This window comes from Garra rufa, chromosome 15, assembly GCF_049309525.1.
Source record: "Garra rufa chromosome 15, GarRuf1.0, whole genome shotgun sequence".
Classification (NCBI taxonomy): domain Eukaryota; kingdom Metazoa; phylum Chordata; class Actinopteri; order Cypriniformes; family Cyprinidae; genus Garra; species Garra rufa.
The window spans coordinates 3,794,687-3,863,268 of NC_133375.1; the positions used below are offsets into that span (position 1 = coordinate 3,794,687).

At 38.3% G+C, this 68,582-nt stretch overlaps 3 protein-coding genes across 3 annotated transcripts in view; all 3 read left to right on the forward strand.

The window, feature by feature from the left end:
• The first annotated feature begins 5,607 nt into the window (after positions 1-5,607).
• Positions 5,608-27,048, forward strand: lgi3 (leucine-rich repeat LGI family, member 3). The gene is made up of 9 exons (XM_073818891.1): positions 5,608-6,057; positions 8,950-9,021; positions 10,127-10,198; positions 16,039-16,110; positions 17,429-17,500; positions 17,577-17,746; positions 22,842-23,006; positions 23,492-23,582; positions 25,265-27,048. Exons 1-9 carry the CDS (start codon positions 5,846-5,848, stop codon positions 25,992-25,994), a joined length of 1,656 nt encoding a protein of 551 aa, XP_073674992.1. The 5' UTR covers positions 5,608-5,845; the 3' UTR covers positions 25,995-27,048.
• An 18,470-nt stretch (positions 27,049-45,518) lies between these two features.
• Positions 45,519-59,700, forward strand: LOC141287028 (sodium- and chloride-dependent GABA transporter 2-like). Its single transcript, XM_073819163.1, has 14 exons — positions 45,519-45,666; positions 46,675-46,809; positions 49,075-49,215; positions 49,309-49,396; positions 50,082-50,214; positions 50,389-50,523; positions 55,174-55,277; positions 55,483-55,607; positions 55,741-55,853; positions 56,870-57,007; positions 57,902-58,004; positions 58,106-58,206; positions 59,310-59,480; positions 59,560-59,700. The coding sequence occupies exons 1-14, from the start codon at positions 45,528-45,530 to the stop codon at positions 59,698-59,700; spliced, it is 1,767 nt and encodes a 588-aa protein (XP_073675264.1). The 5' UTR covers positions 45,519-45,527.
• Positions 59,701-66,575: 6,875 nt separating this feature from the next.
• Positions 66,576-68,582, forward strand: part of chmp7 (charged multivesicular body protein 7) — a 35,726-nt gene continuing 33,719 nt past the window's right edge. Inside the window, exon 1 of the mRNA XM_073819566.1 lies at positions 66,576-66,829. The gene's annotated coding sequence lies outside the window, so the exon portion shown is untranslated. The remainder of the gene's footprint in view (positions 66,830-68,582) is intronic.

Genomic DNA, 68,582 nt, shown 5'->3' on the forward strand with positions numbered 1-68,582 from the left:
CTAAAACTTAAAAAGTACAAAACCGACACACACACTTAAACACACACTCACACAACACACTATATACACACACAACTAGTGTGGCTTTAACAATATGGCAAAAATTGAGCCAGAAGTCTCAAATAAGAGGTTAAAAACAGATTGATTAACCTCTGATAAAGCATTCCTGTTTATTTCTGTTACATTTTTGATGAATTTTGAGGTTATGTGTAAGAAAATGTCTTTCTCTGTGTTCAGGTTTGACTGCAGTAATGAATGCAAAAACAGACGTTTCAAAACAAAAACCTGTACAAAAAGTTGTCTTTGAGAATGTCTAAATATATATCCAAATCCACAACTTAATAAAAATAAGTCATTATATCTAAAAATCACTAGAGAATTTATAAGCCTTTTATATAGAGCTTTATAGAGATCTAGTGGCAAAAACATGGAATTGCTGATGTTTTTATTTTTTTACTCCCACCAGATGGCACTAATCTCACTTCAAAAGTTGCATTTTAAAGGCATTGTCTCTATTTTAACATGAAATACTGGCAAAATCGAAAACTAATAAAAAAAAAATCTTAGAATTATTATTTTTAATGGGGGAAAAAAATCTCATAATTATTGCATGATTATTGATTAGTACCATAAATTCTCTCAAAACACAAAAGAAAAAAGAAAAACAAATATCATGGAAAAAAATATATTACATTGATTTTACTTGGAAACTTTTACTCAGGTGTTCGCCCACTTCTGACCGTGAACAACACAAGTGTGACTCCCAAATGAACAATACCAGATATTAGACAATATTAATGTGTACAAATAGTCTCATTTACTAAGGCAAGCATTCCTATACTCTTCAAAGTTACATTAAAATGAATGCTGAGATTTGATATTTTCTAGAGATGTGACTAAATTGCAGATCTGAACTGTACGTTTAGTTGTTAAATGTTGCACTTGAAATGAGGTCAGATGCTTTGGTCTGCATTCCTGCAGTACTGCAGTCTGTCCTCATATAACTTCTCTTCTCTTCTCTTCTCTTCTCTTCTCTTCTCTTCTCTTCTCTTCTCTTCTCTTCTCTTCTCTTCTCTTCTCTTCTCTTCTCTTCTCTTCTCTTCTCTTTTCTACGAAAGCCATAGCTATTAAATATTTACAGTAGATCTAACATAGATCTAAGTGTGGGCATTAGTAATCGTGATACCCCCTGTCTTAAAGAACTAGTTCACCCAAATTGTCATTAATTACTTGACGCGGTTGGGCTTCCATTTACCATTATTGATGTGCTCCTATGTACATGCATTGATCAGTGTTTATATGTGCATAAAGACTTTTACAGTTCACCCAAAAATTCAAATTGCCCCATGATTTACTTACCCTCAAGCTATCCTAGGTGTATATAGCTTTCCTCTTTCAGATAACAATCAGAGTTATATTAAAAAATGTCCTGCACTTTCAAGCTTTATAATGGCAGTGAATGGGCGTCCAATAAAGTGTGTCCATCCATCATAAAATGTGCTCCACACGACTCCAGGATGTTAATAAAGGTCTCTGAAATGAATTGATGTGTTTGTGTAAGAATATCCATATTTAAAACTATAAAATGTAATCTGTAGGATGACATAGGATGTAGGCGAAAGTGTGGAAGTGCGGTGAAGAAAGCAAAACAGAACACCAGTCAAGAATTAAAACTACAAAACAAGGATATGTAAAAACAAAATGTTGGAGGATTTCGAACATAAACCAAGTGGAGACTAGTTTTCCTTTGTTGTAAACAAAACTTGGTTCTCACGAAAGCATATTCTCATTCGGAATTTATGTTATGTTCACATCCTACTTCATCCGCTGGAATGCCACTTTCTTGTGTATATGCATGACAGTTAGCGTAAACTAGCGATTACCATTTATAATGTTTTATATATGGATATTTTTTCTTAACAAATGCATTGAAATCTCTCAGAAGATCTTTATTAATCTGTGTGGAGTCAAAACGTGTGGAGTACTTTTTATGGATGGATGCACTTTATTGGACTTCAAAATTTGAACAGACTTCACTGCCATTATAAAGCTTAAAAGAGCCAGGACATTTTTTAATATAACTTCTATTGTATGCGTCTGAAAGAAAAAAGTCATATACACCTAGGATGGCTTGAGGGTAAGTAAATAATGGAGTAATCATCCCTTTAAAAATAAATCTGTTCATTAAGCGATTAATTAAGCAGTCTGATTAATTACTTTTTTGGATTACTTGCATGCATGAACACTTTGAAGAAACTGACTTTTTTCATATTTTTCTAATATATCTTAATTTGTGTTTCAAAATGAACTATGGTCTTATGGGATTGGAATAAGGTGATTAAATAATGACAGAATATTTGTATTTTTGGGTTTCTAGAACAGTGTTTCCAAACTCAAGTCCTAGAGTTCCCCATAAAGCAGCGGGTACACTAGACTTTTTGTTCTATTCACTTTTATTCATACATGCAAATGCTGGAGACGTCAACACCAGCTCATGCAGTGACGTCCTTACCGCAAAGATCAAGTCTTGTGGACTCGCATGATGAAGTGTGACCAATAAAAGACTGAACTCTTAGCTGAAACACAAACTTTGAAGCCACAGCTTTAAGGCTTTGAGGCTTTTTGTTTAATTTGTTTTTAAGTAAGGCACTACAAAGCATGACCTCATATTATAACCGTTTCAGTGTCCAAAGAAATTCTGCATCTTCAAAGTCTAGTCTGGCCACCCCTTTAAAACTGTACATTTTGTAAATGTACATCTGACACACCGGATTCAACTCATTAGTAAGACTCAAAGACCTGAAATCAGTGTTAGGGAAAAATCCAAAATGTGTACTGTTGGGCTACCCAGAACTTTTTTGTCAGCTATACCCCCTAAATGTACCCCCTTTTAGGTTAATATTTCAATAACTTAATGACACATTTGCATGTTCACAGTTCTGATGTTGGTTAATGATCACATTACATGCAAGAAAATAGATAACATATTTATTTATTTGTTTGTTTGTTGGTTAGTTGGTAAATGTTTTAAAGGGGTCATCGGATGCAAAACTAACTTTTACATGTTGTTTGAACATTAATGTGTGTTTGCAGTTTGTGTACACAACCACCCTACAATGATAAAAATCCACCCAGTGGTATTTTTAAATCTTTAAAAGTAATATCCCCTTTTTAAAATCAGGTCATTCTCAGCATCTTGTCGTTGTGACGGCACACCGACAGAGGCCCCTCCCACGATAGTTGATTGACATGAGCACCTTACCTTAGACCCGCCCTCACCGAACTAAAACAGTCAGACTCCGATTGCCATTGTGTGACTCAGGTGCAGGGGAAGACAAGAATGTCTCAGATTAAGCGATTGAGGTGTGCTGTTGTCCCGACATCTGAGCCGCTGAAGACGAAGAGGATAACGTTACTTTTGTTTTTAAAAGGAAAGCACTGATCCTGATCTACATATACGTTTATGTACGTGCCAATTGTTCCTGATGCAGCTTCACCCACCGCAGAAGTAAGTATAAGGTTTTTTTTATGCATCTTTGCAAATGGCCTTTCTTAATAATGTGCTTGTTGGTAAGTTTCGCCGCTAAAAGCTGCTAAATGTGGCTAAATGCGGCTAAAGTAAACATTACGGCTCATAATCCCACAGCAGAAAGGGGTGGGGCGAGCAGAGCTCATTTGCATTTAAAGGGCCATGCAATAAAATTAGTTGAGTTTTTGCAAAGCTGATTTTGACAAGGTAAAAGGGTGTTTTTTTACACTAATATTGAGGATTTTTAACCAAAGTATATTATAGACTCTCCATTAAGACCCTAAAGAATCATATGAACTTGTGGAAAATGGGCATCCGATGACCCCTTTAATTATGGCCCAAGCCCTTAGTGTTACGATTTGTGCTGGATGGACGAGACACGAACACAATTTAACAAACAAAGTTAACAGGTCAGGAACAAGAATGACTTCCACACACGTAGGTAAATGATAAAGACCAACAGAGAACTAAACACTGAGATAGACTTATAAAGTGTGACTAATTGTTACAGACAGGTGAAGGGGATGACGCTAATGAGGGCTAAACCAAAGCAAACAGAACAACAGGGGAGACAAAGGGAGAAACCAATGACATAAACAGACCTGAATGTGACACATAGGGGTGAAGGGCTCTATTGTTCTTCTAAGGATTATTCTTATTTTTTTTTTTTGCAAGGACCCTTTTGGAATTGCTCCGTTTATTATTATTTTTATTATTATTCTCCAAAATGAATTGCATTTATCAGCCAAATATTGGTCAATATATCAACCTTGGTGTATATATCGGTCGACCACTATGTATTAGTAAATTTTGAACTTAATAATAACTAAGATTCATAAATGCTATTTAAACATTGTTCATGTTAATTATATAGCTAATGTTATCCCAAACTATTGTAAGGGTTAACAAAGTTGTATATATTGTTCTCTCTCTCTCTCTCTCTCTCTCTCTCTCTCTCTCTCTCTCTCTCTCTCTGTGTGTGTGTGTGTGTGTGTGTGTGTGTGTGTGTGTGTGTGTGTCAGTTTCACACTCTGATGTTATAGTGTAACCCTTTCATTGATATAACCTATAAAACCAGACGGCAATGGGGTTACTGTAAATGCATGTGCCTGCTGTGCACCGTTTCCCTGATGCCACAGGAGTGCTTTTGTGCCAATGGCTTGGGCCCGCCATCGCTGCTTGCAGCTATATTTTTACTTTGTAATTGCACTTGAAAATTGACTTTTTTTTTTAGTTCTCATAGTGTTATAGTTCACATTATTGTTTTTAGAAACCCAGTCGAAAATAGGCTATTGCTGTAATAAACTGCAACTCTTAATAAACTGCAATTTTTTTTCTTACACTACAGTAGTAATATTTATTTCTTCACTTTTAAAAACATTCAAACATTTAAATTATTCAAGCTTTTATTTTAGCGGGCAGTGAAATGTAATTTCATAAAGTTCCACAAAAATGTTGAAAATGCGAATGTATAAATAAGGTAAACCAAGTGTACCTTACCATCCCAAATGGATGTTAAACTTGGAACACATGCAGATTTGAAGTTTTCATCATTTACTGTAAATGAGCTCTTCACAGTGCTGTGCTTTGCTTTGAAACACACAGCGCATCACAATACAGTTATTTAATTTATTTGCAGCCTTTGATCTGATAATCACACTATGCTAGTTACAATTATAATGTTGTCTTGCGTTTTTGATATTTTACATTAGATATAATGGTTTATAGTTCCACAATTTGAGGAATACTGTTTAAGAAGGTGCTTTTTCAAGCTTGAGCATTGCCTTCTATAAGATGTGATGCCTGAGCATAAACAAGAGGCTTGCAGTACATTATTTAGTATAACCTCCACTGACCGGTCCATCACCCCTGCCTCTTCATCTTGGTCCAACCTCCCCATTCCACTACTTTCTCTGTGTTCCCTACTGCAGCTTAAGTGTTAGCCCATGCGATTGTTAATAATTCAGTGTCAGCGTTGCTGCACTCTGGTCTGAGGCTGAGCGTGTGCAGAGCAGCGCTGGCTGCTACGCTCCTGCAGTCTGTGCTCTAACAGCTGCACTACAGAGAGAAAGAGAGAGAGAGAGAGAGAGAGAGAGAGAGACTGCAGAGAACACTGAGAAAATCAAATACACCCTCATACACGCACCCAGGGAACACTGCCCACTCTATCTGTGTCTGTCTCTTCTGAGCACATCCCCACATTTCTCATTCACGCCCTGGATCTTCTTCTCTTGCAGTTTTCCTGATAAAAAAACAGGATCATCCAGCCGTCTGTATTTCTTGAGACAACTCAAGCTGGAGAAAAGAAGGTGGAAGATGGTGGAAGCAAGGCCAAGACGGACTCTACGATGGCCGGATTGGCGGCTGTCCGTTTGCGTGCTACTTTTCTGTATGTTTGGGACGGCAATGGGCCGCAGAGCTCCCAAAACCCCCCGATGTTCGAACACCTGCTCCTGTACTAAAGACAGTGCCTTCTGCGTGGACACCAAAGCCATTCCTAAGAGCTTCCCACCAGGAATCATCTCCCTGTGAGTACTGGAAAAAGCACATGTACATGTATTTCTGTCTTTTTTTCTTTATATTCATAATTATGGGAAAGTTAAAATATGAATATAATAATTTCCCATTCTTTTGCACTCATACACATACCCATGAACCATGTAGCAGCAGCATAACATGGATTTTCTAGAAGTATTTATAAGAAGGAGACATCTGTCAAATGATGCCATTTCTTGAGAATTGTGGAATTAATCATTGATACAGTCTATATTTTCCATAAAATGACAGTTTTGGCCTGTAAAGCTAAAAAAAAAACCATTATAAACAATTCAGTTTGACTATAAATGTGACCCTGGACCACAAAACCAGTCATAAGGGTCAATTTGATTTGAATAAATAAGCTTTCCATTGATGTTTGGTGTGTTAGGATAGGACAATATTTGGCAGAGATTCAACTATTTGAAAATCAGAAATCTGAGGGTGCAAAAAAATCTAAATATTGATAAAATCGCTTTTAAAGTAGTCCAAATAAAGTTCTTAGCAATGCATATAACTAATCCAAATTTTGTTTTGATATATTTACGGTAGATATCTTCATGAAACATGATCTTTACTTAATATCCTAATGATTTTTGGCATAAAGGAAAAATAATGTTGACCCATACATTGTTGACCATATTGTTGGCTATTTCTACAAATATACCCGTGCTACTTATGACTGGTTTTGTGGTCCAGGGTCAAATATTGTCCTATATATTAAACTTTCAGCATTAGTATCTTATTTGTTGCCAAAGCTGCAATGAATTCATTTCTGTGTGTTTGTCACATAGATCAGATTTATGGCTTGAGAGGACTATCATGCATAGATAGCGCATGTTACATAATATAGAGTCATATTCTTTCATATATTCTGGTGAACAAGTCCTTTAAACTGACCGGACACATGAACAGAAAGCTAAACTCAGCTAATAGAAGATGTGGTGAAGTCTATATGCTGCTCTTTTTCAGTCAGCTTACGTCTGCTAGAGACACAACCACAGAAACCTCACCACATACACGGTTATTATCCTCTGGGACAGACCGCACACACCACTGATTTCATCAAGTGTCTCAAGGTTTTTCCTCTCTCTGTTTGTTTTTATATACAAAATTAAGTATAAAGGCTTATGTAACCAGGTTTTTCAACAGAGTTGACTCAAATTCTAAAGAAAGTATTGATAAAGGCCTTTGATTTTCTCAAGCTGTATATTTCAATGTTAGCTGAGTAATATAGAGAGGTTTGCACTCTGATAGTGCCCTTATTTTCAGACTGAGAATATAAGAGGGAAGGAAGATCTGTGTCCTACTTTCTAATAATTAAATTGTGAGATCCTTTCAGGTGTGTGGAGCAACTGTTTAAGAAAAAGGCCAAGCATAACTGTTCACAATACACTTTTACCTATGTAAGTGATATAAACATTGTAAAAAGTGGCGCATTATCATAATGCAAAGTTGTATACTTGTTAAAGCCCCTAAATCTATTATATGTAAGTATTAAATATTAAATACATAATCATTTCATGATATTACTCTTCTAAGCTGCTGGACATCTAATGATCCCAAATCCCAAAACCTCTAATATTTCCATATTCTATATGTCTAAAGACATGATACATACTCTGCCTAATCTTTGTGTTTATTTGTAAAATTGAATACCAGTTTCTGAGTGAAAATTGTTTCCAAGTACATCCTACACCATTTTCTACATAGAGACTTGAGGCTCTGTGTTCAGAAAATGTGACAACCATAGAGACATTTCTAAAACTATAGAGTTTTCTAAAATAAGAGAATTTTTTTTCTGAACTCATGAGTTGAAGTCAAAAGTTTACATACACCTTGCAGAATTTGCAAAATTGCAAAATAATTATTTTAACAAAATAAGAAGGATCTTACAAAATGCATGTTATTTTTTATTTACTACTCACCTGAATAAGATATTTAACATAAAATACATTTACATATAGTCCACAAGAGAAAATAATAGTTGAATTTATAAAAAGAGAAAATCATACACTTAATTTTTAATACTGTGTTGTTACCTGAATGATCCACAGCTGTTTTTGTTTGTTTGTTTTTTGATTTTTGTTTAGTGATAGTTGTTTGTGAGTCCCTTGTGAGGACAACTGAGGGACTCATATACTGTACAACTATTACAGAAGGTTCAAATGCTCACTGATATTCCAGAAAGAAAAGCAATGCATTAAGGGGGGTGAAAACTTTTTAAATTTGGCAAAATAGAAAAAATGAACACATCTTCATTCTATTCAGAAGTTTTCACCCCTGGCTCTTAATGCAATTTTTTTCCTTCTGAAGCATCAGTGAGCATTTGAACCTTCTGTAATAGTTGTACAGTATATGAGTTGCATATGAGTCCCTCAGTTGTCCTCAGTGAGAAAAGATGGATCTCAAAATCATACAGTCATTGTTGGAAAGAGTTCAAATACACAAAATGCTGAAAAAAACAAAGAATTTGTGGGACCTGAAAGATTTTTCTGAAGAACAGCAAACAGTTTAACTGTTCAGGACAAACAAGGGACTCATGAACAACTATCACTAAACAAAAACACACAGCTGTGGAACATATAAAAAAAAAATTATTTAAAAATAAAACGTATGTAAACTTTTGAACGGGTCATCTTTATAAATTCAACTATTATTTTCTCTTGTGGACTATATCTTATGTGAAATATCTTATCCAGGCCAGCACTAAATAAAAAATAACATGCATTTTGTACGGTCCCTCTTTTTAATTAATAATTAAATTAAATTATTAAAAATAATTAACATTTTGCAGATTCCACAAGGTGTATGCAAACTTTTGACTTCAGTTGTATGTGATGATCATGATGATTATAATGATGGTGGTTATGCTTTTCTATCAGGACTATGGTGAATGCTGCCTTCACAGAAATCCCTGAAGGAGCTTTTTCCCACATGCACCTACTGCAGTTTCTGTAAGTACCAAATGCTCAATGATCCTCCTCTGCATTTTCCTATTATGGCCTCTGTGTGTATTTGAAATTGAAAAAAAAAAGTGTGAGGATTGTAGTGTTTGTCAGCTGCATGTCTGAGCCGTGTGTATTGTGATGTGTATCAGTGACAGACCCTCCATTTACAGACTGCCCACACTCACACAACAACAGAGTTTCTGTCCTCCCTCGCGCGTGTGAGAAAGACACAAGAGAGAAGTTTGTTTTCAAATGACAGCATGCCAGTTCTTCAGTCACTGAATCAGTAAACAAATCAAACACATCCTGCAATATCACATATGCAATGCATTACAAAATATATTAGTGTAAGATATAAATATGTAACATTTAAACTATATTTCTGTATGAAAAGATGGTGGTGTTTGTGTACAAACACTAATCCACTGTCAGCAGTATTATCTGTACTTATTGCTCTGTTCCTCACTGAAATAATTTGCATATAGCAGTCAGATGTCATAAAGACGGTGTGCTTTGCAGTTTGTCTGATATATGAGAGCAAAAGGCAAGCTGTTTGTGTGAAGCTTTCAACCACAGGAATTTATTGTGGATTCATAAACTACAAAAGCGGTTCTACTGGATTTACATGAGGATCTTTCAGACAATGCAGCCTCTTAACGTTTTGTAATCTACTAGACACAGAGTTAACATAATTTTCTTTGCTTTTGCACATAAATATGTACATTACAACTTCATAATTAAATATTTGACAAGCCTTTGTGCAATATGTAATATGTTATTTTCAAGTACAGATTTTTGCAGATTTGAAGTACACTACAATTGTACAATTTGTACATTATATAACTTTTTAGTTCAATAAAGATGCATAAAGATGTTCTATAACTGGACTTGTTTTTCATGTTAATGCCTGAGGACTAGGAGTGAAGTACACAGTGTGCTTGTAACACTTGGACCTCTTGATTTGGCCATCTGTGTTATTTCAGAAGGCTAACATTTAACAAAGGCTGTCTGTTTGTCATCTATAGTACAGTACTGACCCTAAGACAGTTTAAACCTTGTCTCAATGAAAGTGCAAGCTCTTATCTTTGTCTTTATCCTTTGTTCTGCACAGGCTATTGAACTCAAACACATTCTCTTTGATTTCTGATGATGCTTTTGCTGGTCTTGGACATCTGCAGTACCTGTGAGTGTGTTTCCACATTACTTGATAGATGGATGGATGGATGGTGTAATCGATGGTTGGCCTGAAAGATAGTGAAGTGGGTTGATGGGTGGGCGGATTGATCACTTGCCCAACAGATGGACAGAGATGTTTCAGAATGTCTAATGTTGCATTTTAAGTGTGATGTATTCTGATATTTTCAGACACTGCTTTTGCTCACATAAGTGAGAAAATGAGTTAAAAATATATAAGTAGTTTCTTTTAGCATTTATTTTCTGTACAAAGAAATATAAAATTCACATCTTCCAGAGCATCTCCTTAGGGTTTTGAACGTGTTTGCTTATTTTAAGCCAGACGTATTTACATGCTATTTGAACATAAATGTGTGTTGGTAGTGTTTACAGTCTCTTAAACGGCTTGTCACCCCATGGAAGAGAGGGGTGGAGTGAGCAGAGCTCATTGGCATTTAAAGGGACATGCATCGAAATGAGTCACTGTGTACAGAGCTGTTTTTGACAAGGTAAAAAGGGTGTTGTTTTACACTACCATTGAGAAATTTTAACCAGTATGTTATAGACTTTTCATTAAGACCCTAAAGAATTATATCAACTTGTGGAAAATGGGCATCCAATGACCACTTTAAATAGAATACAGTTTTAAAGCAAATGTTTAAAACAGGTCAGGGATAATTTGCACTGCCATTGACAATCATTATCCGTCAAAAAAAAAGGTTGATTAATATGTGTTTTTCTGGGCTGATGCTGATACCGATTATTACAGATAAAGTAGACCGATAACCGATATTTTGAACCGATATATGTGTGGTGTAAAAATTTAAATTAATGTCAAAATTAGGAATACCAGGGGCTCTGATAAAAACTTCCTTTAAATGCTTTAAATCTATTTTATCGGCAACACACTTCTAACACCACTTCTGAACTGTTTTTATCCCATACTAGGGATAGGGGGAGTTCTCTGGGTTCGGCCTGTATTCCGTGCCCGGAGCCCTCCCCCAGGACAGCACGCCAAAATATGCTTTCTACATGCTCAAGCAGATTAGATGTAAGGGCGAACTCGTGAAATGTGTTGTGTAAAAATGAAAATTAATGTCAAAATTAGGAATACCAGAGGCTCCGATAAAAACTTGCTTTAAATGCTTTAAATCTATTTTATCGCAACACTGCAAAACATGGCTTATCTTACTAAGTATTTTTTTTTTTTTTTTTTTTTTTTTTTTTTGTTTCTAGTCAAAATATCTAAAAATTCTTAAATTAAGATGCATAAGCAAAATTACATAGGATATATATGTAATTCTGGGCATCCGATAACCTCTTTAAATCGAATTAAGTTTTAAAGGAAATGTTTAAAACAGGTCAGGGATAATTTGCACTGCCATTGACAATCATTATCCATCAAAACTAAGGTCGACCGATATGTGTTTTTCTAGGCTGATGTTGATACCGATTATTACAGATAAAGTACACCGATAACCGATATTTTGAACCGATATATGTGTGGTGTAAAAATTTAAATTAATGTCAAAATTAGGAATACCAGGGGCTTTGATAAAAACTGTCTTTAAATGCTTTAAATCTATTTTATCAGTAACACTGCAAAACATGGCTTATCTTATTTAGTATTTTTGTCTTGTTTTTAGTCAAAATATCTAAAAATTCTTAAATTAAGATGCATAAGCAAAATGACATAGGATATATATGTAATTTTGGGCATCCGATAACCTCTTTAAATAGAATTAAGTTTTAAAGCAAATGTTTAAAACAGGTCAGGGATAATTTGCACTGCCACTGACAATCGTTATCCGTCAAAAATCGACCGATATGTGTTTTTCTGGGCTGATGCTGATACCAATTATTACAGATAAAGTAGACAGATAACCGATATTTTGAACAGATATATGTGTGGTGTAAAACTGAAAATTAATGTCAAAATTAGGAATACCAGAGGCTCCGATAAAAACTTTCTTTAAATGCTTTAAATCTATTTTATCGGTAACACTGCAAAACATGGCTTATCTTACTTAGTATTTTTGTTTTGTTTCTAGTCAAAATGTCTAAAAATTCTTAAATTAAGATACATAAGCAAAGTGACATAGGATATATATATGTAATTTTGGGCATCCGATAACCTCTTTAAATAGAATTAAATTTTAAAGCAAATGTTTAAAACAGGTCAGAGATAATTTGCATTGCCATTGACAATTGTTATCCGTCAAAAAAAAAAAAAAAAAGTTGATTGATATGTGTTTTTCTAGGCTGATGTTGATACCGATTATTACAGATAAAGTAGACCGATAACCGATATTTTGAACCGATATATGTGTGGTGTAAAAATTTAAATTAATGTCAAAATTAGGAATACCAGAGGCTCTGATAAAAACTGTCTTTAAATGCTTTAAATCTATTTTATCAGTAACACTGCAAAACATGGCTTATCTTATTTAGTATTTTTGTCTTGTTTTTAGTCAAAATATCTAAAAATTCTTAAATTAAGATGCATAAGCAAAATGACATAGGATATATATGTAATTTTGGGCATCCGATAACCTCTTTAAATAGAATTAAGTTTTAAAGCAAATGTTTAAAACAGGTCAGGGATAATTTGCACTGCCATTGACAATCGTTATCCGTCAAAAAAAGGTCGACCGATATGTGTTTTTCTGGGCTGATGCTGATACCAATTATTACAGATAAAGTAGACAGATAACCGATATTTTGAACAGATATATGTGTGGTGTAAAACTGAAAATTAATGTCAAAATTAGGAATACCAGAGGCTCCGATAAAAACTTTCTTTAAATGCTTTAAATCTATTTTATCGGTAACACTGCAAAACATGGCTTATCTTACTTAGTATTTTTGTCTTGTTTTTAGTCAAAATATCTAAAAATTCTTAAATTAAGATACATAAGCAAAGTGACATAGGATATATATGTAATTTTGGGCATCCGATAACCTCTTTAAATAGAATTAAATTTTAAAGCAAATGTTTAAAACAGGTCAGAGATAATTTGCACTGCCATTGACAATTGTTATCCGTCAAAAAAAAAAAAAAGGTTGATTAATATGTGTTTTTCTGGGCTGATGCTGATACCGATTATTACAGATAAAGTAGACCGATAACCGATATTTTGAACCGATATATGTGTGGTGTAAAAATTTTAATTAATGTCAAAATTAGGAATACCAGGGGCTCTGATAAAAACTTCCTTTAAATGCTTTAAATCTATTTTATCGGCAACACACTTCTAACACCACTTCTGAACTGTTTTTATCCCATACTAGGGATAGGGGGAGTTCTCTGGGTTCGGCCTGTATTCCGTGCCCGGAGCCCTCCCCCAGGACAGCACGCCAAAATATGCTTTCTACATGCTCAAGCAGATTAGATGTAAGGGCGTACTCGTGAAATGTGTTGTGTAAAAATGAAAATTAATGTCAAAATTAGGAATACCAGAGGCTCCGATAAAAACTTGCTTTAAATGCTTTAAATCTTTTTTATCGCAACACTGCAAAACATGGCTTATCTTACTTAGTATTTTTTTTTTTTTCTTGTTTCTAGTCAAAATATCTAAAAAATTCTTAAATTAAGATGCATAAGCAAAATGACATAGGATATATATGTAATTCTGGGCATCCAATAACCTCTTTAAATAGAATTAAGTTTTAAAGCAAATGTTTAAAACAGGTCAGGGATAATTTGCACTGCCATTGACAATTGTTATCCGTCAAAAAAAAGGTCGACCGATATGTGTTTTTCTGGGCTGATGCTGATACCAATTATTACAGATAAAGTAGACCGATAACTGATATTTTGAACCTATATATGTGTGGTGTAAAAATGAAAATTAATGCCAAAATTAGGAATAGCAGGGGCTCTGACAAAAAAAAAAAATGCTTTCTTTAAATGCTTTAAATCTATTTTATCAGCAACACTGCAAAACATGACTTATCTTACTTTGTATTTTTGTCTTGTTTCTAGTCAAAATATCTAAAAATTCTTAAATTAAGATGCATTTACTAGATAAGCAAAATCACATATGATATTTAGTCTTGTTTTCAGCAAAATGCATTTATTTTAACCCCCGGGAAACAAGTTAAATTATCGGCCAGTGGGCTAAAATATTCTTCAAACAAGAGTATTTTACCCCACTGGCAGATAATTTTACTTATTTTAAGCAAAATACACTTAATTTAGTTTTTTCCCCTCTTGGAAACAAGACTAAAAATCTTATGTAATTTTGCTTATCTAGTAAATGCATCTAAATTTAAGATTTTTTAGATATTTTGACTAGAACCAAGACAAATATACTAAATAAGATATAAGCCATTTTTTGCAGTGAAATCGGTTTTGAAAATGACTGATTCCGATAATCATAAAAAGGCTTAATATCGGCTTTCCCAATGTAGCTTTCCCAACAACAACAAACTGTGAACTAAAACACAAGTTTTGTTTTCTCTGGAACTGTGGTAAGCTATTCTAGTTTTCGATCTGTCTCTCATTCTTTCTACTTTCCTTTCACTGTCAGCTGTAGAATTTGATTACCCTTTTCTGTGTTTTACATTTCACAATGCAGAATCAACATATAAGCCTCTTGTTGGAAGATGTGCCAAAATAATATTGATTCATCAAAGAGTTTGTGGTCATTTCTAAAAGACTACTTTCCTTTATAGAATACTGAAAGGTCATTTGGTAGGTGCCAAAAAATACATTCATTCCTGCTCAAAAGCACTTGTGCATTCTAACTAAATTTTTTTTTTTCAACCATCATATACCATAAACTCCAAACATTTTATCAGTGTTGAGGTAACGGATGAAAAGTAACATAAGTTACATAATCAGATTCCTTTTTTCAAGTAACTAGTGAAGTAATGCATTACTTTAAAATTTGTAAAATTTGTAAAAATTTTTCAAGTAAGTAATGCTAGTTACTTTTTCTCATTTATTCACTGACAGCTCTCCTGTCCTCATGTTGAGAAAAAAATTTAACCTCAGATTGGTGTGAAAAGGTCTTTAAAATTGAATTTATATATATTATATATAAATATATATATATAATTAAATAAGCAAGCCCAGCCCACGTACTACTTTAAAAGAGTAAATAAGTAATGCAATAATGTTGTAATGCATTACTTAATGCATTAAAAAAGGAAAATTTAAATAATCAAATACTTTTTTTGAAAGCCACTGAGATGAATGGGAATATTTTCCAGGTATTAAAAGATGACTTTGAGCAAGACTGTGCTTGCAGGTCTGTGTCTCTCATCTTCATGCAGGTTATGCAGTTTCTTCCGAGTCCTTCTTAAGATTCAGGTAGCGTTGTCTTTCAGACGAAAGCATTGGCAGTTCAATGACTGCAGAAAGAGAGTGAATGAGATGAAAGAAAGAGATGGGGGAAAGACTTACTATTGCAGAAAGCTTTTAGCGTTAATGAAGACGCCCACAACCTTAGTGTCATTAAGCTAAAAGCTTTAATAAAGCAAATGCGGCACGGTTTTGCAGAGGGAGGCAGGCATCGTCTTCCTGAATGCTGTGACTCATGAATCCATCAGGGAACAGGCAGCATGCCTTTGCATCCTTGCCGTTTATTACTATAAATATAGGGAGGGAGAGAATATGCCATTTGATTAATATCCCTGACCTAATCTTGTATAATTCTCTTTCAAATGGCACACAGCACCTAAATCATTTTAATGACTTCACCTGCAAATATCTTATTTACAAATATTTCATTTTGTGGTTGCCTGACAAATGAGTTGTTGGTTGAATTGATTCACTAATTCACATGACTTAAATGGTTCATTTGATTCCCATATTCTCTTTTTTAACCATATACTTCCTTACAGATTTATTGAGAACAACGACATCCAGGCTCTGTCAAAGAACACATTCAGAGGACTGAAGTCTCTGACACATCTGTAAGTATTACTTCTACCTATAAATTAATCTGGTTTTGAAAAAAAAAAAAAAAACAGTAAATAATTGAATAAACAAACATGAATCAACAAACAAGAATCTATGGAAGCCTGATTCCACCACTAAATAAAAAAAAAGGTTATTGCGACTTGTTATTTCACTGAAGAACTGGTGTATACAAACTCGCAATTCTGACTTTTTTTCTCAGAACTTTGAGATATAAACTCACAATTGCGAGTTATGAAGTCAGAATTGCAAGATACAAACTCACAAATTCTGAGAAATAAAGTCAGAATTGCATGATGTAAACTTGCAATTCTGAGAAATAAGTCAGAATTGTGTGATATAAACTCACAATTGCGAGTTTAAGTCAGAAGAAATAAAGTCAGAATTGCATGATATAAACTTGCAATTCTGAGAAATTAAGTCAGAATTGTGTGATATAAACTCGCAATTCTGACTTTATTTCTTGCAATTGTGAGTTTATATCTCACAATTCTGACTTTATATCTAGCAATTCTGACTTTATAACTCTTAATTGTGCGTTTATATCACACAGTTCTGAGAAAAAAGTCAGAATTGCGAGTTTATATGATGCAATTCCGAGAAAAAAAGTCTGAATTCTTAGATTTAACTTGCAACAGAAAACTTTATTAAGACCATACTCACTTAATAATATATTAAAACAAAACAAAACAAAAAACTGTGCAACTTCAACAATGGCTTTTTAGGATGAACAGCTATTTTAAAGAAATTTCTGTTGATAAATCTGAGTTTTGAGCAACAAAATTGTCTTTTGACACATCTAGTTCAAAAACAGGTTCACATTCATTTGGAACAAAAAACTTTTTTATATGGTCCACTTCACAGTCTTGATTATTCAATATTTTCCTTAAAGAGTAAATCACACTCTATATGTCATTTATTGTACCTTATCCACCTTTTTAATCCTGTAAGAGTGGGTGCAACCATTTGTCAATTTAATGGGTCTGGCTTCAAGTCTCCGCGTCCAACTATTTGTAGCTATATAAAACAGCTTATTTTGCTGCTTGATATTTCAAATTGGTGTGTCTTACCATGTTTTTTTAATGTATTATCTTAATTATTAGCACACTGGTTTGTAGTGCAAACAGTTTTACCATTTACTGCACGTTATGTCATTTCCCTATAGCGGATAAAGGACAGGAAGTATCACTCATCGGCTTACTTCCGCGTTAAAGAAAAGCTGGATAGATTAGAATGAAGAATGTAGAGTTCTGCAGTTCAGCATGAAAAAGAGGTCATGTCATATCTCACTGGTTTGATTTTTCTCCATGTCAGGTCTCTGTCTAACAACAACCTGCAGGTTCTTCCCAGAGATCTCTTCAAACATCTGGACATCCTCACTGACCTGTATGTACCAGACAGCCACATATTCCCCTGTGAGGAGGGACTCTTACTAAAACAAGCTTCTCTTTCTCCAATGCAGAGATCTGCGAGGGAACTCGTTCCGTTGTGACTGTAAGATCAAGTGGCTGGTTGACTGGATGGAGAAGACCAACACTTCAGTTCCAGCCATATACTGCGCCAGTCCTTTTGAGTTCCAGGGTCGCCGCATCCATGACCTCACACCACGTGACTTCAACTGCATTAGCGCAGGTAAGCTAGTTCAGCTCTTAAAGGATTAGTTGTGTTGTTCATGTCTTTCTTTCTTCAGTCAAAAAGAAATTAAGGTTTTTAAGGAAAACATTCAAGGATTTTTCTCTATATAGTAGACTTCAATGGGGATCAATGGGTTGAAGGTCCAAAATGCAGTTTCAGTGCAGCTTCAGAAGGCTCTTGTCACACCTCCGGACCTTCTTGTTGGTTTTTCCCATTTCCCCCCGCAGTTCTGAGTGTTTTTGGTTTCTCCCTTATTGTCTGCACCTGTGTTTGTAATTAGTCTGTCTATTTAAGGTGTGTGTTTTCCCAGTTCTCTTGTCGGTCTTTAATGTTATATGGATGTTTTCCCCTGGTGTTCCTGTGTCTGCCTGTATTCCGTTGGATTTATTAAATATACGTCTTTTATTTACGTCGTTGTTCGTGTGTTCCTGCCTGCATCGTGACAGAAAGACCGACCGAAACAGTTTTTTTTTTTGCGTATTCCACCCCGTTTTGTTTATCATTCAGTTTTTCAGCCTTTTTGTTTCCGTAGTGTTTTCCCCCATGGATTCCTTCCTCCGTCCTGAATTCATCCTCCTCCGGCTGAAGCAGGGGGATTTACCGCTCGAGGGTTACACATTCATGTTCCAGCTTGTAGCAAACACCACCAGCTACCCGGACGACGCGCTCTGTACGTTCTATGACGCTAGCCTCAACGCGTCGTGCAGAGCGCCGTCGTCCGAGGATGGCCCTCGAGCGGATTTCGCCGCATTTGTGGAGTGGACACTGGCGAGAAACAGACCCGCGTTCCCCGCCTGTTCCAAGGAGCATCTCGCCAGTGCCACTCCGGACCCAGAGCCCAGCCAGCCACCCCGACCGACGGATTATGAACCCATCGTAGACGGAAAGCCCGAGCCCGGAGAGACAGCAGTATGGAGTGCCGACGGGGTCAAAACTGCTGATCAGGTGCGTGAGCCGGCCATTACATCCGCGACGGTGGAGTGCTTCGTGGAGCAAGAGAGGGCTGTAGAGAGCCCCGTCCACTGCACCGCCACTGGGGGTGAGCAAGAGCACAACTCTGGGGACTTAATTGACTGTTTCACGGAAATACCCATCTGCCTGGATTTCCCTCCCACCCTCCCTCTTCTGCCTAAGCCTGAATCTCCGCTGGTTCCGCCCAGCCATCCAGAGTCAGTCTGCCAATCTCCATCGGTGTCATGGCTGGAGGATCCCTCACCATCGCCTCCAGCCTCAGAGTCCTGGACTCCGCCTCGGCCCTCCGACCCTGCGGCTCCACCCCGGCTCTCTGCTCCCTCGTCTCCGCTGTCACCCGTCGGTCCACCAGCTCCACCGGGCTCCATCGTCCCTCCGGCTCCGCCCTGGTCAGTCGTCGCCCCACCTTCGCCTCTGGACTATACTCCTCCGGCTGTGCCTCGTCGCTCCGTCCCACCAGCTCGTTGGACCTCCTCCCTCCCGCGGGCACAGCCTCGGCCCTCTGTCGCTCCGGCTCCGCCGCGGACCTCCAGATCTCCATCTCCGCCTTGGTCGCCAGAGCCTTGGGTTCTGCCTTGGCCCTCCGGATCCGCGGTGTCACCCAAGATCTTCGGCTTTCCGTCTCCGCATCGGCCTCTCCCACCACCTGCTCCGCCTCCGTCGGTCGGCCCCATGGAGTCGTCAGCCTCTCCTCCACCATGGCTCCTCCCTCCATCGGCTCCACCTTGGAACTCCATCATGGCTGAGTTCTGGGTCCCACCTGGCTCCTCCTGCTCCAGCCCCTTCCTGTCACCTCCTTGGCTCCTCCCTCCGTCACCACCCTGGACTCCATCTTGTGTCCTCCTCCCGGGAGTCCGTCCTCCACCTAAGCCCCCTCCTAAGACTTTGTACTGTTTCCTTTTGTCTGTTTGTCGGCACGAGGACGTGCCTTCCGGGAGGGGGAGGTAATGTCACACCCCCGGACCTTCTTGTTGGTTTTTCCCATTTCCCCCCGCAGTTCTGAGTGTTTTTGGTTTCTCCCTTATTGTCTGCACCTGTGTTTGTAATTAGTCTGTCTATTTAAGGTGTGTGTTTTCCCAGTTCTCTTGTCGGTCTTTAATGTTATATGGATGTTTTCCCCTGGTGTTCCTGTGTCTGCCTGTATTCCGTTGGATTTATTAAATATACGTCTTTTATTTACGTCGTTGTCCGTGTGTTCCTGCCTGCATCGTGACAGCTCTACACAATCCCAGCCGAAGAATATGGGTTGTATCTAGTAAAACGATTGGTCATTTTCTAAAAAAAGTAAACATTTCCATACTTTTTAACCACAAATTCTCATCTTGCACTAGCTCGACTTCATGCATTACATAATCATGTTGGAAAGGTCACGTAGGCACTTCTTAACCCTTAAATGCATGACTGTTTCGCCAATCATTATTACATATATATGACCCAGACATATCAAGCACGGATGGATCTCTAACTGCTGCAATAGCCAAAAACTCTCTTGATATTTTAAGAACCATTACAGAAGAATAAAATAGAGCATATTTCGTTACCTTCTGAAACTTAGAAGGGTTCGATTTGAGCAGATGATTTTACCATCGAGCACACTTCCGCAGTACATTCGGCATCTGGATCATATTCGCGATCTCAACCATATTCGCAAAACTATCATTGTCAATGACTTCAAAATCATTATTTTAATCACTGGCAGCTTATTCCCCACATCCACCATCAAATAACAGTGACATTTATATTTTATTGCGTACAGTAATTGCTCTGCAGTAAAGCCATTCAAACCAATTCAAATTTTGCTAATGATATTCTTCATGATATTCGTTTTATGCCTGCGACAATTACGAGTAAAACATCACGTCATTATCAAACAGTGCCTCCTCAAGGACCAAAGGTGAATTGCATGTATTTAGTCATCAGATATTCACATATTTTTGCGCGCGAAAAATATACTTACATTATTACACACCTCGGGTCTCTAGCGACCCTATACACTTTTTACAAAAAATTAATCAGAAAACAGACATTCTTTAATATTTTATATATTTTTTTCTTGTTTTATTGTTCATAATGAATAGATTGGGGAATACTAAGAAAGCTGATGCCAAACTTAAAAAAATGAAGGAGGGAGAGGGTAGTAAACGGGCCCGGACATAGGCATGGGCAAGGTGGGGCAATGCCCCCCTAAATGCTGTGACTGCCCCCCCAAACGTAAAGGCATGCAAAATTCAGAATTTCATAAAACAAACAAACTAAATAGCCTTATGTTATTTATCTTATTTACACAAAGGCATGTCATTTCTGTCTCTACATGATCGCGCGTTTACAATGTCTCCTCAGCGAAAACACGGACAGGATCGCGGACTCCATTCATAAAAACCGACTTTACTATAGCGCGGAATACCACGGAATTCGTCGATTTTTGGATTAATAAATCAAAAGTTGGTCTGTCACTTAATTCAAATCGCGATATGGACTAGTGTCTGTGAAAACTGAAATGCAAAAAGACTGTAAAAAGAATTTAAAAAGGCTGATGATGATGGCAATGTAGAGTTTGTAGACCTCTCCACCATTTGCAAATATCTACACGGGTATAAGAATGCCTTTCCTCAGCTTGTGATTGGAATATCATCTGCATCATGCGAGAGCTCTTTCTCCACTTTGTCTCGCGTTCTTATTCCCTTCCGCCGCACTATTGCTACATGAAAGAAAAATAAATTTAGTTATTCTGGCTCAGGAGAAGGGCATAACCACAGGCCTAGATATGGATGCATTTGTTAGTCTTTTTGCACAGAAAAGCAGACAACTGATGCTTTAATGATTGTTATAAGCCATGCTGTGTACAGAACTAAGAAATAAAAACGACAAAAAAATACACAAAAAAAAGAAATGAAAAAATATATAAATAAAATAAAAGACAAAAAAATTAAAGTATAGATAGATAGATAGATAGATAGATAGATAGATAGATAGATAGATAGATAGATAGACAGACACATTTAAAAAGTAAAAATTAAAAAAAAAAAAAAAAACATAAATGCAGCCTCAAAAGGGCACAAGCTATTTGTGCCGGTCCCAAGCCCGGGTAAATGCAGAGGGTAGGGCATCAAACATAAAACCTATAAGACAAATCAAATGGATCAAAGGAGAAGATAGAAATATGGATAGGTGGACTAATATGATGACAGCATAGTTAGTATAGTTTTCTTTGCATAGATAATCAGAGAAGCTCACCCACACTCGCCCCCCCAATATTCTACATGCACCCCCTACTGGGGCTGGCTAAATCCGGCCCTGGTAGTAAATGATGTCCCGAGTCGCCAAAGACCCGAGGTATGCATTTTAGGTGTTAACCGGAGTACACAGATGAAGAACTAACCGCACATGACCTCTCCAACGTGACTACTTAATGCGCAAAGCTGGGGAAGCATATTGCAGACCTAGTGCACCGTTTTTTTTTTTTTTTTTTTTTTTTTAGAAGATGACCTATTGTTTCGCTAGATAAGACTCTGATTCCTCAGCTGGGATCCTGTAGAGCCCTTTGAAGCTGCATTTAAACTGAAATTTGGACCTTCAACCCACTGATCCCCATTGAAGTCCACTATAGAAAATGTTTTCCTCAAAAACCTTTTTGTTTTTGACTGAAGAAAGAAAGGCATGAACATCTTGGATGACATAGGGGTGACTAAATCATCAGGAATTTTTTATTCTGGAAGTAAACAAATCCTTTAACACATGGCGTTTGAGAGAGGTGCCTGGAATCCAGTTTAAATCTGTAATATTTCTAAATCTGTAAAGCATATGTACTATACATTACCAAAAGTAGGCTATGTGGACATCCCCTTCTTATTCCAGACTCTAGTTGTCCCAGTTCTCTCTATTTCAAATCCTGGCATTTCAGAAGGGTATGGAAACACATAATTCATATTTTACCTGTAGAGGTAGTTTTGAGTTGTGAAACGTGCATGTTTGTTTTTATTGGAGAGTAACCTCTCATATGTGCAAATATGAAGAACATTTTAATTCTCCATTTCATTACCCCTTTAAAATAAGTGGATTAAATGGATTAAAGAACTCACAGTATAGACCGACTCTGATATGAAATGTTTCTTTAATCCAGATTTTGCTATCTATGAGACATATTCGTTCCAGTCTCTGTCTGTGGAGTCATATGAGTTCAACGATGACCAGTACGTAGTGTTCGCTCAGCCCAACACTGGAATCTGCACCGTGTTCATTTGGGATCATGTGAACATGCTTTTCAAGACACATTACAACATCACATGTAAGTCAAAAACTACAAAACAGAGCTTTTTATTACCTGATTTAATAACACCAATGAAAACAGAAATAGAAAATCAACTATGGAGGTATTGTCTGAAGCAGTGGTTTCCCAACCTTATTTTTACCCATTGTACAAATCCTGTGTTTCACAACAGTAACAGCTGAATTTAATCTGTTCAGACGTTTCATTGATAGAAAGTGTACACTTTATTAGATTATTGTTTCATGAATATCATCTGCAAGTTAGTTTATTTTTAAATACACCTTTAAAGCTCTATACACATGGGACTGGTTCTCTAATGTCCCCCTGGTTCTGTTTTTACAAAGGAAGGCTCTGAATATTGCAGAGGTTGGGAAACACTGCTCTGGAGTATTAGAGTTCACACAACATTAAGAATCAATACTCAAAGTGCATCAAGATTGATTTGTTTTTGTGTTCAAAATGTATTACATTCAGTTACTAATACTAATGTATATGCATTGCAGCTCGTTCTGCTGTGTATTGTAAACCTGTGGTAATCAACAACACTCTCTACATGGTTGTGGCTCAGCTCTTTGGGGGATCCCACATCTACAAGTATGTCTATGTGCACAGCATTTTAAGTTGTGAATTTTGTTGTGGACACTCAAATATTGTCTGATAATATTTTGTGTTTCCGCCACTGAAAAAAAAAAAAGGTAATTGCGACTTTTTATCTCACAATTTCAATTTTTTTTTCTCGAAATTGCGAATTTACATCTCACAATTCTGAATTCTTCTCAGAATTATTATTCTTTTTCTAGCAATTCTGACTTAAAAAAAATTTGAAAGATATAAACTCACAATTCTGATTCTATTTTCTAACTTTTTGTCTCACAATTCTTTCTTTTTCTTGCAATTATGAGAAGAAAAGTCTGAATTGAGAGATATAAACTCAGACATTTTTTCTTGCAATTCCGAGTTCACATTGAACAGTTCTGAGCTTGTATCTCACAATTCTTAGTTTATATCTCAGAAAAAAACTTTCAGAATTGCAAGATAAAAAAAATAGATTTACAAGATAATAACTCGGAATTCTGATAAGAAAAGTTTATGACATTTTAAACTGATCTGGCAATAGCTTTTATCTTATAAAAGCAACTTTTTGTTTTTTTGTTTTTATGCTTATAAAAGCAACTTTTTGGCTTTATCCTGCAATTCTATAAGAAGAAAAGTCAAAATTGTGAGATATAAACTCACAAAGTTTTGTGTACCTCAGCAGTTCTGAGATCTTGACTTCTCAGAATTTCCAGATAAAGAAGTCAGAAATGCTAGAAAAAAAAGTTTTTTGTTAGGTACAAGCTCAGAATTGTACGATAAGAAAAGTCAGAACTGCAAGATATAAAATCTAAATTTTGATATTTTGCTTTCATTTCAGATTTTAAATTTCACTTTTCTGAGATAAAAAAAAAACTATGTCAGAATTCTGAAATGTCAGAATTGTGAGATTTAAAGTCCCAGTTACCTTTTTTATTGCCTTATTCCTTGGTGTAAACTTGCAATTCTGAGACAAAAAGTAAGAATTATGAGATATAAACTTTGAGACTTTGAAAATTTGAGAAAACAAAAAACAGTTGCAATTACCTTTTTTAATTCTGTTGTGGAAATAAACTTCTATGGGGGTGACCTAAACCATATGCAGCCTAATAAATGTATTTTTTTATTTTTAGAAAACTATAATGAGTCTTCACAACTCCTTCCAATGACTCTTCACAAAAGTTTTTTTTACAAAACTTTTGTTAAAATTTAGTTTTTGTTAAAATGTCTTAACATGTAAAACATTATCACCAAACTACTGAATGCACCTTTATTTGGTAGATTATTTCAGTATCCAAAGAAGTCACGATTCGTGGATCGATTCTGAGATTTTACGAATGCATCGCGATTATCTCACAAGAGGTCACAAGAGCGTTGAAGAGCGCTCTGAATACCCTTGTAATTCCCTTCAACCTTTTGGAACTTTATGGATGATTATTTTAGGTTCAAGTGTGTGTAAGGATTTGGAAGCAAGCAGAGTACGGCTGTTTCTAAAGCACGCAGTGCCATCTGCTGTTAAAAACTAAGCTCAGAATTCAATTTCAGAATTTAAGAGACAATCACGGTGCATTTAGAAAATCTCCAAATCGATGCAGAATCATTTCTCGATTCATGATGCATTGATTTATTTTCCCAGCCCTATATCATTTTGTATATGAATATCATCATTATCACATATTATGACATCCTGTTGTTGTTGTCAGATGGGAGGAAGGTCCATTGCGTTTCGTCAAAATCCAGGACATCGACACCACCCGTGTCCGTAAACCCAATTTCATTGAGACTTTCCAGATTGAAGGAGACTGGTATTTTGCTGTAGTCGACAGCTCTAAAGCCGGTTCTACCAGCCTGTACCGCTGGAACAGTAACGGCTTTTACTCGCACCAATCTCTCCACCCCTGGCACAGAGACACTCACATCGACTTCCTAGAGGTGGACGGCAAACCTCGCCTCATACTCTCTAGCGCCTCGCAGCCCCCGGTGGTGTATCAGTGGAACCGCAGCCAACGCCAATTCGCCTACCACTCACAGATCACCGATTCGGGCGACGTGCAGATGGTGAAGCACTTCTGGGTGCGAAAAGTGCTGTATCTCTGCCTCACGCGCTTCATAGGAGACTCCAAGATCCTGCGCTGGGACAACCAACGCTTCGTAGAGATTCAAACCCTGCCGTCACGGGGCTCGATGGCTGTGTATCCGTTCAGCGTCGGAGTGAGGCAGTACCTTCTGCTGGGCAGCGATTATTCGTTCTCTCGGATCTATCTGTGGGACGAACTCACTCAAAGATTTCAGCCCTTCCAGGAACTCAACATGCTCGCGCCTAGAGGCTTCAGCCTGGTCTCTATTGACAATAAGGATATTCTGTTAGCAGCTAGTTTTAAAGGAAAGACTATGGCCTACCAGCATCTAGTGGTGGATCTCAGTGCCAAATAGTCAGCTGGCGAGGTTTCAGGTTATAAGTGCGTAAATGCCAAGAACTGCAAAATGTCTACACTTTTCTACATCTGCATTCACACGTCATTGCTAAATACTCATACATTAGTTACTGTAAGTGTAAGCGATCAACAAACTCAATAAACGTTAAAACTTTCAACTGGATACCCATTTTTGGGTCTTTAAAGCTAAATACATATGTGACCCTGGACCACAAAACCAGTCTTAAGTCGCTGGGGTATATTTGTAGCAATAGCCAAAAATACATTGCATGGGTCAAAATTTTTGATTTTTCTTTTATGCCAAAAATCATTAAGAAATTAAGTAAAGTTCATGTTCCATGAAGATTTTTTGTAAAATTCCTACTGTAAACATATCAAAATGTAATTTTTGATTTGTAATATGCATTGTTAAGAACTTAATTTGGACAACTTTAAAGGTGATTATCTCAGTCTTTTTGATTTTTTTTGCATCCTCAGATTTCTGATTTCAAATAGATGTATCTCAGTCAAATATTGTCCTATCCTAACAAACCATACATCAATAGAAAGCTTATTTATTGAGCTTTCATATGATGTATACATCTCAGTTTTGTCAAATTTAACCTTATGACTGGTTATGTGGTCCAGGGTCACATATTTATAATATGCATTGCAATGATGAAGTTTCTCCAATATGATGTACATTGTTCGGCGGTTTCATATAAAAAAGGTGAATTATATTTTTTAGACATACGCTACTGTTTCATGTATCACCGTATCATGAACACATCTGTAAGAATATTATGTGTTGCCAAGACAAAATAACAAGTTTCATTTTCATTACTCAATTGAGCTTGACTGTTAAGGCTTTGCTTTAAGGAGTTTCTATGCAGATTATTCTCTGAAAATGTTGAATTATTGTACTCAGACAACAATGCACCTAATTACTAACTGGTAGGAAATATAAACCATCTGCATCTGCAGTCATCAGCATGCATTGCAGTAAATGACTGTGTTGGAAATATAATTTATGATGTGTCAAAAAAAATAAATAAAGTTGAATTATCTATTGACCTTGCACAGGAACTTTTTTTTCTGCTTGGAATGATTATTTTGTCTCTAGCCTTGTGTCCATCCTTCTAGTCCTTCTTTCTTTTTGTAAGTTGACTTCACGTCCTTCATGCCAAAGATGAAGAGCTTTTCCTGCTTCCTCTACTGCCTTCATTTTAGTGAAATCCTTGGTACAAATAATCAGATACCATATGATCATTCATCTTCGCTGTGTATATCTTATAGATTAAACTGCAGGGGGCAGTGTAGGATCTACAAATATAAATGTAATAGTGGAGCAATTCTGGTCAAAACTCCTCAAAAATGCAGTTATGACAGTCAACTATCATATATCATATAGAGGGCATTATATTTGAGTGAATTTCTCTAATAGCTTACACTACCAGTCAGATGTTTTTGAACATTAAGGTTTTTTATTGTTTTTAAAAAAACTCATGCCTGCATTTATTTAATCCAAAGGACAGCAAAAATGGTTACATTTAGATTTTTTTTTTACTATTTAAAAATAGCTGCTTTCTATTTGATTATATTTTAAAATGTAATTAATTCCTGTGATCAAAGCTAAATTTTCAGCATCATTACTTTGATCTTCAGTGTCACGTGATCCTTCAGAAATCAGTCTAATATGCTGATTTGCGGTTCAAGAAACATTTTATTACTATTGTTGTTATTATCAGTATTTAAAACAGTTAAATACATTTTTTCAGGATTCTTTGATGAATGGAAAGATCCAAAGATCAGCATTTGTCTGAAATGAAAAGCTTTTGTAACATCCCTGTGGAAAAAGCCAGCATATGCTGGTTAGGTATATTTTGAAGCATGGCTGCTGGTTTGAGCTGGTCCTGAGCAGGAGCTAGTTGCTTATAGCACATGACCAGCTAAGGACCAGCTTAAAACAGCTCATGACCAGCTAAGGACCAGCTTAAAACAGCTCATGACCAGCTAAGGACCAGCTTAAACCAGCTCAAACCAGCAACCAAGCTTCAAAACATACCTAGCCAGCATATGTTTCTTTTAACAGGGATTATACACTGACTGTACTGATGATGCTAAAAATTCAGCTTTGAAATCACAGGAATAACTTACATTTTAATATATTCAAATAGAAAGTAGTTATTTTAAACAGTAAAAATATTTAACAAATTTACAGTTTTTGCTGTAGCCTACTTTGGATGAAATAACTGCAGGCTTGGTGAGCAGAAGAGACTTCTTTTAAAATATTAAAGAAGCTTACATGATGAAAGAACATTAAGGATAAAATAACAAACAAACTGTCTGAATGGTAAACGCTATAAGCACTATTCCAACAACATATTTGTTTATTATTATTATAACATCTCAAGTAGTAGAAGTAGTAATAATAGCAGTAGCCGTAGACGGTCATAATAATAATACATTAATTCTTTTTTCTTTTTCTTTTTAACAATGCTGATCTGGTTTTCCTTCGTTTGAAACGAATTGTTCTAAATGGTTCATTAATCATTCAACAGTGTGCTGAAAATGTCCTTCCGTGTTGTTTACTTTTAATGATGAACGCGCTTGGAATGTTTGACTTACTAGTGGCGTCATAACAGCATAAATATGTGACTGTCTGGATTCTTCGCGGGTTTACCTCGCTATTATTCGCGCGCACATTTTCAAGGTGTAGCTGGCGATTATTTGCTAGCCGTTCCTTGCAGACGCGAGTCCTCACTTACAGTTATTGACGGATTTAACTGGCATTTCAAGATGACAGGAAAACACGTTCCTCCTACATCTATCAAACAGCCGGACACGAACAAGAGCTCCGGTGTTAGAAAGCAGTGGACCCGTCTAGAGAAAATAATCTGGCCTGTTGCTCCTGATGGCTATATTCCCAACTCTGTAGTGAGGAGTTTGGCGCCGTATCCACAGTTCAAACATGCTTGCGCCAACAGGGGGCTCCAAAGTAAGGAACAAATAGAAGAAGACATTTCGGCAGAACAAAAGCGCCTGTTAAAGTATTTTCTCGAAAATTACGGATCTTCCAAAGAAGAGCAACCGAACAAGGAAGATGAGGAAATCAGGTTGGAACGTGGTATACAAAGTCAGCCTGAGAAAACAAATATTACACCAAGCTTGATAAAGAAGCCTGAGGAGACAAAGACAGGGGCCAGCTTGACACTACATCTGGGAGCTGCGCAGAGCCAAAACCTGCTCCAGAACAAACCAAATGCTTCTTCTGTAGATGAACTCCAGACAAAAGCTTCTTCTGTAGATGATGTTCAGATGAAAGTTTCTTCTGTAAATGTTCTTCAGACGAACGCTTCTTCTGTAGAGGAGCAAAAGACTGAGAAAGAAGAGAGCCTCTCTGATAAGAGCAATGCTTTTTCCTCAAAGCAGCCGAAGAACGTGCAGAAAGTTCAAAAGGTAGATTTTAAACCACCAGAAGCTCTGTCTGTGAGTCCAAAGTTGCAGGAGGTGAAAGATGAGTTGCCCCAGGAGATGGTGTCTACCATTAAGGAGCAAAAGACAAGCGACAGTGCAAACAAAAGTGTACATGTGCTGGAGATCAGGGCTCCGAAGCCAACCATTCGGAAGAAGGCTGATCCTCCCTTAAAGAAACTGAAGTCGTTTGTGTCACCTCTGCCTCTGCTGGGTAACAGAAGGCCTCATTCTGTCCTCATTTACCTTTACAAGAGATCCAAAGCAGACAAAAGCTTCTGAAGGGGCGAAGCAGGCTCCAAAAGTGGCTTAGACTACAAATAAAACTGTTTGCTTGCAAAATAAAAGAGATCTATTTTATGAGACTTTATTTTGTGACATACATTTCCACCACTGTCATTTACTGTAATACACGCTGAGCAAATGGTTTATAATGACCTTCAATATTGCTACATTATGTCAAGCCAAGTTAAATTTGACTGCATAAGTGAGACACACAGTTGAGGTCAAAAGTTTACATACACCTTGCAAAATCTGCAAAATGTTAATTATTTTAGCAAAATAGGAGGGTTCATACAAAATGCATGTTATTTTTTATTTAGTACTGACCTGAATAAGATTTCACATAAAATTCATTTGCAGTCCTCAAGAGAAAATAATAGTTGAATTGATAAAAATGACCCTGTTCAAAAGTTTACATACTCTTGATTCTTAATACTGTTGTTACCTGAATGATCCACAGCTGTGTTTTTTTGTTTTTGTTCAGTGATAGTTGTTCATGAGTCCCTTGTTTGTCCTGAACAGTTAAACTGCCCACTCTTCTTCAGAAAAATCCTTCAGGTCCCACAAATTCTCTGGTTTTTCAGCATTTTTGTGTATTTGAACCCTTTCCAACAATGACTGTATGATTTTGAGATCCATCTTTTCACACTGAAGACAACTGAGGGACTCATATGCAACTATTACAGAAGATTCAAATGCTCACTGATGCTCCAGAAGGGAAAAAAACATGAATTAAGAGCCAGGGGTGAAAACTTTTAAACTGAAGATGTGTATATTTTTCTGATTTTGCCTAAATATATATCTTTTTTTCATTTAGTACTGCCTTTCAGAAGCTACAGAAGAAACTTACATGTTTCCCAGAAGACAAAATAAGTTAAATTTACAGTGATCTTTAAATTCAAAAAGTTTTCACCCCCTGGCTCTTAATGCATCGTGTTTCCTTCTGGAGCATCAGTGAGCATTTGAAACTTATAATAATGTATGATCTCTTATTTTGGTAAAATAATTAACATTTTGTAGATTCTGCAAGGTGTATGTAAACTTTTGACTTCAACTGTAAATCTTGTAGCTATCAGATATTGAAACAATAGTTCTGGTTCTCACAATATCAATTTATATATATTTTTTATTTATTTATTTATTTTTATTTTTTTTTTTACTTGATTACATTACTGCACACTCTTAAAAATAAAGGTTATTTATTGGCATTGATGGTTCAGTGAAGAACCTTGAACATCGATCCTTTCAAATGCAGAACAGCTTCTGGTAACACTTTATAAAAACTACACACTATGAACCATTAGTTAAGCATTAGCAAATAGTCAATTCATCATTCATAAAGCATTATCCCCACATTAATAGGCAAAAGTAAGCAGTTAATAAATGCAGCTATATGTTTTGTTAATGATTTATTAGCGTATTTATAATGTTAATTATCAATTATATTAAAATATTAATAATTGTATTTTCATTCATGTTTTCATGATCAATTTATAATTTCTAAATTAGGTATTATATTATTAACAGACCAGTTATATAGGAGTTGTCAGAGGCTCATAAGATAATTTAGAAAGTGTAACAAAGTGGTTAATAAACTTTAAATGCACATTTATACATATTATTTAGACATATAATAACAGTTACTCAATGTGTTAATAAATGCTTTACAAATATTCTTACTGTAATTCATGATTAATTCAGGTAGGTATAAAACATAGTTGTCAGTTATCTATTTTTGTGAGCTCATCTAAAGTGAAGACTATTTATGCCTCGTAAAACTTTTACAAAGCAGATTTAAAGTGAAACTGAACAAAGAAATATTTATTTGTGCAATTGTACACTTGTTATAAAATGAAAAATAAACCTCTGCAATGTCATAGAAAATTAAAAATTCCTGTACACCTGCAGAAAACATGAATTAGCAGTAACATGAACCTCTGAAGCCTCTGAAATCTCCTTTTTATCGTTTGTTAAATATACAGTATTTGAATTCTGTTTCAGCTAATTGTGAGTCTTCAGTTTGAAATGTAAAATTTATTTGAAATTTGCCAAACTTGGCACTTCTTTGTGACTCACTGTTTGCATCGAATTTTAACTGAAACTGAAACAAGAAAATCTTCTTACTATACCAAAATATCTAGCTTTTTTTGCTTATTTTGTTGATGTATATTCATTTTGTTGTTTATATTTTTTATTTATATTTACATTCTTGCTTGATAATAAGATAATAAGATGATGTACAAGTGGCATCACTGTGAAAAAAATATTACAATTTTTTTTTATTTACATTTGAACAAAAAGTGTCATGTCCAAAATTATTCATACCCTTCTCAATAATCAATAGAAAAGCCTTTATTGGCTATTACAGCAATCAAACGCTTCCTATAATTGCTTACCAGCGTTTTGCATGTCTCCACTGGTATTTTTGCCCATTCATCTTTAGCGATGAGCTCCAACTCTTTCAGGTTTGAGGGTCTCCTTGCCATCACCCTGATCTTTAGCTCCCTCCACAGATTCTCAATTGGATTTAAGTCAGGACTCTGGCTGGGCCACTGCAAAACGTTAATGTTTTTGTCTGCTAACCATTTCTTCACCACTTTTGCTGTGTGTTTTGGGTCGTTGTTGTGCTGAAATGTCCACTTGTGCCCAAGGCCAAGTTTCTCTGCAGACTGCCTGATGTTGTTGTTGAGAATTTTGATGTATTGCTCCTTTTTCATAGTGCTGTTTACTGTGATTAGGTTCCACCGGTTGGAAAACACCCCCAAAACATTAGGTTCCCACCACCATGTTTGACAGTGGGGATGGTGTTCTTAGGGTTGAAGGCTTCTCCTTTTTTACGCCAAATAAAGGTTACATCATTGTGGCCAAACAATTCAATTTTTGTTTCATCTGACCATAAAACAGAAGACCAGAAGTCTTCTTTTTTGTCCAGATGAGCATTTGCAAAGGCCAAGTGGGCTTTTGTGTTCCTTATCTGGAGAAGTGGTGTCCTCCTTGGTCTGCGTCCGTGAAACCCAGTGGTGTGCAGTGTCTGTCATGATCTGGGCTGTGGGGTTTCCCTCAGCCACCTGAGGTCGCTGTTTTCCCTTCCCTCCACTGCACTTCCCTAATTGTACACTCCTGTCTTGTCATTAGCACTGATTACACTCACACCTGCTCACTATTATCATCAGGACTATAAGTATCCTCACTGCTCATTCTGCTTCATGTCTGCATTGTCTCTAGTTATGTGTATTTTGTGTTCTGAATTCTCTGGCCTGGATTGTGTTCTTGATTTTGTGTTCTAGTTATTAGTTTTGTGCCGTGTTGGCCTTTTTGTTTGTTTAGTTTGTTTTCTTATCATTAAAACCCCTTTACCTGCATTTGGACCCAGACCTCCTTTGTTTAACGTGACAGAATGCAGACATCAATGATGGGTCCAGCGGGGAGAATTTTTTTTGAGGGGGCAGCAACCACCCGCTCGGTTCCAGACACGGAGGGGATGTCCTTCGAGGCGGCGTCGGCTACTCGGTTCGAGTTCATCTACGCCTGCCTGGCAGCGATGGACACCCGCAGTGCCGAGACTGCGCGGAAGCGCCCCTGCTTTGCGGAGGGGGTGGAGACGCTCTTTCGCGGGGAGGTGGCGACAACCGCCATCCCTGTCCCTGACGCTGAGGCGGCTGTGCGTCCTGTCCCTGACGCTGAGGCGGCTGTGCGTCCTGTCCCTGACGCTGAGGCGGCTGCGCGTCCTGTCCCTGACGCTGAGGCGGCTGCGCGTCCTGTTCCTGGCGCTGAGACGGCTGCGCGTCCTGTTCTTGACGCTGAGGCGGCTGCGCGTCCTGTCCCTGACGCTGAGGCGGCTGCGCGTCCTGTCCCTGACGCTGAGGCGGCTGCGCGTCCTGTTCCTGGCGCTGAGACGGCTGCGCGTCCTGTTCTTGACGCTGAGGCGGCTGCGCATCCTGTTCCTGACGCTGAGGCGGCTGCGCGTCCTGTTCCTGGCGCTGAGGCGGCTGCGCGTCCTGTTCCGGACGCGGCGGTGACCGCGCTCTCTGTTCCTGACGCGGCGGTGACCGCGCTCTCTGTTCCTGACGCGACGGTGACCGCGCTCTCTGTTCCTGACGCGACGGTGACCGCGCTCTCTGTTCCTGACGCGGCGGGGACCACGCTCTCTGTTCCTGACGCGACGGTGACCGCGCTCTCTGTTCCTGACGCGGCGGTGACCGCTCTCGCTGTTCCTGATGCGGCGGTGACCGCTCTCGCTGTTCCTGATGCGGCGGTGACCGCTCTCGCTGTTCCTGATGCGGCGGTGACCGCTCTCGCTGTTCCTGATGCGGCGGTGACTGCTCTCGCTGTTCCTGATGCGACCGCACTCTCTGTTCCTGATGCGGCGGTTACCGCTCTCGCTGTTCCTGATGCGGCGGTGACCGCTCTCGCTGTTCCTGATGCGGCGGTGACCGCTCTCGCTATTCCTGATGCGACGGTGACCGCGCCCTCTGTTCCGGACGCGGCGGTGACCGCGCCCTCTGTTCCGGACGCGGCGGTGACCGCTCTCGCTGTTCCTGATGCGGCGGTGACCGCTCTCGCTGTTCCTGATGCGGCGGTGACCGCTCTCGCTGTTCCTGACGCGGCTGTGAATGCGCTCTCTGTTCCGGACGCGGCCGTGACCGCTATCTCTGCGCCTGACGCGGAGGCGACTGCGCTCTCTGTTCCGGACGCGGAGGCAACCGCGCTCTCTGTTCCTGATGCGGCGGTGACTGCGCTGCACGGGCCTGGCCCCCCGTCCCTCCCCCTGATTTGCCTTCCCCCGTTCCTCCACCCTCCAGACTTGTGGAACGTCTGGGAGCCGTTCCGTGGGGAGGGGGTAGTGTCATGATCTGGGCTGTGGGGTTTCCCTCAGCCACCTGAGGTCGCTGTTTTCCCTTCCCTCCACTGCACTTCCCTAATTGTACACTCCTGTCTTGTCATTAGCACTGATTACACTCACACCTGCTCACTATTATCATCAGGACTATAAGTATCCTCACTGCTCATTCTGCTTCATGTCTGCATTGTCTCTAGTTATGTGTATTTTGTGTTCTGAATTCTCTGGCCTGGATTGTGTTCTTGATTTTGTGTTCTAGTTATTAGTTTTGTGCCGTGTTGGCCTTTTTGTTTGTTTAGTTTGTTTTCTTATCATTAAAACCCCTTTACCTGCATTTGGACCCAGACCTCCTTTGTTTAACGTGACAGTGTCTGTTTGGACTGTCTGTCTTGAGATGTTGCCACCAGCAGAACCCAGATTCATCAGGATGGTCTTGGTGGTGATCCTTGGATTCTTTTTTACCTCGTTCACTATCCCCCTGGCCAGCACAGGTGTCACTTTTGGCTTCCAACCACGTCCTCTGAGATTTTTTCACAGTGTGGAATGTCTTGCATTTTTTTAATAATACTTTGCACTGTAGCCACTGGAACTTCAAAACATGTAGATATGGCCTTATAGCCCTTTCCTGACTTGTGAGCAGCCACAATGTGCAGCCGCAGGTCTTCAGTGAGCTCCTTTGTCTTAGCCATGACTGTCCACAAACCAACAGGACAGAGTTTCTGTTTTTCACCAGTTGAGTTGATTAAAACAGCTGTTCCCAATGAATCAGGGTAATTAGGATGCTTTAGAACAGCTTGGACTATTTGGAATGGTATAGAACTTTGGATTTTCCCATAGACTGTGACAGTTTGCAAAGGGTATGAATAATTTTGGACATGCCACTTTTTGTTCAAATGTAAGTAAAAGCTGAGAAATATTTTTTTTTCCACAATGATGCCTCTTGTATATCGTCTAATTATCTTTTGGGAGAAGCCTGTGTCATTTCTGGTAAAAAAACAACAACAACAACTTGCTGTTTGAATAAAAGTAACTTATAAGTATTTTAAGAATTTGAACTATAACTATAAGTCTTTTAAGAACTGGAAAAAAATAATAATAATTTGCCAGTGGTATGAATAATTTTGGGTTTGACTATATATATATGTGTGTGTATGTGTGTGTGTGTGTGTGTGTGTGTGTGTGTGTGTGTGTGTGTGTGTGTGTGTGTGCTCTGTGTTACTCTATGTTGTTTTTTTTCCTTTTTCTCTTCATAAGATAACTGTGCCTTTAAATCTTCTTTGTAAAAGCTTTACGAGGTATAAATAGTCTTCACTTTAAATGAGCTCCCAAAAACAGTCAACTGACTACTAAATGTTTTATAAGTTCCTGAATTACAGTAGGAATATGTGTTAATAAAGCCTTTATTAACACACGATTACTATATGTCTAAATAATATGTATAAAGATGGATTTTAATAGTTCATTAATCATTTACTTACACCTTCTAGTTGATATGAACCACTGATGACAAGTAAATAACTGATTTGTAAATAAAGTATGAAAATACAATTATTAAACTTTCAAATTCAAGAACAAAACATTTATAGCTGCATTTATAAACTGCTTACTACTGTCTATTAATGTAAAGATAATGATTTATAAACGATGTATTGACTATTTACTAATGCTTAACTAATGGTTCATGATGTGTAGTTATTATGAAGTGTTACCCAATCAGGAACAAAACATTTATAGCTGCATTCATAAACTGCTTACTACTGTCTATTAATGTGGGGATATTGCTTTATAAATGATAAATTTACTATTTACTAATGCTTAACTATAGTCTGTAGTTATTATAAAGTGTTACCAAAGTCTCTTATGCTCATATAAAAGTTCAATTGATTTGATCACAAATACAGACAAAAAGTAATATTACGCAATATTATTGTAATTTAAAATGTTTTTTTATGTACTTAATGTAATGTAAATATAATTTATTTCTGTGATGCATAGCAAAATTTTCATCAGCCATTACTGATTTATTAGTAAGTTGTGATTTTTAATTTTTTTGCAACCTGTTATACTTTTTTCAGGATTCTTTGATGAATAAAAAGTTAACAAAGAACAGCATTTATTCAAAATATAAATATTTTCTTACAATATAAGTCTTTACTATGATTTCTTTTATCAATTTAACACATAATTCACACATAATAAAAGTTTTTCAAAGAAAGAAAGAAAGAACAAAAAAAATTTACTGACCCCAAACTTTGAATGGTATGTATATTGTTACAAAAAAATTCTATTTTTAAATAAATACTGTTCTTTTTTTAATGTTTTATTCATCAAAGAATCCTGAAAACAGTATCACAGGTTCTAAGATACATTACTTAAAAAAAAGAGTGTAGTGGACAGGGGAATGACCTCTGTGGTTGTGACAGACAGTTCAGGGCAGATAGACAATTCAAAACAGACCTCCATGGTCATTTCAAGACAGACAGGGGTTCATAAATGACCTCCTTGGTCAAAACAGGCGTGAGACGGCGGATAGGGCTTTCCTCTGCGCCATCGCTCGCCACTGTGTCATCCTCCATGACGGGCTTTGTTGCCAGCTCACGCACCTGGTCAGGTGTCAGGTTTGGCTGCGAGACATCTGCAAGGTGTGGCTGGATGCTGAGGTTTCAGTTGAAACTGCTTCACCCACTGTGAATGTGGATCTGTTCACCAACAGCTCAAAACAAGGGTCACTCTGTGGCATGACGAAGCAAAGGGTGTTGTCCAGTCCACACCGAAATCCCTCCATCAGGCAGATGGCATCGCAGCTGACATGGTTGCAGGTATTGAGGAACTCTGTGTTTCCCCTTCATGTTAATAGATACAATGTTTTTTGAAGTCAAGTATTCTGTCATGAATGTCAATGAACACACATGATAGATGAAGATAAACAGTTTTTAATTAAACCACACAAAGATAAATCCACACAGAGCAAAGGCTGGTGACAAGCATACACATTAACAATACCTGACAAACTAAAACTGAACAGACAGGAACTTATGCTGCATTCCAGGCAGGTTTTTTAACTGGTAAATCACCACTTCAAACCACGACTCACGACTTATAGCATTCCAGGCAAGTCGCGCCAAACTGCCTGGGCACATTTATGAATTACTATTATTTTTATATATTATTAATTTGATTGCAACGTTATATTGTCCTAAGCTCTATTTTTCCACCGTGTGCCACTTGTAGAAACACCGCACCTATTAGGGCTGACATTTGTTGTTTCGTGGGCTATGTTACGTCAGAACTCGTAACTGGGAGTACATCGATCTAGTACGAGTTCACGAGTGGGAAGTCACGGATTTGACTGCCGTTCCAGTGCACTTTCACTGGTAGAAGGTCGGAAAAACACGGGTTACGGGTTGCCTGGAACGCGGCATTAAATACACAGGCCAAACAAGGGTAATTTACAAGACACACCTGAACATAATGAAGAACTCAAATCAGTGACCATATACTAAGTGTAAAAACTATGCAAACAAAGTCCAAACAGTGTGATGGTGTGACAACAGTAAGTATGTCAAAGCTATCACTGTAGTGCATTTCTGTTTATATTCTGCACCGTACACATATAAAAAAACTGCCATTAAAGGCATGTTTCAAAAAATAAATTGCTGGGTATGTAGCCTTCTTAAGAATGGATTAAATTCATTACTTTGCTGCCACCACAATTCTTCACTGTAGGGATGGTATTGGCCAGGTGATGAGTGGTGCCTGGTTTTTTCTAGACATGATGCTTGGCATTCAAGCCAAAGAGTTCATTCTTTGTTTCATCAGACCAGATAGTTGTTTCTAATGGTCTAGGAGTCCTTCAGGTGCCTTTTGGCAAATTCCAGGTGGGCTGTCACATGACTTTTAATAAGTAGTCACTTCCGTCTGACCAATCTACCATACAGGCCTGATTGGTGGAGTCCCAGCTAGCAATGTTTGGGATAACATTCTTTAAAAACATTCAAAAAATGTTTATTGATAACATTGTTCAAGCATTATCCTCTAACATTTTAATAAAGCTTCCGATCACACTAGATGTGGACTTTTGGTTGAAAGCGAAAACCCAAACTTTGTTTGATGTCAAGCTCCAGTGTCATCAAATATCTCCAAAATCTGCATTGCCAGCTTCACTTATTATAAACCAGACTGACTTTATTCTGTCATACATTTACACACGTTTTTATTGAGATTAACAGAGGTTTAGGTGTTGATGTCTGTTTGAAAGTAATAGTAGCCCAACGAAAGCAAATGCTTCTCACCATAATGCTGACATCAAACCAAACTATTATTTTCAAACAGACCTCTGTTAATCTCAATAAGCCCTTGTAAATGGATGACAGAAATAAAATCATCTGGTTTATAATAAGTGAAGCTGGGAATGCTGTTTTTGTAGTTATTTAATGAAGTTGGAGCTTCATCAAACAAAGGTTGGGTTTTTACTTTCAACCATAATTTGACATCTGAGCAACATTAGAGTCCACATCAAATGTCCAATAGGAAGCTTCTCGATTAAATCATTATTAGAATGTTGGAGGATAATGTTATAATAATGTTATCAATAAACATTTGTTTTTAGAGAATGTTATCCTACCATTTAGGAAAATATTCTGGGAACTAAAATAAAACTTTCCCCTGAAAACACCAGAACATAGCATAATGTTCTCACAACATTCTTAGAACAAAAAAATTGCTAGCTGGGGTGCTGCAGATATGGTTGTTCTTCTGGAAGATTCTCCTGTCTCCACAAAGAAATGCTGAAGTTCCTTCAGAGTTTCCAAACTTCTTCCATTTTTGGATGATAGAGGCCACTGTGCTCATTGGGACCTTCAATGCTGCAGATTTTTTTTCTGTACCCTTCCCCAGACAATTCCTTGGTCTTCATGGCTTGGTTTGTGCTTGTCACGATGCGTGTAGGTACATAAAATAATACATAAAAAGTCTTTAATAAAGACTTAAATTAATGGCTGGAGAACACACGCACACAGAGGGTAACAGGATGTAACGTTGTAGCTGGACAAAAAAACAGGGAAATCAAACTAACTTATAAAGGGGAGATAATTGCAACACCAGGTGGAGGGGATCACACAAACGAGCAGGAAGACCATATATGGGCATGGGAGAAACCAAAAAGGCAGTCCAAAGGGGGGAAAAACTGGGAAAAACCAAGACAAACAATCCAAGGGCGTGACATTACACTCCCCTCCTGCCGACAAAAAGAAAAGGCTAAACATACAGTCTCTGAAGGGGGCTTCGGCGGAGGACGGACTCCCAGGAGGATGACGATCAGCGGGTTCCAGGGTGGATCAGATGGAGGGAGGAGCAAAGGAGGAAAAAGAACAGTCCAGCCAGGTGATGACGGAGGGAGGAGCCAAGGAGGCAACAGAACAGTCCAGGGAGGTGATGTCCAAGAGAGGAGACAGGAGGGATCTGGAGCAGGAGGAGCCAGGTGAGACCCAGGCCATAGCCATGATGGTGACCCACGGTGGAGCCAATGGAGGGAGGAGCCATGGTGGAGGAAGGGCTGACGTCTCCAGGGGCCGACCGACAGAGGTGGAGCAGGTGGTGGTACAGCCAGAGGCAGAGATGGAGAGCCAATGGTCCCGGGCGACTCCGAGGATCCGGAGGTCCGCAGTGGAGCTGGTGCAAAAGAGGACCAATGTGGAGTCGGAGGGAGGGAGGGAGGGAGGAACCCAACTGAGCCGGAGGAGTGAAGGCCTGAGGCGAAGGCAGGACGACGACTGGCCAAAGCAGAGCCAGAGGGATGATGAAGCCAGGTGGAGACAAGGGAGCTAAGAACTGGGGTGAAGCCGCAGAGTTGGAGGGCTGAGGCGGAGTCCAGGACTCTGAGGCTGGAGGCGAAGACGAGGGATCCTCCAGCCATGACGCCGATGGAGACTGGTACACCCGCGACGAATTCACCTCACAAGTGGTGAGCTGAGGATGAGCTGAAGGGCTTACAGGAAGCAGCAGTGGCAGGGATGAAGCAACGGGGCTTCTTAACGGTGGTAACTGAGAGAGGGTGGGTGGGAAATCCACACAGGCTTGGTACACAGGAAGTTCAATATCTATATCCTCAGAGAAATCAAGCAAGACTTGTTCCATTGCTAGCTGTCCCAGGTCCAGTTTTAGCTCACCCTCAGTTGTGATGCAGTGGGCGGTGATGCCTTCAGCACCCTCACGCCCCACTGAAATCCCGACCATTGTGGGCATCGTGGCTGGCTCTCGTGGCTGGCTCTCGCACTTGGTCCGACGGCTCGTGCAGTTCTGTCACTCCTAGTGGCAATGGCTCGATGGTCACGGCTTTGGCTCTCCATCGTCGGTGGGCTCGGGCTCCTGCCCCACGTGTCAGGGTGGTGGCTGGCTGGGCTTTGGGTCCAGAGTGGCACTGGTGAGTTTTCAGGGAACAGGTGGGGAATGAAGATTTGTTTCTCGGCAGCGTCCACTCATCCTCGGTCGACGGCACTAGCTGTCATCCGGGTAACTGGTGGAGTTAGCTAGCATCTGGAACATTTTGGTGTAGCCCTCAAGCGATCTCTCCTCCTGCTTCAGCAATAGGAGAAGAAATTCAGTACAAAGGAAGGGATCCATAAAGGGAAACACTACGGAAAAAAATATTGTGAAAGGCGAGAAACAAAAACAGGAGAAAACACGGAGATACTGTTTTAATCCGCCTTTCTGTCATGATGTGTTTAGGGAAGCGCAACATGATGTAGAAGTACGTAAAAAGCCTTTAAAAAATCCTCAGGGAGGGTAACAAAACAGACAGGAATGCCCAGCTAGAAATGTTTTGTTCTAAGAATGTTCAGAGAACATTGTGCTATGTTCTGGTAATGTTTTCAGCTGCAACTTTTATTTGAATTCCCAGAATATTTTCCTAAAAGGTAGGATAACATTCTCTAAAACATTCTAAAAGGTTTATTGATAACACTTTTATAACATTATCCCCCAACATTCTAATAAAGATTTAAGCAGGTAGCTTCCCTTTGTACATTGGATGGGGACTCAAATGTAAAATTTTGGTTGAAAGTCATACATTTAAAAAGGTCTTATTGAGATTAACAGGTTAAGATATTGATGTCTGTTTAAAAGTAATAGTTTAGATTGATGTTACCATTATGGTGAGAACGTTTGCTTTAGTTGGGCAATTTTACTATTGAATATTTTTTTTCTAGCTATTATAATTATGTTTGTTATGGCAACAACAGCAAGAGAAAATGGTGTTGATTACTTGCTAATGATTAAGTGACAATCATGTAGTGATCTGATTACTTTCAACAATATAGTCTGTTGTGCTAACGTGCATGTTATTTGTTATAGCAGCGTAAATGTGGTACAGACTGCAGTCTGAATTTAACCAGATCATTTGAAGGTTTAAAACAATACATGAACTTCTTTGCTACAAACATCAAGAATCAGTTTATGAATCTCAACAATGGTGACATGCTTCATGCTGCAATGTATTCTGTGTGCATCATGCAAATCTCGTCCAGGGCTCCCAGAATGCATTGCGGTATGCAACATGTCACCATTGTTGAGATTCATACACTGATTCTTGATGTCTGTGTGTGTCGAAGCAGTCAGTAGTGATTTGTGAACAAAGTGTCTTAAAAATTACAATTAGAAATAGAAATTAAGTGAAAGAAAAGTGCTGTATTTGGTGCTGTGGAAATACATCATTTCAGTAATTAATATGAAATAAAGGTAATACTTTATTTTACAGTCTCTTAACTTTTTGCTTATTAGTATGCGTAGTACTAGAATATTAGCCATTTATTGGTATGAATTGATAACTACACATATTAATGCTTTAATCTACATCTCTAATCCTACCCAATACCTAAATGTAACATCTACCTTACTAACTATTAATAAGCAGCAAATTAGAAATTAATTGGGGTTGTAACACTTGGGAGTCGGGAGACAGACGTTCGGATCCAAATGCAGGCTTTATTGAGAAGGCGTGGTAAACAGACAGGGTCAATCACCGGCAAACAACAACAACGAGGATAATCCAAAGAGTAGTCAAACACAGGCAGAGGGTCGGGGCTGGCAGCGAGAATCAAAACACGGGGAGGAGTCCAGGAATCAAACACAGAGAAAACAAACACGGAAAGAAACGCTCAGAAATAATGACCAGATGGAACAATAAGACTTAGCCCGGAAGTGTGTGTGTCTGTGACTTAAATGCATGTGGGTAAATGTGAAACAGGTGTGTGCAGCAATCAGTGCAGTGGAAAACGAGGAGCAGGTATGTGCAGTGATTGGTGCAGTGGCTTGTGGGGAATGCAGTCCAGAATGTGTTGTGCAAGAGTTCATGAAGACAGGATTGACCACATACGTGACAGGGGTAAAGTCATAGTTAATAGTGAATAAATGTTCCCTATTCTAAACTGTTACAGAAAATAAATAGCATAGCTCAGATCACTGCATGATATCTTTATCGTGTTGCTTTTGACATAACAGACATAGTTACAACTACTAGAGAAAAACAGGTTGGTGCCCACTGACTTGGTTTTGAACCTACAGTGGTGTGAAAAATGTTGGCCCTTTCCTAATTTTATTTATTTTATTTTTTTGCATGTTTGTCACACTTTAATGTTTCAGATCATCAAACATGTAAACAAGTAAACACAACATGCATTTTTTAAATTAAGATTTGAAGGTAAAAAAAAAAAGTCCAAACCCACATAACCCTGTGTGAAAAAGTTATCCACAAATGGCAAAAACATGGAACAGTGGTGAACCTTCCCAGGAGTGGCCAGCCGACAAAAATTACCCCAAGAGCGCAGCGACAACTCATCCAAGAGGTCACAAAAGAGCCCACAACAACATCTAAAGAACTGCAGGCCTCTCTTGCCTCAGTTAAGGTCAGTGTTCATGACTCCACCATAAGAAAGAGACCTGCAATGGCCTGCATGGCAGAGTTCCAAGACGAAAACCACTGCTGAGAAAAAAGAACATAAAGGCTTGTCTCAATTTTGCCAGAACACATCTTGATGATCCCCAAGACTTTTGGGAAAATACTCTTTGGACTGACGAGACAAAAGTTGAACTTTTTGGAAGGTGTGTGTCCCATTACATCTGGCATAAATGTAACACAGCATTTCAGAAACAGAACATCATACCAACTGTAAAATATGATGGTGGTAGTGTGATGGTCTGGGGCTGTTTTGCTGCTTCGGGAAGAATTGCTGTGATAAATGGAACCATGAATTCTGCTGTCTACCAAAAAATCCTGAAGGACAATGTCCAGCCATCTGTTCGTGACCTCAATCTGAAGCGAACTTGGGTTCTGCAGCAGGACAATGATCCAAACACACCAGCAAATCCACCTCTGAATGGCTGAAGAAAAACAAAATGAAGACTTTGGAGTGGCCTAGTCAAAGTCCTGCCCTGAATCCTATTGAGATACTGTGGCATGACCTTAAAAAGGCGATGAACATGACCTTCATGCTCATAAACTTGACTGAATTACAACAATTCTTCCAAGATGAGTGGGCCAAAATTCCTGCACAGCGCTGTAACAGACTCATTGCAAGTTATCGCAAACGCTTGATTGCAGTTGTTGCTGCTAAGGGTGGCCCAACCAGTTATTAAGTTTAGGGGGCAAACACTTTTTCACACAGGGCCATGTGGGTTTGAATTTAGTTTTCCCTTCATAATAAAAAAAAAAAACTTAATTCAAATACTGCATGTTGTGTTTACTTGTGTTATCTTTGATTAATATTTAAATTTGTTTGATGATCTGAAACATTAAAGTGTGACAAACATGCAAAAAAAATAAAAATAAATCAGGAAGGGGGCCAACACTTTTTCACACCACTATGTATTGTTATCCAATTTATGAGCCTCAAAACATTTTAGAATGCACACATATAGGTCAGGAAAACAAACCCCCCTACAGTTGGACTTTTTACAGCTGCCTGTGTCTAAGCATTTACAGTTACTTTCAGTTTGGACAGACAGAGGTAGAATGTGAATGTTTAGATTTAGGTGTTGACATAAACATTATTAGTATTAGTATTTTGAATAGTAAATATATTCCTATTGACAAAGTAGGCTGTAAGTTTTGCTTATTTAAATCAGAGGTTGCATTATTCTTTAACATTGTTCGTCATTTTGACGGGTCGTAAAAATTCCGTCATAATCTATTATTACCCGTCATTTTAATTTCATATTTTAATTATAATTACACATTTCATTGCATTTATTCTTGTGATACATTTAATTTAATATTCTCATTTTTAGAACCAATATCAATTCTTAAATCCCAATCAATCTTTTGGTCTATGCTGTTTTCAGCTGATGAATAAACAGAATGAATAGAATGAATCACCTCTCCAATAAATCGCAATAGGCTTAGTTCTGTGCTACTTTTGATATGAAACAAAGTCTCGGATTTAAAATTTTGTTAATTTAATTAGATATAAATACAGTTTTGGGGCTCTGTAATGTGGCTTGATAGATCACTGTAGCTTACACTATGTACTCGTCTGTGCGTAATCAAACGCATAGCAAAAATTTGTGATAATTTTGTTTTTTTTGTTTTGGATCCCATACTCTACTGCCACACTGGACCACACTCGCCACCAACTGGACAGGGGTGAGAATTGCAGTTAAATTACAATAGATCACCTTCAATTTAATCTGTCAAAGTGACGGAGAGCCTCTTTCTGACACCGATAAAAAAATTCTGTCAATGATGGACAATTTTCGGTTAACACAACCTCTGTCCTTTCAGTTAATTAACTTTGCATTGCATATTTTACCTGAGGTTCACCAAGCTATTAAACAGTAAATTTTTTGTCAACTTTAGACTCACCCATGTTTGTTTATCAAATTATGCCTTTCATCCTCCTCCAACATATAATTACAGCAGTCTAAAGAGCAGGATCAGAGAAGTGTTGGAAACAGAGTGAAGAAATGAACAGACTAGAAGGACAAATAGAGGAGCGAGGGTATTGGGGCAGTAAAGCAGAGTTTCTTCTGGCTGTGGCTGGGAATGTGGTTGGTCTGGGTAACGTGTGGAGGTTTCCTTACCTCTGCTACAGGAATGGAGGAGGTATGATACAGCTTAAATATAGATTTCTGTACATTGCTGAACATAACTGGTGCATGTTAGCAAAGAGATATAATAAAATAATTTTTAAATCATTTTTAATGTTACACTTGGACACAAGCTTTAAAAAAAACACTTATTGAAAGATTGGTCTAACCATAATGCTGCAACATGTAACCATGTAAATTCTCTAATCTGTGATAAAATATTGTTTTGCTTCTACAAACCGCTTGTTCTATGTAAGGTCACAGGTAACCTATCTATCCCAGCATGACCAGTCCATCACAGGGCTAAAACACACTCAAATTACCATTTGTCATTTAATTAAGTACTTAATAGTAGTAGCCGTATACTTACCATGTAACTAAGTTATGGAACTTCCTGTAACTACAGTTTGTAATTATGTAGATGTAATAGGCAGCTACTGTTACACAGCTACTTGTACACTTAAGTACAATCTTAATACACTTTATTTTAAGTAGCTTATGCCTGTGTAATATTCTGTAATGTAATTAGAAATGTATTACATGTATTTTAGCTTTGTACTGGTGGGTTAAATCAAACTAAGGTGCAGCTGGATAAGGTATACAGTATAAATACATATGAAGTACACTTAAGTACAATCTTGATACACTTTATTTTAGGTAGCATATGCCTGTGTACTTACATTTTTAATCACATTGTATAAAGTCTGCAACACATATGTAACAATCTTTTGGTAACATAAGTAGACTCAGTCTGTTACATATATGTGTAATAGTAGCTGCCTATTACATCTACATAATTACAAACTAATTACAGGCTGTTCCATAACTTAGTTACATGGTACATCGTCTACTACTAAGTACTTAACTAGGTAATTACTCTGTATTATGGACACCTTCAAATAAAGTGCTACCTAAAAATCGTATCAACAATTTCAATGTGGACCTCAGAAAACTTTTTTTTTTTTTTTAAATATGCAATTCAAGACATCTTTAATAATGTGTTTTTGCACTGGTATGTTCTCAGGCGCATTCCTGATACCCTACCTGGTGTTTGTGATTATCTGTGGGGTGCCTCTGTTCCTGCTAGAGATGGCTATGGGACAATACACACAGGAAGGGGGAATTACATGTTGGCATCGGCTCTGTCCACTAGCTGAGGGTGAGAGTCAAAAAAAAAAAAGATTTGTACAAATGTTTAATTACATCTTGTTAATCTCATTGCATGGCAACACTTTTGTCATGCAGTTTTATAGACATCACAGTGATATTTAATTCATTATATCAGCTATTTCCTTTTGGGTTTTTTTCTTTGTTAAAGAGATTCATCAAAAAAAGAAAATTCCTCATGTCGTTCCAAAGCCGAAAGACTATTGTTCATCTTCGGAATGCAAATTACATTATTTATGATGAAATCCGAGAGCTTGCTGACTTGGCATACAGTGAGGGAAAAAAGTATTTGATCCCCTGCTGATTTAGTACGTTAGTCCACTGACAAAGAAATAATCAGTCTTTAAGTTTGATGGTAGGTTTATTTGAACAGTGAGAGATAGATAAAAAAAAAAAAACTGAAAAATGCATTTCAAAAAAGTTATAAATTGATTTGCATTTTAATGAGTGAAATAAGTATTTGACCTTTATCGCAAAACATGACTTTGTGGCAAAACCATTTTTGGCAATCACAGATGTTTCTTGTAGTTGGCCACTAGGTTTGCACGCATTTCTGGATGTATTTTGTCCCACTCCTTTTTAAGATCTACTCCAAGTCATTAAAGGTTTCGAGGCTGATGTTTGGCAACTCGAACTTCAGCTCCTTCCACAGATTTTCTATGGGATTTCTATGCCATTTTTCATGACCTATTTTCAATGTCATGGCTGTCTTCAATGCCCTGGTCCTGACCGCACATGGCCTCGTCCATTGTCCCTTCAATGCGGTGCAGTTGTCCTGGCCCCCTCAGTAGAAAAACACCCCCAAAGCATAATGTTTCCACCTCTATGTTTGATGGTGGGGATGGTGTTCTTGGGGTCAATAGGCTGCATTCCTCCTCCTCCAAGCATGACGAGTTGAGTTGATGCCAAAGAGCTTGATTTTGGTCTCATCTGACCACAACACTTTTACCCAGTTCTCCTCTGAATCATTTAGATGTTCATTGCCAAACTTCAGACAGGCCTGTACATGTGCTTTCTTGAGAAGGGTCTTGAGAAAGATCCTCCTGTGTAGTTCTGGGCTGATTCCTCACCGTTCTCATGATCATTGAAACTCCACAAGGTGAGATCTTGCATGGAGCCCCAGACCTATAACTGACAGTTATTTTGTGTTTCTTCTATTTGCAATTAACTGCACTAACTGTTGTCACCTTCCCACCAAGCTGCTTGGTGATGGTCTTGTAGCCCATTCCAGCCTTGTGTAGGTCTACAATCTTGTCCCTGGCATTCTTGGACAGCTCTTTGGTCTTGGCAATGATGGAGAATTTGGCATCTGATTGATTGCTTCTGTGGACAGATGTCTTTTATACAGGTAACAAATTGAGATTAGGAGCACTTCACTTAAGAAAGTGCACCTAATCTTGGTACATAGCCACTGCGCGGCTGGATAATGACTTTACAGTCATTAGGCCCAAACTCAAGACAGGAAGCACTGACAGACAGGGCTCGCAATTCACCGACTCTTTTGACTGACGCTAGGGCCAAAGGCAGAGCGATTTTCAATGTCAGGGCCCTCAAGTCGATCAATGTTAGCGGCTCAAAAGTCTGCCGCTTCTTCCAGAGGGGGGAGCTTGCAGTAACCCTTGTCATCCGCGCAGTCAACAGTGGTGAGAGTCGCGGCAGTAGAAAGGTTCACTTGCGCCGAATATGGCACCCGCCAAGCTTTAGTGAGCTCTTCATGGACAGCAGGCATGAAAGGGGCTGGTCGCTGATGAGAAGGAGGCTAACGTTTTCCCTTCAGGAACCATTCATCAAGGAGGCCAGAGGCGAGCTCTTCCGGTGCCGGCCACTCAAGGCCGAGCTCCTCCACAGCACACATAAATATGCGAATCAGCTCCGTGTCCACGCTCGGCCACATCGACTGAGAAGGAGGCGGGGCTTTGGGCCCAAGCATCAGAAGAGAATCACTGATGTCACATGGACTATTTTTACAATGTCCTTACTATGTTTTTGAGACTGGGAGCATTTCAGTTATATTGCTGTCTATGCAAGGTAAGAAAGCTCTTCTCTCAGAAAAGATGTGTAGCTACCGCTTGGATTTCATCAACAATATCTAAATTTTTGTTCCAAAGATGAACAAAGGTCTTACAGGTTTGGAATGACATGAGAGTGAGTAATTAATGACTGAATTTTCATTTTGGGGTGAACTATCTCTTTAAATTCTGATTATGATTCTCTTCTAGTCATTGTATTTATGTATTGTATTTATTACTTTTGTCAGGTATTGGCTACACAGGACAACTGATTAATCTATACACATGCATGTATTACATCATCATTCTGGCCTGGGCGCTTTTCTACCTCATCTTCTCTTTCAGCTCACATTTGCCCTGGGCCAGTTGTGACAACACCTGGAATACAGGTGATAAAATAAAAATCAATCAATCAATCAATAAAATAAACTTTAATATCTATAATCTAAATCTATAATCTCTTATAATCTTTTTTTTCTTAGACAACTGTGTAAATCTTGCCGCAAAGAATTTGACCCTCAACCGGACAATGCTGATTAATTCAACACCTGCAGCTACTGAGTTCTGGGAGTAAATAATTACAGTGATACAGAGTTTTTCAAGAACATTGTGAACCAATGTTGGGGAGAGTTATTGGTTATTGTAATGCATAACAATACTGTGCTACTTTCCCCAAAATTAACTAATTGCATTACATAGTTATTTTAGCATTACTGTTTCTCATGTGGCCTGGGCTTGATTGTTTGTGTTTTTCGAAAATGCCCTTTCATAATTCAATGAGCTCAAACAAACCTTTCAGGTGGTGCCATTCTAGATTGCATGAAGACTAAGATGCAGGAGAAGAAAATGTAACAGTTTCTCATCAATAACAAAAATGAAACAATATGTTAATCTGAAGTCATTTTTGATTTTTAGTGTGTTTAAACTGGATCATTGAAGGTCAGCGACAAAGACAAGAGTTGAGTAAATGCTTGATGACATTTAGTCTAGAACTACAGTAAGCATCACGTCCACACAACGCACACTACATATCTACACTTAACTGATTTCTCGCAGTTTGAGGACAGGAGAGCTGTCAGTCAATAGATGGGAAAAAAAGTAACTGGCATTACGTGTTTGAAAAAGTAACAATATTTTAAAGACACACGTATAAGTAAAGATAAGTAGTTGCAAAGTTACTCATAGTTAGCAGTGGACTATCACTATGAAGTGTTACCAAAACAAAAGCATGTTGTTTCTGACTCTCTCATTACAGACGCAGAGTGCTGTCTCTCTCTGGAGGGATTGAGGAGATTGGTAAAATCAACTGGGAGATTCTTCTGTGTCTTATTGCGATGTGGATCATATGTTATTTCTGCATCTGGAAAGGAGTAAAATCTTCAGGCAAGGTGTGCAATTATGTTACTTTACATTCTGAAAAATGCTAATCATATTTATTAGTAAGAAATTTGTATTTTGTCACATTGCTCACATTGGTTTACATGTAAGTGTAGTTGTGCAGAAGGGAACAAGTATGGTCAAATTAATGCAGATACTTCTTGTATCTTGTATTGTGCCTGTAGGTGGTGTATTTCACAGCCACTTTTCCTTATGTGATGCTGCTTGTGCTGCTGATTCGTGGGTTGACTCTTCCTGGAGCTCTGCAGGGTGTTGTGTTTTACCTGTACCCTGAACCAGCCCGACTTTCTGACCCACAGGTAACCCCACCATCTGCTCTCCATCACAATGTGACCTCATGACCACATATAGCCTAAAACCAATGTGTAGATTACATTTTTAATAATTAAAATATCATAATATGTATCATTTTTAGTAATTTTACTACATTTTAACATTAAAAAGTATGCCATTTTCTGTAACTAACAACATACATGTACAGTCAGGTCCATATATATTTGGACACTGACACACTTTTCATAATTTCGGCTCTGTATGCCACTAGAATAGTTTTAAAATGATACAATCAAGATGAAATAGAAGTCCAGACTTTAAGATTTAATTCAAGGGGTTGAACAAAAATATAACATAAAATGCTAAGGAATTACAACCATTTTTATACACAGACCCCCCATTTTCAGGGGCTCAAAAGTAATTGGACAAATAAATATAATCATGAATAAAATGTTCAGTTTTAATATTTTGTTGAGAATCCTTTGCAGGCAATGGCTGTCTTAAGTCTGGAACTCATGGACATCACCATAGACTGGGTTTCCTCCTTTGTGTGGCTTTGCCAGGCCTTTACTGCAGCTGACTTCAGTTGTTGTTGGTTTATGGGTCTTTCTGCCTTTAGTTTTGTCTTCAGCAAGTGAAATGCATGCACAATCAATTTGAAATCAGAAGATTGACTTGGCCATTGCAGAATATTCCACTTTTTTACCTTTAAAAACTCCTGGGTTGCTTTTGCTGTATGTTTTAGGTCATCGTCCATTTGTACTATGAAGAGCCGCCCAAACAACTTTGCTCCATTTACCTGAATCTGGGCAGACAGTATATCCCTGTACACTTCAGAATTCTTCCAGCTGCTTCTGTCTTCTGTCACATCATCACTAAACACCGGTAACCCAGTGCCACTGGAAGCCATGCATGCTCATGCCATTACACTGCTCCACCATGTTCACAGATGATGTTGTAGGCTTTGGATCATGAGCTTTTCCAAGCCTTCTCCATACTTTTTTCTTCCCGTCAATCTGGTACATGTTGATTTTAATTTCAGCAGTCCAAAAATGCTTTTCCAGAAGTGGTCTGGCTTTTTTAAATGTTTTTTGACAAAGTCTAATCTGGCCTTGTTTGCACCTTGTGGTAAACCCTCTCTATTTTGCTCTGGTGAAGTCTTCTCTTGATTGTAGACTTTGACAGTGACATGCCTACCTCCTGGAGAGTATTCTTCACTTGGCTGGATGTTGTAAAATGTTTTATTACCAAGGAGAGGATCATCCATTCATCCACCATACTGTCGTCTTTTGTGAACATCCCGGCCATTTTATGTTGCTGAGCTCACCAGTGTGTTCTTTTTCTTCTCAGAAGTCACCAAACTGTTGATTTGGCCACTCCTAATGTTCCTACTATCTCTCTGATGCATTTGTTTGCTTGCTGAAATGTCCATCCTCTTTTCATTTTCATCTTTCTGGTAGATGGCAGCAGATTTTTATCCAGAATGTCCCCGTACATTTCTCCATTCATCCTGCCTTCAATAATATGAAGTCTGCCAGTACCCATTGCTGAAAAGCAGCCCCAAACCATGATGCTTCCACCCCCAAACTTAACTGTTGGTATGGTGTTCTTGGGGTAGTGGGCAGTGCTATTTCTTCTCCAAACATGGTGTGTAGAATGACTGCCAAAAAGTTCAATTTTGCTTTCATCTGACCATACTATAGTCTCCCAATAATCCACAAATTTTAACCGAGCCTCAACATGCTTTTTGTTCAGCAATGGAGTCTTGTGTGATGAGCGTGCATGGATGTCATGGCGGTTCAGTGCATTGCTTATAGTTTATTTGAAACAACAGTACCTGCTGATGCAAGGTCTTCCTGAAGTTCTGCCCGAGTGGTTCTTGGCTCTTGGAGAACTCTCCTGATTATTCTTTGGACTCCTCGGACAGGGATCTTACGTGGAGCACCTGATCGTGGCCGGTTTATGGTGAACTGATGCTCTTTCCATTTCCGGATAATGGCCCCCACAGTGCTCACAGGAACATTCAGCATTCTGGAAATGCACCTATAACCATTCCCATCAAAATGCTTTTCAACGATAAGATTACGAAGATCTTGAGAGAGTTCTTTGCTTTTACCCATCATGAAGTCTTTCCTGTGTGCCTTCTGGGTAATGAGAAGCCTTTATAGGCCATCAATTATGACTAAAGCAGCTGATATCAATTAGTACTGATAGGGGGCAGGGTTTCTCTCTTAATACTGACAGATTTCAGGTAATCTCCTGGCTTTCTATGTCATTTTGCACTTTGTTATCTTCATGTGTTCAATACTTATTCCCTGTGTCACTTCACTTTATTTATTATGACTCAACTTGTATACTTATAGGTTCTGATTTCTTTTTATGAATTCAATATTTGGCTTGATGGCTACATCTGCTGGAAATTTGATGTCAATAGCCCACTTAGAAATACCCTTACTGATAAAAATGCTGATGTGTCAAATACTTATTTTCCCCGCTGTGTATATATATATATATATATATATATATATATATATATATATATATATATATAAAGAAAGAACTGTTGTGTGTGTGTGTGTGTGTGTGTGTGTGTGTGTGTGTGTGTGTGTATATATATATATATATATATATACACACACACACAACAGTTCTTTCTGGTCCTTCAATCTGAGTGTGATATTATGTTGAGCACAAATAGAGCAGGCAGTAGCATAGGCTTTAATGTCTTCAGCAATCTTCGGCCACCAAAAACATCAGAGTGTACTGCTTTAGGTATGAAGAGATGGCATGGAGAGTCATTACCTAGGTCAGCCTCCTGCTGCTGTGCCTGTCTAACTGTGGTCTCTATTCCCAATCTGACTGCTGCTACAATCCTAGAGGGGAGAATGATCGTCACAGGGGTTGAAATCATGTTGGGTGGGTCAAACTGCCTGGAGAGAGCATCCGTTTTTTGATTCTTTGAACCTGGTCCATAGGAAAGAACTAAATCAAAACAGTTACAGAATAAAGCCCATGGGGCCTGGCGAGAGTACAGTCTCTTGGCCTCTTGGATATAGACTAGATTCTTGTGATCTATCCATACCACAAAGGAGTGTTTGGCTCCCTCCAACCAGTGACCACATTCGTCCAATGCTAGTTTGATTGGAATTGCTAATTATTGCAAATAACTCCCTGTTACCGATGTCATCATTTCTTTCAGCAAGTGAGAGCTTATGTGAAAAGAAGGCACATGGGTACAATCTGTTGTCTCTTATGTCATACTATGAAAGTACAACTCCCAGTCATATCTCAGAAGCATCCACCTCCACTATGAAGGGCAGCTCAGGATCTGGGATAATAAGTGTCTGTCTTTTATTTTACAGAAAGCCTTTTCAGCCTCTTCTGTCCACTGGAAACCTTTAACATTCTTCCCAGTGAGAGCTGTAAGTGGAGCAGCAATTGGACTGAACTTTCAATAGAAATTGTAAAAGCAAAGAAAGTGCTGTACCTGTTTGTTGGAGGTGGGCTAAGGCCAATCTCTAACTGCTTGGGTCTTTGCAGGGTCCATCTGGATATGACCTTTAAATAGGATCTTGAACATGAAACTCACTCTTCTCCACTTTGATAAAGAAATGGTTTCTCATGAGCTGCTGGAGGACCAGGCGAACATGCTGCACATCTTCCTGGAGGTCCTTGGAAAGGATAAGAATATCATTCAACTATACAAATACAAATCAGTTTAGCATGTCTTTTAGCACCGTGGTTCTCAACTCCAGTCTGCGGGGCCAACTGCTCTGCACATTTTGTATGTCTCCTTCATTTAACACACCTGATTCAGATCATCAGCTCATTAGGAGAAAGAATCATGAACTGAACTGAGTCTGTCAGATTCAGAAACATACAAAATGTACAGAGCAGTGGGGCCCGAGGACTGTAGTTGAGAACCACTGTGCTAAAGGACATGCTAAACTTATTTGTATTTGTATATTTGGATGATATTCTGATCATTAATCAAAGCCTGGAACACTGCAGGTGCATTTACCAAACCAAAAGACATGACTTGATATTCATTATGGCCAGTGGGTGTATTAAAAGCAGTTTTTCATTCATCGCCAGTACAGATGCGGACCAGATTATTTGTATTGCGAAGGTCCAGTTTAGTCAATATAGTAGCCCCCTGAAGCAGCTCGAAGGCAGTAGGCATCAATGGATTGTTTGACCATTAGTAGTGATTTAATGCAGGTGTGCAATTCTCTAACAAACGAGAAGTGGGGTTCAACTGCAACTGGGGTTGAAATTGCACCATCCAGTGGTGATCCCAGGGAATCTCAGGCAGAACATTACATAAAATATGTTAATAAATACTACTATTATTATTTATATAAAATATTTATTGAATATTTAATAAACAACAGACATCTCAGCCGCTGATGATCTGAAGCTTACATGTCAGAAAACGTCAATGCAAATTTTCAAATAGACATCAAACTACATATTTGAACTATAAACAAGTATATTCTCACATGAAAACCTTTTAAAACTACATTCTGTGGCAAAAAAACGATAATATTTATAATATAATACTGGATTTGGGCATCCGCCATGATACCTGCCAGATTTGAGGACCAGAAAGAACTGTTGTATAAATAAATATTTCTATTTACAAAGTATTATTATATTGAAATTTCTGTGTGTAGGTTTGGTTGGAGGCTGGAGCTCAGATCTTATTTTCCTACAGTGTGTCTCTTGGCATTCTCACTGTTTTAGCCAGCTACAATAAATACAACAACAACTGCTACAGGTTAGCATTGGTGCTTTCAGTGAAATAAAAAAAGAATAAACACATGAATGAGTTAACTGTACAAAGAAAGTATTAACTATTTGTTATGTTCTATTAGCAAAATGTTATTGTAATAAATGTACAGTATACTGCTTCATGTGATGCTCGGCCAGCAAATGTTAGACAATGAATGACATTTTGTATTTTCATAATCAATGTCTATCAGGGACAGCTTGTGGCTTTGCCTTCTGAACAGTTGCACCAGTTTGGTGGCTGGCTTTGCTGTGTTCTCAGTCTTGGGCTTCATGGCCCAAGAGCAGGGCGTCCCCATTGCAGAGGTGGCAGAATCAGGTAATACAGTATTCATGAAATTTCATGAAAACATTAGCAGTATTATAAGAGAAATTTGATAATAGAGACTGTATTAAAGTAATGATTAAGAATAATGATTGCTCAATATCAGATCCCGCATTGTCTTTGTCAGGTCCAGGACTAGCTTTTATAGCATATCCACAGGCGGTAGCTATGATGCCTTTCCCTCAGTTGTGGGCTGTTTGTTTCTTCATTATGATTATTTTGCTGGGGCTATATACACAGGTGAGTAAAAACTGACAAATGAGTTGTTATACCAAATCATATATATGCACTAATTTGCATGTTCTCTGAATGTTACCAAATAATCTGGTGTATTTTCAACCTAATATCTTTACACCATACCTGTGACATGCTGTCAATTACCTCAGGCAATCATTTTGACATGGCCTTCTTCAAGTAGCTTTAATTTTTCTTCTACATTTAATTTAGTTTTTAGTGTTTGATAACTTTATTCAATTTCTCTATATTTCCTACTTGTTGAAGGGCACAGGTAAACAATGGGTTTATGTTACAATTATTTTAAGTTTAATTAAATTCGGTTGTTGTCATTATAAAGTCTAATAAGAGTTAAAATTGATAGCGCACAATTATACTGTAATGCTGAATGGCTATAACATTTAAATATTAGAAATAAAATGACAATTTCCTAGACACATCAGTAACATTGGTGTCAGTGATATTCACATTCAGTCATAAAAAAAAAATTCAACACGTATTAAAAATCTTCTTTATGTCTTTATCTCAATTTGAATATTGATTGTGAAATTACAGCAACATAAAATATATATTTAAAAATTTTAATGTTGTGGGATTAATCATGATTTATTAAAAAAGTGTGATTAATTAGTTATTTTGTAATCATTTGACAGCACTAATAAAAATGTTAACAGTAAATACAAAAGTGCATTCAGAGTGTCCATGACCTGGAAGGTTGTTTCACTGTAGCATAAAATAGTGTATGTAAATTAAAATATGTGTAGAGCATAAACCAAAGGAAACTGGACCAAAGAATATTATTGGGGAAAAAGCAGGGTTCATGAACTGCAAATATTTTATTTGGAGTAATTTTCAGGTTTGTGGAGTGTAAATACAACAGTAGCTCCAAATTCATCTGGGATCTTTTGGTGTTAGCTTTCTAAGTGTTGACGGGATACTGCACCAAACAATAAAAAATTCTGTCATCATTTACTCACCTTCATGTTGTTCCACAACTAATCTATCTAACTTTTGTTCTGAAGTTTGTTTTAATGGAAGCCATCATGACGTCAGTGATGGACCTGTTCCCCACGATTCTGCGCAGACCAGGACGGCGAGAAATGTCCCTCCTGCTCCTCTGTCTCACCTGCTTCGTGGCCCAATTCATCATGGTTACAGAGGTCAGAGGATACTGTTTAGTGTGAGGAGAGTAAAATGAGCAAAATTAGTTATTGTAACAAGGGGACAGCAGAATGAGGATCCAAGTGCAGCTTTTTTAAAGATAGTAATCAGAGTTGTACAATCCAGGTCAATCGCCAGCAGACAGGTATAATTGAGGAAAGGCAGGAATCAGTGTTATAAGACAGGTGATAGGTCGGGGCAGGCGGCAAGGAATCAATAACGAGATAAACAGTCCAGGGTACTACACAGAAAATCCAAACAATGACAATGGGAAATGCACACTAATGTCAGCTTGGGCAAAACAAGACTTCGCACTGCGTGTGTGAACAGGAAGTTTATATAGCGAGGGAACAGGAAGTGGTTGGCTGTGTGATCAGTGTCAGGTGAGCGATCATGGGAAATAAAGTCCAGATGATAACAGACAGTCTTGCCTGGAGTGCCCTCTAATGGAGTTCTAGAGCACTCCAGCTGGCGATTGTGACAGTTATCATTGAAAAAAGAACTGAACCTATAGTAGAAAGGCCTAATGTTAAAGTGAACAGTAAACCTGTAAATGAGTGATCAATCTTAAAAATTAACTAAACCTATAAAGACTTAATATTAAAGTGAAACTGTAAAAATCAATCAATTTAACAAACAAGCCTATTTACACTTCTAAAAATTATAAGAGCTGTAAGATTGAGGATCTGTGCAATTTTATTCCTTTATTTGTGTTTTTATATTATCACCACCACAAAACCTTGAGTTTAGTTAATGCCAAAGAGCTGTTCTTGTAATAATAATGTTGTGGTGGTAATAAATTAAAATATGCAAATAAAGGAAAAAAAATGCAGATCCTCAATCCACAACAACATAATTTGTCCCTGGTTGTAATGCTGCATTGTGACCTGCAGGGGGGGATGTATGTATTCCAGTTGTTTGACTACTATGTCTGTAATGGAGCCTGTGTACTGTTCCTGTCTGTGTTTGAGTCTCTGGCCATGGGTTGGATTTTTGGTGAGTCACACACAGGCTACAAATTGTAACATAATATAAATCCACCAAATGCAGTGTCAATTCTGGAAAGCCAGTAAAGCTTATTCATATACTCACCACAGGAGCTGAGAGGATGTTTGACATCATTGAAGACATGACAAAATCACGACCCAACCACATGTTCATGCTGTGCTGGAAATACTTGACTCCTCTTGTGTCCCTGGTCAGTGTCTTTGTATTTCTTAAAGAATTAGTTTACTTCCACAACAAAAATTTACAGATAATTTACTCACCCCCTTGTCATCCAAGATGTTCATGTCTTTTTTTTTTTTCTTCAGTCATAAAGAAATTATGTTATTTGAGGAAATTTTTGAGGAATGTTGTCCATAGTGGACTATGGTGCCTGCGAGATCGAGCTTCCAAAATTTGAGCTTCTAAATGATCCCAGCCAAGGAAGAAGAAGCTTATCTAGCAAAATAAATTGGTTATTTTCTAATAAATGTACAATCTATACACTTGCTCATGTAAATGCTCATCTCACTCTAGCTCTGCAATGTGCATGCACACTCTGTGCACTCCGGTCCAACACAGTTAGGGTATGTCGAAAAACTCCCATCTCATTTTCTCCTCCAACTTTAAAATGTGTTATCTTTGTCGTAATGTTAATATCCTTTCATCTGTTAAGCATGCTTTTTGTTGCTCAGTGCATTTTTTTTTCGCTGTGTCAAGCTGTTGAAACTAAAAATAAGTGTTAATAGCAGTGGTCGGGAACCTATGGCTCGCGAGCCACATGTAACACTTTGACAAAAATGATGTGGCTCTCCAGCAGTCTCCTTTCACTAACATATTACAGTAGAAAAATATAATCATCACTAGAATTCAGTTCCCTGTAGAAAATAAAAGTCAATTTTCTTTGTTGTACAGCGAATCAAAGTTAACGAAGAGTCTGTTTACAATAAAATTATGTCGTTCCAACCAATGCTGATCGGCTGGGATCGTTTAGAGCCCTTTGAAGCTGCATTTTGAAAGTTCAAACTCGCAAGCACCATAGAAGTCCACTATACATAAAAAAAAAAAATCCTGAAAGGTTTTCCTCAAAAAACATAATTTCTTTATGACTGAAGAAAGAAAAACATGAACATCTTGGAAGACAATGGGGTAATTAAATTATCTTTACATTTTTGTTCTGGAAGTGAATTAATGCTTTCATGGATAATACAGTATTTGGTTGTGAATATCTGAGACATTTCATTAACGTAACCACCTCAGTTGAACTCATTATGCATACTTTTCTCTCTTTTTTCTTTCTCTTCTGTCCATTCTCAGGTGTTTTTTGTTTATTCTATGGTGGAGTACACACCCTTCACTTTTAACCGCTGGTATGTGTATCCAGACTGGGCATATGCACTAGGTTGGGGACTGGCCCTGTCCTCTATTGTACTGGTGCCTGGATGGGCACTGGGTCAACTGTTAGCTGGGAAAGGGAGTCTGAAACAGGTGAGGAGGACAAGACGTTCATCCAGTCAAGTTTCAGTCCATCTAACTGTCGTTTCCCTGTGTTTTTGCGTCTTAACAGCGTTGGCGTCTCCTGTGTAGTCCTGATACAGAGCTTCCCATCACCCGTAAACAAAGAGCTGAAATAAAGGAAACTGCTTTCACAGCAGAGATGGATGACTTAGTTAGGACAGACACGGATGAACATGAAAATGGACACTGAAAGAAAAATGACTGTATTTATAGTCAATAGTTTTATTACTCATTACTATTCAGATAAATAATCATGAAGGATTCTTTAGCAACCTTCAGAAACAAGGCCAGTTTCCTGTTTCCCATTGTCATTTCCTCTTTATTCTCACCTGTTACGTGTTTTTCGAGTTTGCCTATCTGTATTTAGCCCTGTCAGTTTTTGTCCATTTGGAGCTAGTTGGTATAAGTTCTTGATCATAGTCTTAGTTCTTGTTTTGTGTCTTGTTCCTGAGGTATCCTTGTGATTATTTATTCATTAAATGTGCTGCACTTAGATCTCTCAACACAATGTGATCTACAATGAAATAGAGAGAGCTTTGGTAACAGCCAGACCAATATTTCATTACTACAATATTAATTGTTATTGTGTTGCATAGGGCTGCCCCCTAATAGCCGCCTATAAGTTAGTGGGCAAGAAAAGGCTTGGTCAACCAAAATTTTATTAGCCGCTTAGTTGCAAAAAAAATTCACAGGAAGTGGTGAAGTCATGCAGTCCGTGATGGACAGATCGTTAACGACTGATCAATGTTTTAATACAATACATCAGGCAGGACATCCAAACACTCAGCTATCATTCATCAACCTCAAATATGACATCTGAAAGCTGTTGTTAGTACTGTTAGGGAAAGTTACTTTTGAAAGTAATGTGTTACAATATTGTGTTACTCCCTAAAAAAAAAAAAAAAAAAAAAAAACTACCCACCAAGCAAAGACATACAAAAGACGTCATTTTGACATCTTTGTTTTACGTTCAGAAGACGTCCACTGAGAAGCCAGAATGAAAGTTTTTGCCACGTCTGCTTTAGACGTCTTTTAAGTGTGCAGTAATGACGTCCAAAAAGTGAACATTCATAAGACGCCTTTTTAAAAATGTTTTTATTACTGACCAAGCCACATCATTAGTTTAAAATGACAAGAGATTACTTAATGTTTAATGAGTTTTTCTGCAAAATATTAACATATTTACAAGCTGATATAAATACATTCTAATAGTTAAACTCAAAGTCCGCTACACTGGAAATAAACACAAATGCCTCATACAAAAGTCATCGGTTATTTTCCATCAAATCTAATAAAAGAAACACAGAAATAAAGAAATGATAAGAGATTACTTAAAGGAGTAGTTCACTTTCAGAACAACAATTTACAGATAATTTACTCACCCCTTGTCATCCAAGATATATATATTTCTGATATTTCTTTTTTTCTTCAGTCGTCAAGAAATTATATTTTTTAAGATAAACATATCTGGAAATTTCTCCATATAATGGACTTAAATGGTGCCCCGATTTTTGAATCTTCAAAATGCCGTTTAAATGCAGTTTAAATGCGGCTTCAAATGGCTGTAAACAAATCCCAGCCGACGAAGAAGGGTCTTGTCTACCGAAACGTTCGGTCATTTTCTTAAAAAAATATATTTTTACATACCTTTTAAGCACTGAAACTCGTCCAGCACTAGGGCTTGAAGTGTCGACTCCACGTAAGTTACTCTGTCCACTGTGCTCCGTAACGCAGCGAATGCTTGAAGCAGTCCCATCCCCTGACTCCGATTGTTTGTAACAGTGGAACAGATGTTGTCCAGTCGTGACAGCACTGAGATTCCTGCTCCGTTGGAAATGGCTGGCATTTTCCACACTTGCACCGCCATCTCGTCTCGTTTGAACGCGGTCTGCCCGAGGCTTGTGTCGCCGTGGCCATCTCAGTTTTCTCTCTCTGACAAGAGTTCATCGTCTATGTATCCCGGCTCAAAAAGGTAGGAAACGGTGAAAAACTCCATCTCATGTGCTCCTCCAGCTTCAAAGTCGTCCAACATCGTTGTACTTTATGTTGTACCTTGTTGCTAAAGAGTGTTTGATTGCGTTGCACTTCTCTCTTCTCAAGTTCGCTTTGTAAACACTGGGTCTGTAGTTTCGCATACGTCACGCGTGTTCTTTCGACGTGAGTACACGGAGTCAGGAACGCGCACTACAAGCCCTAATGCTGGACGAGTTTCAGGTCTTAAAAGGTATATAAAAATATATTTTTCTAAGAAAATGACTGAACTTTTCGGTAGGCAAGACCCTTCTTCGTCGGCTGGGATCGTTTACAGCCATTTGAAGCTGCATTTAAACTGCATTTCGAAGATTCAAAAATGGGGGCACCATTTAAGTCCCCCGATCCTTTGTATTGCTTCCCACCATCTTTGATTTGCCCCACACCTGTTTGCAATCCCCAGTTCATTTGTCCCGCACCTGATCCCTGTTATCCTCCACTATTTAAGTCTGTCTGTTTGTTCCGTTATCGGTCGGTTAGAGAATCCTGTTGTCATTTTTATGTGGTTTTTCCGTTGATGTATATTGTTTGATTTACCTGTTGGCCTTATTAAATCATCTTTACACTCTTTCTTCGTGTGGCACCATCCCTCTGTAATCTTCACACCTACATCTTGCAGCATTACACTTCTGCTTGGTTCATGTCTTCTATAATCCGGGTCTTACATAAATAAATAATTACATAGGGTTGCACAATTTTGGGAATATTCAGGTGGACTCCATGGGAATTAATGAAGGGTGTTGACATTTAGGCTAGAAACAGAAGTAAACTGCCAGGTATGTTTACACATGTGATGAATATGTTTTGGTGACAGAAGCTTCCACAAACAGAATGACAGTGACAAGATGAGATACAGATAATAAAAAAATAATAAAAAATAAGTGCATTACAATATATACATAAATATTTAAAGCAAAATAAATAAAAAACATAATAATACACAATATATTAAGTACAAATGCATGTAAATGTAAATAATGTGTGTTATATATACACTGTAATAAAGTGTTGTCTATTGTAAAACTGTTCAAGTGATTGATTGCCTGAAGGAAAAAATGCTCGGCCATTCTGGTGCTCAGAGCCCAGCAACAGTTTGAATAGGGAGTGTGCTGGGTGTGAGGGGTCCAGAGTGATTTTGCCAGCCCTTTTACTCACTCTGGATTAGTACAGTTCTTGGACAGTGGGGAGGGTCATACCTGTGATTTGCTCAGCAGTCCAGACTGCCCTGCAATCTCCTAAGGTCTGATTTGGTAGCTGAGGTAGTTATGAGTGCACATTCAGTGACTGCACCGTAGATCAGTGTGGCAGGTTGAACTTCCTCAGCTGGCGAAGGAAGTATAACCTTAGCTGGGCCTTTTTCACAATGGAGGTTATGTGAATGTCCCACTTCATGGTGGTGCCCAAGAACCTGAATGTCTCCACTTACAGTGCTGTCCATGATGGTGAGTAGGGTGAGTGCTGAGCTGTTCCTTCTGATGTCCTAGACCTAGATTATCTTCACTGTTTTGAGCGTGTTCAACGCCAGGTTGTTGTGACTCCATCAGACAATACAGCTAGCTTTTCAACCTTCTGTTGTTAAGCCGACTTTCTTTTTCTGAATAAGGCTTAGTGTGATGTCATCTGTCAACTTGACAGAGGGGCCAGTAGATGTGCGTTACAGGGAGAAGAGCACAACACACATACAGCTGGGAAAAAAGTATTTGACACATCAGCATTTTTATCAGTAAGGGTATTTCTAAGTGGGGAATTGACACAAAATTTCCACCAGATATAGCCATCAAGCCAAATATTGAATTCATACAAAGAAATCAGAACATTTAAGTATACAAGTTGAGTCATAATAAATAAAGTGAAACGACACAGGGAATAAGTATTGAACACACCTTATTTAATACTTTGTAGAAAAGCCTTTGTTGGTGATTACAGCTTCTAGACGCCTCTTGTATGGAGAGAGCAGTGGTCTGCATTGCTCAGGACTGATTCTGGCCCACTCTTCCACACAAACGGTCTTTAAATCTTGAAGGTTCCTTGGGCCTCTTTTATGAACTTTGATCTTCAGTTCTCTCCACCTGATTTAGGTCAGGTGATTGACTGGGCCATTCAAGCAACTTGATTTTCTTTCTTTGAAACCACTTCATTGTTTCCTTGGCCTTGTGTTTGGGATTATTGTCTTGCTGAAATGTCCATCCTCCTTTCATTTTCAACTTTCTGGTAGATGGCAGCAGATTTTTATCCAGAATATCCCGGTACATTTCTCCATTGCTGAAAAGCAGCCCCAAACCATGATGCTTCCGCCCCCAAACTTAACTGTTGGTATGGTGTTCTTGGGGTAGTGGGCAGTGCCATTTCTTCTCCAAACATGATGTGTAGAATGACTGTCAAAAAGTTCAATTTTGCTTTCATCTGACCATACTATAGTCTCCCAATAATCCACAAACTTTAACCGAGCTTCAACATGCTTTTTGTTCAGCAATGGAGTCTTGTGTGATGAGCGTGCATGGATGTCATGGCGGTTCAGTGCATTGCTTATAGTTTATTTGAAACAACAGTACCTGCTGATGCAAGGTCTTCCTGAAGTTCTGCCCGAGTGGTTCTTGGCTCTTGGAGAACTCTCCTGATTATTCTTTGGACTCCTCGGACAGGGATCTTACGTTGAGCACCTGATCGTGGCCGGTTTATGGTGAACTGATGCTCTTTCCATTTCCGGATAATGGCCCCCACAGTGCTCACAGGAACATTCAGCATTCTGGAAATGCACCTATAACCATTCCTATCAAAATACTTTTCAACAATAAGATTACGAAGATTTTGAGAGTTCTTTGCTTTTACCCATCATGAAGTCTTTCCTGTGTGCCTTCTGGGTAATGAGAAGCCTTTATAGGCCATCAATTAGGACTAAAGCAGCTGATATCAATTAGTACTGGTAGGGGGCAGGGTTTCTCTCTCAATACTGACAGATTTCAGGTCATCTCCTGGCTTTTTATGTCATTTTGCACCTTGTTATCTTCATGTGTTCAATACTTATTCCCTGTGTCATTTCACTTTATTTATTATGACTTAACTTGTATACTTAAATGTTCTGATTTCTTTGTATGAATACAATATTTGGCTTGATGGCTACACTTACTGATAAAAATGCTGATGTGTCAAATACTTATTTTCCACGCTGTATGTGTTCTGGATGAGAATTATTACTAAAAGTTTATATATCCTTAAGACATCCAAGAGAATCCTAGTGAGACGTTCAGATGTTGAACCAGTTTTGTACATCCATAAGACTTCCAAGGGGGTCCCCGTTAGAGGTTCAGATATTGGACTAGAGTTGAATGCCAACAGATGTACAAAAAAATGTCCCCGTTAGACGTTTAGATACTGAACCAGATTTGCACGTCCAGTAGACTTCTAAAAGTGGTTCTGCACTGACAGATCTTATATAGACATTATTTGAACCTCTCTCTGATGTCACGCGTAATTACATCACTTTTTATGTAAAGTAATGGGTTACATTACTTTTGCATTACTTTTATGTTACTTACTTAATGTAAAAGTCCTTTCACATCAAAAAGTGTAATGAATAAGCCTCAGGCTAAAGAAAAAGTAAATTCATATCTGTACAGTAGAATGCAGGACAAGAAGGTTCAACATTCTTCAGCAAAAAAAAAAAAAGAAAAAAAAAAGAACAATGAACAAATTTAGCTTATTATGGTTAAATCTGGATCATCAAAGATCAGTAGCAAAGGGAGGAGCCATGTTAAAGGAAGGGCTGATGACATCAGTGGGCTGACTGACAGAGACAGAGCTGGTGGTAATGGAGCGCAGGGTGGAGACAGAGAGCCACAAAGCCAGGGTGACGGAAAGGGTCCAAAGGACCAAGGCAGAGCAGATGGCTCAGACGAATGAGGCACATACCTATGGTTCGACCGCTCAAGGTGGAACCATAGGGATGAGGAAGCCCGGCGGAGCTGGTGGACTGCTGGGCCACAATGGAAATGAGGAAGCTGTGAGCCATGGTGGAGCCAGAGGGTCAACAGGCCGAGCAGGGTCTGGCAGGATGCAGTGGCAGCAGGACAGAGGATGACAGAGAACATAGGAGAGAAGGTGGAACAGGGATGCTGCGTGGGAATTCGTAACAGTCAGGGGTTTCAGAGATGGTATATGCAGCCCACACACACCAATTCGTGACCCAGCACAGGGAGTGTGCTGGAATGGGGAATGACCCCCGTGGTTGTGACAAAGTACATTGAGTACATAGATCTAGTACAAGTTCACGAGTGGGAAGTCACGGGTTTGACTGCCGTTCCAGTGCACTTTCACTGGTAGAAGTTTGGAAAAACACTGGTTACGGGTTGTCTGGAACGCGGCATAAGACGAAAACTATTGGTTAAAAAACATTTTTGTAAACTGAAATAAAATTTAAAATTCATAATAACTGAAATACTAAAACTAAACGAAACTAGCAACAGCTATTAAAAAACTAACTAAAATAAAATAATAATTGCCAAAAATAAACAATCGTTTTCAAAATTAATAAGCGTTCATCCCACTACGGAAAATCTGACGTTTATCTGTTTAGTTTAAACCAACAGGCTGATTTATTTGTGCATCACCTGTAGATGGTGAATGATGATGCAACTGAGGCTGACAGCGAGATTAGTTAACTGATAGATAAAGAAGACAGACATAAATGATGGCTGCCGGTAGGAAACGACAGAGTCCTGTTTGGAGCTATTTCGAATTCAGTTCAGAAACAGGAAAAAGCAAATACCATAAACAACTTAATTTCAACACCACAAACTGTGGTTTAATGCTGCTCTAGACCGAAGATTCATTACTCCCAACGCTGCACGAATTAATTACTTGATTGCCCTAGAAATGCAAACCGCAACTCGGCGTGTGAAAGAAATGCTGAGAGAGAGCCGCAAAGTCACTATATGTGTAGACCATAGACTGGGTGTAGACGGATGGAGCAAAAAAGGTTTGACAGCTTCATTTTTGGGTATCTCTGCGTGCTTTTGCCATTGGCCTTCGAACCATTCACAGCATGCTTTGCTAAATTTGCATCGCATTTGCCATCCATATAATGGAGAAACAATAGCCAGAAAGCACCTTGAATGAATAGGACATTCCAGTACTACGCATTGTAACTGATGATGGCTCAAGCATGATTAAAGCCGCGGAGCTTCAAAAAAAGAGAAACAGGGACAGCAGAAGTGGCACAGCATGGTACTTTGGATGACTTGGATACATCTGAATCAGACTCAGAGGATGTGCTGTTGATGAGGATCAAGGTAAGTTTGTTACATTTTTTTTAACAACATTTAGATATGTATTGATATATCGTGACATTACAACTGGTTAGAAAAGAACAGCATGTACAAAATGTGTGTGCACTATTGTCCTTTTGCATTATTTACACAATATTTTGTTTATTTCGTGCTGTAAATATTAAAAAGGACAATATAATTAATTCACATGGCGCTTGATTTGAGGCGAATGTTATCTCACTACAAATTAAAAACATTTTGTCATAAAATTTACAGAATTTAACATTGAACATTGTTATATTTTTCTCAAGTACAGTTATGTATTTAAGAAACATCGACAAGTTAACCGAGTTAACACATTCTTCGTTAAATTAATAATAAACTGTTAATGTTGCTAACATACATGATACAGGAACCACAGTGGCGCAGTAACATTTATGCAATGTCACAGGAGTATGTTTAATTCACAATTTACATAAACTTGTTTACTTTTAAATATTCCTCGCACTTGAGGAGTCGGCCGTTTCAAAGCGATATCACAACACGGTATGGTTTATATCGCTATTATTGGTTGAATTGCCGATGTAGATCGTGAGCCATGAATGTAGCTCACGATTAAGATATTTGACAAAGATGAGAGGAATAAACGCACCCCCTACCAAATCGCCGAACGTAAACAAAAAGAGGCTCGGTAACAGAAAACAGTGGACCTGTCCGGACAAACTCTTCTGTCCCTCTTCTTCTTACGGTCCTTGCGAAGTCAAAGGTTTATCGTATCTTTGGTTCAGTAACAACTGCGGGACCCAAGTTAAGGAAGACACAAATCTCAGCTCGCCATACTGTCAGCGTCTGTTGGTCAAAAATGATGATCTTCGAGGAAGTGTGCCTCAGAACCAATACTTTCCCCAGAACACAGAGAAGTTCCTTCAGAAGGATGAAAACATGCTCCAGAGAAATGAGTATAATATAGAGGAACTTCAAACGAGTGCGTCTGAGCTCCAGACAAACATTTCTTCTGAGGACCCCCAGAAGTGTTCATCTTGCGCAGAGGAGCTCCAGAAGAACACATGTCCTTTAAAGAAACTAAAGGAAGAATATGAAAAACCCTTAATACGTCTTCCAAAAATTGTGTCTCACGGTGAACATTTTCTCCGGAAAAATGCTTTTTCCACAAGAAGGTCAACGAGAATGGAGAAATACAATGAGCCATGGTCTCTGACTCCATGGGTGGAGCACAACATCGAAGATGAACCGAATGAGGTGGTCACTTATATAGTAGAACAAAACAAAAGGAATATAAAGAAATATGAAAGCTTTCAAGCCAGTCAAAGACAAAATGTAAGACTTCCGAAGATTGTGTCTCCCAAACAAAGCAACCTGCAAATGACTAAATACTCCATGAAGCAGCTAAAGTCATCTGTGCTTCCCTTTCCTCAGCTGGGTGACAAGATCTGATTTTGGTGAAGGATCAGAAGAGGAATCACCTTCTCGAAGAGCTTCCAAAAATGAACTAAAGTCAGCCAAGGACGAGTTTCATTTTAGCATGGACACTAGCAGATTTACTTATTGAAGTATTACATTTTCTGTGATATTTATGAACCAATGTATTCAAACTTTATTTTGTGGCATAGCATTTCTTTCCATCATTACTGCAATACCTGCCCAGATAATTGTTGTCCAAATGTAATGAATATTACATTAAATGGCTTAAAGCTGAATGGATTTTATGTTTTTGTCTGAGTCACATTTAACAACATACACTGCCTTTCAAAAGTTT

Coding starts and splice junctions, on each gene's coding strand:
- LOC141287028 (XM_073819163.1), top strand. CDS start 45,528: ATGAACAGACTAGAAGGACAAATAGAGGAGCGAGGGTATTGGGGCAGT. Junction 49,216..49,308: donor TGACAACACCTGGAATACAG/GTGATAAAATAA, acceptor TTTTTTTCTTAG/ACAACTGTGTAAATCTTGCC. Junction 50,215..50,388: donor GAGTAAAATCTTCAGGCAAG/GTGTGCAATTAT, acceptor TTGTGCCTGTAG/GTGGTGTATTTCACAGCCAC.
- lgi3 (XM_073818891.1), top strand. CDS start 5,846: ATGGTGGAAGCAAGGCCAAGACGGACTCTACGATGGCCGGATTGGCGG. Junction 6,058..8,949: donor CCACCAGGAATCATCTCCCT/GTGAGTACTGGA, acceptor CTTTTCTATCAG/GACTATGGTGAATGCTGCCT. Junction 17,747..22,841: donor CTTCAACTGCATTAGCGCAG/GTAAGCTAGTTC, acceptor TCTTTAATCCAG/ATTTTGCTATCTATGAGACA.